The sequence below is a fragment of the Salarias fasciatus genome, chromosome 16 (genome assembly GCF_902148845.1).
Source record: "Salarias fasciatus chromosome 16, fSalaFa1.1, whole genome shotgun sequence".
NCBI classification, from domain to species: Eukaryota; Metazoa; Chordata; class Actinopteri; order Blenniiformes; family Blenniidae; genus Salarias; species Salarias fasciatus.
In genome coordinates, this window is record NC_043760.1 from 11,479,249 (window position 1) to 11,551,337 (window position 72,089).

Genomic DNA, 72,089 nt, shown 5'->3' on the forward strand with positions numbered 1-72,089 from the left:
GTACGCAGGCCAGCGCTCGCTGTGTAATAATGTCATAAAGCGTGGAGTTACACAGCGTGTAAACATCGTACGAGCCGGAGTAATGAAGGCACAGCGACGCTTTGCCAGCTTTGGGGGGGATGACAACATCACATTTTTACAGATGATACACGTCTTTAGGCGAGCTATATGTTTTGGGATCCGTGTTCTGACAGTTATTGTGTTTCATCCCCCGAAGATTAAAGCTCAAACATAACTGGAAAAATGTTGTATATATACAGTTTGGTTTCTGCATGTTGTTTCACATATAAAGAACTCCCAACGTGCTGCACACACCCTCATGAGTGAAGAACTGCTGTGTACTTATGTTTGATATCCTCAGCACAAACTCAACTGATCCACAGTAGAATAGCTAAACGAAGACGCCATAAGGTCCAGTGTTGTCTTTACAGCCCGGCATTTCCACTGAAACCACAGAATGATCACATGAAGTAGGAAAAAAATGGAGAAAATGAGTGTAAAGAGCGACAGAATCGATTACACGAGGGATATTGTTGATTGTGGAACGGATAAAGGAATCTCTCCAAAGCAGAATCCAAAACTTTTTGAACAGCTTTAGGAAGTTAGATGAGCACCGTTACCATGTGAACACCTAAAGGATAATGACAGGTTTCTGCTATCATGCAAACTAACCGAGCCATAACAGGAAATAAATTCATAATGCTTAGTAAGTAAGCAAAATGTATTTATTGCACAGTACATAAAAACAGAGTGACTGCTAAGACAACGCTGTATCAGCGGAGGATAGATACCTTTTATTGTGTCTAGTATTTTCACATATAGAATGCATGCCTTAAAACATTCAGAAAGCTTTTTTTTTTGTTGTTTTTGCTGATGGGAGTATGGCAGTTCAGTGGTCTGCACTGCGCCTTCACCACTTTACTGGTCTGAACTTGCCGACAAACCAGCATTACCTCCGAGCTGAGGCAGGCGATGTTGCCTTGGATTAAGTGAAGCTTTCTGGAACTCTTATCTGGATTAGGTGGCTACACAACAGTGGTTTCAAACCGGTTTTCTCTGACCCCCTTTTCAGGCAGGTTTTACAGGCTCTGAGGTTTCCAACATTCCAGTTTTACTTTTCAAATAATTCAAACACAGGGTACTTATTCAAAGGGCTGCACATGTCTCCCGTTTTAAAGGTTCTTGGTGTTTCCCCAAGTTTGCACTTTAAATTTTTGGGAGAATCAGAGAATGTAGCGGATTTTCTCACAAGACGTCGGGCGTCTCTGGGTTCAGCGCTGTGAATCATTGGTAGAGAAGATGGATCATTAGTGAGCCAATATATGCCTTAGCATTTACATCATTAACGTGCGCAAATTCAGTTGTTTTTATTCAAATAATATGAAAAAAAGTACATATAAGTCACTTTAATCAGTTGTTCATCCAACATATAAATGCATCTCCACACTTTCATTAATGTAAAAATGACTAATCATTATTTACCCAGAGGCTTGAGCAACCACTGCAAACTAAATCAATATGTAATGTTTGCAGTCGTTCGTCTTGTTGTGTCAAACATGCAGTAAAGCCGATTCATTATCCCTGCTCTGACTTTAAAAAGACCACCTGGTGTATGTATTAAAGTTCTGCACACACAGATCTGACTCTCATATTGTTCACATTAGGGAGGTACTTGTGTGTGTGTATGTGTGTGTGTGTGCACACGCCAAGGCAGTTTTAAATAGATGCTGCTTTTTATGATGCCATGTCTTTGGCAAAGCGAGCACCAATTACTTATCTGGACAAGTCACATTTTAACAGGCTGCTCAGCCCTCCCTTCACTGCCTTGTAAACCGTGTCCTGTCCTTTAACCAATATAATGCGGTTTTGCCGGCATTAATGAGTTACTTCCTTTAGCTTGTAATATAATGAGGTCACCTTCATAAACAGCGCTGATTGTTGGGAGGTTTGAAGAGGAATACATCGCAGAAACTTTTCATAATGGGACCTCCAACATCGTGTATTATGTGCTGTTTACTCTCCCATTACAGACTGTTTTGACCTCTAGATGATTGCAGTCATCAGTCCGAGGTGAGAACAGGGACAAATCAGCTGGAAATCAAATGAAAGTCATGAAACGGCACAACTGTACATTCTGTAAGTTGGTTTTGCCCCCTAAACATTATGTAACTGTGGATCTAATCGGACGCGAAAATGCAAAAACGATGCGTTTTCACTTGGAACGTTGTCGTGTAGACGGGGTCTGATACACACCTTCAGTTAAATGTGTCTAACTTCATGAATGTGAAATGTTTGTTTAATAATAGATCAATGAAAAATGTGATTTACAAGGTCTGAAAACAATGGTTAAGATTGCATCCATTTTTAAGAAACGCTGATTTGAATACTGTTTGCACTTGATGTCTCTGTCTTATACTCAATTCAGGAAGTTTTATACTTTCAGTGAAACATTCATTGCTTGTCTTTTGCTACTATTCGACTGATAAGTGCATTGATCTGTTAAATCGGTTGAAAGAATTGTGAATTTACAAAGATGCAGAGAATATTTACACATTTATACACTTCTGGGGATTTTTAATTGCCAATAAGCATTTCTACATAATACAGTCAGTGCAAAAAAAATCTAAATACAAGACGACAGTATATTCAGCTTGTGCGCTTCTTCTTCAAATTCCATATGGAAATCCAGAATTTAGTTTGTCATTGTTTTCAGTATAAACGACTGGTGGATTGACAGTTCACATTTCTGTTCATAACAGTCTTCAGTTATTTTCAATCTGCCACAATAATTCCACATAATTCTTCTCATTAATTCTGTCAGAACACTGAAAATTGAAAGCTTCGAGTTTCTTTTGAAGGCAACAATGTAGAACAAGCTTCAGAGGTACTATATGAGCAGAAACAGTCTTTATCTAAGATATATTTCAGCTTTTTAGTTTGGTTCCTGTCGATTTGACTAACGTGGAGGGTGCTGGGTTTAGATCCCCTGCAATGAGCCAAGGCATTTTGGTTTTACTGCATTGCGTGTTAAAAACTCTCCCCTTTTCTGATCCCTCCCAACCACACATTGAACCAGATCCCAAGCTATTGTTTGGAAAATCTGATAATGAAGAGAGGATGTCTGTTTTGAAGCTCACAACAACCAAAATATGCTAATGTACCAACCTCAATTTTCCATAACACAACCCCTACTCCAAACTCTTATCGGTGGTGGCAGCAGCTTCACAGTGGCACCACATGGTTACCAAACAGACTTACAATCACTTATTATATGATAAAATCAGGTTGCGCAGTGTTGTTGCAGTGGTGACCACTCTTGTTTCACAGTGAGAAAGTCGTGAGTCTGCGATCCGTCTGATGCTTTCTGCGCAGCGTTCAGAACTCGATTCTTGACTTCTTTTAAAGCAGGCCAGAAGGGTTTTTTTGTTGTGGCATATGAGATTATCCTATTTAGCTGTTTGGTGAAAATCTGTCCGTAGACTTTCCTCATTGACACATAATTTCAATATAGTTCATCAATTTAAAATATTCGCCTCATCCTGATCTGCCCTACTTTGCCTCTGATTGGCTCGTCAGTCCTCATGGAGCAGTGAGTATTCGCCAGTTGGAGTCAAGCAGATCATGGCTTCATCATCAAAGGGAAATAAAAAAAAAACCAACCTGGCTCCTAGATAGTGCTGAGCGGGGGTTTATACAATCCTGGCTGAAACAGAGGTGGGCATGTGCCGTGTAGCCAGGTGTGAGTGGGACTGTAATAAAGTCTCTGATCGGCCGCTGACCTGTCCTGTGTGTGCTCTGCCTTTGCCTCGTTGTCAGCTGGGATTTCCTCCAGCACCCAGATGGATGTAACAACATCTGGGAAAGCAGTAGGAGGCTTCATGTCACTTTCCAATCCAATCATGGCATCCCCTCTTTCACACATCTACACAATCCAAAAGGCACAACTTGAACTAGAAGTGCCCAACCATGTTTGGCTGAGTCGCCTTGAATCTCCTCCAACTCCATAAATTTCTTCCTTAATCAATAAAAGTGCTGGAGTTGCATTTGAAGCTATTGAGATTGACTGTTGTGATATTTTTTTATTGCGATTCCCTCCAACTTGAGTTGTGATGTTATAGCCAGTCGTTCTTTGGCAGTGCATGCACGAAGTGAGAGGCATTTGTTTTTGAAATAAGAACTGTGCCAAGAACACAGTGCACCTTTTCTACGGCTCACACGAGACCGCTGAGCAGCGTTCTACGCGGATCATAATTTACCGTGTCATGAAATATTGCCGGATTGTTCAAAAATGTTCCAAAAAGAAAGACAGCAAACCCTTGAGCAGCACCTGTTACTTGCACCTCTAGTTTGCTTGAATGTCGTAGGCTTGGGTGTGGTTCTGGTCCCACATAGAGCAGGAAAAAAAAAAAAAGGTAAATATTCCCTGGTGTTCACATACACGCATACCTTTATTTTTTTTTAAATCAAAATGTCATGAGGTTGCCAGAAGATTACACAGAGGGAAGAAAGGTCATGAAATTTTAGTGCAAACACATGAGAAAGGTCTTATTGACTCACTTATGCACTCATCAGAGACAGAAAATGCTTTATTGGAAGGCTGGCGTTGCACAAGCAGACACTTAATTCCTTGTCTGGTTTGTTAAAAGTTCAGGGAATATGTGAATGTGCGTAATATTTACTGAGCTGACCTCCAAATATGAGTGTGGTCTGTCAGACAAAGCAAAAAAGGCCCTTGAATAGTTGGAAGTCAACCGGTTCATGTTGATGGGGTTAGTTTATGCGCACGCTCAGCTTGAAAAATGACTGTGCAAACCTCAACAATAATCCAAAGTGGTCCATTGAAGTTGAAAAAGCAAACATGCGGAACACATCATTCAAGTCTTTTTAGTGCTTCGTTGGACACAATGCAAACGGTTGCTTGGGTTTGTACTTTGACCCTTCAAACCATACCAGGAAGACTTTACATAGATTGTTCCAAGAAGTTGTCATTTGGAGGTTTAAATTGGTTTGGAAATAAAAAAAGAAAAAACTTAATAAAAGAGGTTCACTTATTTCTCACTGCAGTGAAAAATGAAACAGGCTGAAACAGCTTGGATTGTTGTTCCATCAGTGGATTTTAGGGGGATTTCTACTGGTGTTACTGAACTGAAGTGATGCCTGAGGACAGATTTTAGAGGCCTGGATGTGATTTTTGTCAATTGATAACGTTGGGTGTCGATAATGCAGACAAACAGAAGGGAGGCTATTCTGGGCTTGACTTATTAAGTTGGTGTTCAAAACGCTTGGAGCTTAATGGTGAACAGTTCTGCTGTCTCACTGTTTCACAGGTCTCTCAAACTTGAAACTGAGACTGTTGTTCTTGATATAAAAGTTTTGTAGCTTTGATTCACTGTCAATGCTTCAGGTTCTCCACATTCAAATATAAATAGCAGAACTTGAATTACCTGAGTTTCCTGCTGGTGAACTAAAACAGAAGATACTCGAGTTTTAACCAGCATGGGCTGGATTCACATAGACTCCATGCTTAGTTGCTTGATTACATCAAAACATGAACCTTGTGATTTGAATGCACTTGGCAGATGTTCTGTATACGTGACATCTCACACAAACAGCATTGTTGAAATGATGGTTCTGAATGTATTTGGCTTTTATAATAAAGTCTGCAAATAAAAACACTGGGGGGCCAGCTGCTTAAGTGCACTGAAGCAAACATTTACGCATTTATAGACATTGCAAATCACATTACATGCAAATCAGTCAGCATACAAATCAATACATGCTCGATGTTCGATATGCATGAACCCAAATTTCACTCGTTTTAACCTCTAGTGGATCAGACCCATTGTGACGCTGAACCGACAACGTCCAGGTTCACCAGCTAAACCAGCGTCAGGCTAGTTTATACCAGAGCAGACGAGAAAAAAATAAATCATGCTCTTTTTCCCCCGAAGCAGCTCATCTCCACAAGAATGCCTGCTAGCAACAAATAGCAGACAGACGTTTAACCACGAGCTGACTAACACAAACAAGCAGCTTGGCTGACATGCCAGGTATTTCTCTCAAATTAAAACACATAAACCAGTTATAAAGAAAATGTCTGCTAAAGTCACTCCGTGCGGCTGTTGTCATTGTGTTTATCCTAATATTTAACTCACAAAAGTACAAATCAGAACTGAAAACTGCATAAAATGGCCTTGAACAATAATATACTGCTTCACTGTTGAAATAAAATGTCAACGTAGTCATTAATTATGTATCTGAACTTCTCTGAACCGAGCTCACAACTGACAATGTTGAGCATTGTGCTTCCAGCTCTTTCTGCGGCTCTCGGAGAGGCTGGAAAAAAAGCTATTATTACTGCTGTAACCTGGGTGTAAATGATGTGTTGGAACATGCCTCGTGATAACATAAGCTAAAAATGGTCGGCCTTGTTCAACAAGAACCCAAACAAGCGCACATATTTTACATAATTACCTTGTGGCCTGCGAGATGGATATGGACCTTCCTGCTGATGGTTTGGCTTTTCCCCCCACAAAACAAAGTGGTAATCTGAGAAATGCTCTGTTTTGAAATGCATGATTGGTCTAAATGAATAAAATAAAGTTTTTTTTTTTTTAAATCTGGTCTTGCTGATTTTTTTTATTATTCATGAGCTGACTGCAGCAACTCACTGATGTGAACAATATCTATCGATCTATCCTAGAAGTTCTTCCTGGGTTTTTCATATTTAAGCTCTATTTTAAATGTATGCTTCATGACCAGGAGTAATATCTGTTGCACACATGCTGCCCCGTTCTCCCCTCATAGCTTCAAAAAGCAGTATGGAAACTTTTTTTTCCCCCCTCCTCCTTCCAAGATAAAATCCTCCACCAGAGATCTGAGGAACATGGCCCACTTGGTTCAAACAACCATGAAATTGTCGCGGAGACAGATAAGGCCTGATTAGACTTGTTAGGTTTGCTGCTCTCCGGCACGTTCAGCAGCACCACCTGCATCTGCTAACCTCCCGTCGCCGCCGAACCCCCCCTTCTGCTCCCTTCGCCCTGGGAAACGCTGATCGTGCACTTTCTCTCCTCACATCTGTGACCTCTCGTTGAATATCGTCTGCTTACTCTATCTCGATCTCAAACACACACACACACACACACACACACACACACTGAGCGCTCAGACACAAACATGCACACACTCCTCTTTCAGCGCTGGCTTTGCTCCAGATTTTTTTTCTTTTTTTTTTTTCTTCTGGCCGTTCCCTACCCCCCCCCGACTACCACTGCTCTGTGGCTTGAGCTTGAACCTGTAACACATGTGTCACCGGGGCGGCCGTTCAGACTCCACAGCCTGTTTCTACTGCTGAAGCGGCGACGCACTGTGGAAGTCAAGTCTTCCCTCGCAAACGTGACTCACTTGGGGCTTCAGCAAGGCGATCACTGCTTAATGAAGTTCTATTTCGAATACTGAAGTTCATTATAATGCGGTCAGCGTCGAGTCTGGATTTATAGAGGCTCTGATGTGCTCCGTCCAACACAGCATACATGCAATTACTATCCCAGGAGTCCCCTCCCTTTTTTGGATGAGGTTCATAGCCACAATGTGTTTTCCACAACAGAGGTTAATCCTCAATCGGCCAAATTTAAATTCTTAAATATACTGGGGCATATCAAATAAATAGTTATAAATAGCATCCCGATGCAAACACATGCAGATGTTTGACTCCTTGAGGCTCTGTACTACAGCCAATCACTTGTCAATTGGGTCCTCTTTTCTCTTTATTCTCACTGCTTTATCAGTTTTCTGACTTTTGATACATCACTTGTAATGAAACTGTAATTTGTTAGTGATCCAAAACTTGCTGATTGACCACATTCTTTGCATTTAATCAGTTGTATTCATAGTTGGGGTCAAGGTTGCACCACATAAACCCATCATGAGACCACTGCAATGTGGTGACCCTAAGGTGAGTCGTAGTCTCGGTAGATTTCCCAGGGGGAAAATTTAACACATAGACACGAGGAGATGGGGATTCATGCGTCAACCATTGGGTTTAAAGACAACCTTTTCTACCACCTGATCCACAGTCACCCAGATCAAGAGTCAAACAGGGATAAACTCGAGTTTCAACACAACCAGAGCACAGAACTGACGTTTTGAGTGGTAGTAGGACAGGACAAAGTCAGTGAAAGCGAAAACAAATCTATGCAAACTGAAATGCCCTTGTAGTAGTTTGCCCCAACCTCTCAAAGCAACAAGGTTCCTGTTGTCAGAAAGGACATTTGGATGAACTTGACATGCTTCAGTTCTGCAGCTCGTTCTCACAGTACAAAAACATGCTTGTTCGGTTAGTGAGTGACTTTAATTTGCCCTTGAGCATGTGCCATTTCCTTTGTTGGATGGGTGTTCGCTGAAAGTCCATTTGCACACTACCCCAGTCTCAATAAAGTGGGTATAGAAAATGATTGATGAATGGATTGATTTATATGTATATAACGGAGAACAATGCAGACCATCCCTCCATCGACCACGCCTCTGCCATTGTACAGGCATCGGGTTTCTCCAAGTTCTCAGCAAAGACATAAAGACTCATACAGAATGACCCTAAAAAAAGTCATGCTACTCTCTATTGTGCACCCAAATTTCCATAGTGTCGATTTATAAAGAGGAATTAAAGGCTTTATCCGCCTTGACATATACAAAGCGGTGAACAGCCTCTGCAGTGATCTCCACCTCAAATGGATCTTCTGCTTCCGCCGCTGATGAAATACCAGTAAAAACTTTTTTCTTCATTGAACAATTTAGTATATCCATAGTAAAGTTCCTGAAGTCGCTGTACCAGTCAAGTGGTAGTACACAGGCATGTGACACTTTGGTGGAATTTACTACATCTCTGCAGGCCCAGGTTGAATTCTCCCCTTCAGGTAGGGTTTTTGCATTAATGCTCATGAAAAAAAAAAAGAAAAAAGGTACGTTTAATATCATGTTTTGGGTAGTAAGAGTTGGAACAAGTCAAATCAGGGAGGCTGTAAGCTTATAATCACACTGAGCTGAAACAGATCAACATGCAGCACCCTTATTCACATTCTCACAGCAAACCAGATTAAAACAGTCAGTTTTCCACGGCCTGCTTTGGACTAACGGCAACATGTTTCAAAGCCAATACACTCCAACTGTAATTGAGCAATGGTGATTCCAGACAAATCGGACTTACTCTTCAAAAAATGATTTTCCATTATGTACAGCTCTCTTTACAGCTGCCAGAGAGAATACACTCTATTCTCATTCATTCGGTCATCAGTGTAGATTTTTACCCATGAACATGAACAGCATTAGCTAACAAAGCTGAATTCATCATCTCAACAGATTTTATGATTCTCAAAACAGAATGCCGCGAATGGGAATGGAAAACCAGCTTTTGTTGAGAACTGACACAAACGCTCAAACGCTTGCCGAATCTCGCCCCGGCGGCAGCGGCAACGTTAGCACGTCCTCTGCTGTTAATACTGCAGGTAACGCACTGACACTGAATCAAAAACAGAAGCCGAATCATAAAATTCCTATCAGTTCCCATCCCTGCAGACTACACAGAGCAAGCATGCTGCTGTTCCCCGTGGAGCATCGTACCAGCGAAACACAAAAGGATTTCATTAAAGACAGTGAGACCCCACCGAGGGGAGAGACCTCCCAGGTGCATCGCTCAGGAACAATGGAAACAGAATGACGTGGAGGACTAAATACTGGTGTTATCCTCCCATCTGGTTGCTTCTGCACACCTCAGACTTAAACCTCAGTCAAAGCTTCTGCTATCTCTGGTTGACAAAAGGCTGCAACGGCCAGATAGCATCTCAGTGAAACAGTGTAAAGATTAAAGGATAAATACTGCAGACTTCTTATTGTTTAGTCCTCGGTTTAGTATTAACATCATGGCTCCATGTTTGGATAAAGCAGTAAAGAAACAGTCTGAGCTTCCATGCTAAATATTCAAATGACCCTTAGCAAGCATCTCCATCGTAAGAGAGCATGAAGTTAAACATCACCCTTCGATCCAAACTGCATTTTCAGGAATATTCTGAATGCCACATGTGATAACTGATGGAAGAAGTCAGGTGATTTTCGCTTCAATGGCTCAAACTCAGACCCATCTGCAGGTTGGAAGTTCATCTCACATGGGAGCGTTATCTCATTAGCTGCCTCTCGCTGCACTCACGGCAAAGCACACAACTCCCTGCACAACTGGATCTCACAGGCGGCTTAACGCTAATCCCGCAATTGCAGATTGCCTGATTTTGCACTTCCTCTGGTGAAATCCGCCTGCTCCCTGGAGTGGGAAACCAGACGTAGGTAGATCTGTCTTTTTTTTTTTTTTTTTTGGTAGTTTGCAGGTCAGAATATTACAGAGGGTTTGAATTATGCAGATATTTAACATCATGCTTACAAAGTTGACATTTCTTGAACATTATTTAAGTGACTTGAAAGCCAGCGTGTGAGTCAAGGGAAAATGTGAGCGGTGGCATTCTGAGTTCCAGACTGATATTGCTTGCACGCCTCCCAGATGCCCCCCTCCCCCTCCGCCTCCTCCCGTCCTCCCGTCCAGTGGCTCACAATGCTGCATAGCAGGGCAAAGCCCCAGAAAGTGATGTCATCTAATCCATGACCAGGATGCTGAGGGGTCTGCTCCCCCCTCCTTTCTCCCCCTCCTCTCTCCTTTGCTCCAGAATAAAAAGAACAAGGCCCATCACCACAACCGAAAGGAGAGATTAAGTTTTTTCTTCTTCTCCTGAACAGGCTGAACTTAAATGAACTGCTTTAAGAATCTGCGAGTCGAGCGAGGGTACTTCCAAGGACGGGCAAGGACTGCATTCCTGGAGCTCATACAAACATCACCGTACCACTGACTCCTTCTTCTTCTTTCTTTTTTTAAACAATACGGTGTCACGGCTCATAAACCTGTCTCTCGGTCCACGCAGTCGGCAGCCATATTTCACGTGCCGAGGCTGGCGTCAGTCCTTCCAAGGAGCAAAGTCAACTAAATGCAATTACTGCAAACGAAAACCTGACGTCATGCTGTTAACTTGATATAACGGAGAAACATTTATTCAATCTAGCATGAGATATTTACTTCTTCTTTTTTTTTTTGTTTCCTTAACATTTTACAGGAGAACAGGGGCTTTTAAATGCAAGCAGCACAGCAACGTACAGCACAGTAAAAACAGAGCTCACTTTTCTCTGATATTTGTGTTTTTTTTTTGTCACCCTGGACACAGTATACACAAAATGTTCAGGTTGTATGATCATGCAGTTTTCTTTTAGACACAGCTTCATAAAAGTGAGCAAAAAGCAACATGGGTCCAGCAACTGTTTCCATCCAGGTCTCGTTACCAAATATACCCTCACAAGGTCATTACATCTGTCTGCACTGTTTGCCAGATTTAATTCTAGTCACTTAAAATCCACCTTCTCTCCAAGGAGGGTCAATTTCAGACACATCTGCCTGGTCCAGGACCAAAACCATTAACAAGTCCATTTACTGAGATTATCCTATTTCCTCAGCAGAAACTTAGACACTTTTCTGAGTCTTTATCTTAATTCAATCTGATTTTTGTCATTGTAGAACATAATTGCCACAGCCAAACTTAAGCAAAGCCAATAAAATCCAAGTCAGCATTGAATTTACAGGCTGTATCTCGACACTGAGCCACGATATTATTTCTTCATATGGGGAATCTGTTTACACAACATTTTCAAGTGAGAACAGAAAAGCTGCCGGTCGGGGCTCTGCCAGCCCCCCTTTAATACCTCAGGTGGCTTTGTGGGATTGGCTGACGGGACTGACGAGCTGCTCTCCAATCAGGCTCCACAGGTGCAGGCGATGAAGCAGCGCTCAGATCCTGCAGCAGCAGCAGCCTGAGAAACTGCACTCAGACGTACACAAGCCGAAACACTCACACGCCGAGGGGGGAAAATGCAGGACAATACGGCGACGGCCGTGACGCCATATTCTGCTGGAACTTGGTGGTTTTACAGTTGACAGTCACTCGGAACCGCAGTCCAGCTTGGTCGTCTGTCCATACTCGCCATTGTTCATGCTTACAGCATATTGATCTCGATGCACATGTGTATGTGGTTTCATTGAAAAAAAAAACAAAAAAAACATCAGTGCTAACGTGTGGCCTTGTATGCTAACTGCTGAAATGAAAATCATCATAAAGCTCCTAGAAAAGTCTAACTTTGACACTTTCACATGTGACTCAGCGGATCAATACTACAATCCTGATCAGACTACACGAAGAACTCAACATCGGTCCTCAGGCTCAGTCTCTTCTTTCAGATGATTACAGAGAAGTTGATCATAATCTAAACATCAACAGTCTTTGTCAGAGCTGCAGATTACTTTACTGGAGCTGCACAGCTGGAAATCTCATCTGTGGCCTAAAACAAATCTTCTGGCATCAACAGGTCATTTATAGTAGGAAAAGTTTTGTCTGTGTCTGCAGCAGAGCAGTGGCTCAAACAATTCTACCAGCTTTCTAAAGTGTATTGTCCATTCGGAAGAACAACTTTCATAAATTGTCACAATGCGTAGTGTTGTATATATTTATAGATAGCTCATGTGACAAGATAAATATCTGCTTAATTACAAATCACCTTGACTTCGAAGGTTTAAGATAATATTCTCTATTCGCGTTGCATTTCTAATCAACTTTGAGTCTTGACAGCAGAGGTGAGAGAGCACAGGCATATATTAGCATTTATTTTCATATGGTTATTGCTGAATATGACAAGTTAATGCATAAACTTCCTGCATTGATTTACAAAGTATGACGTGATCTAAAACATCTGAAAGGTTTCAGTTTTTTCTGATGGCGTCTGTGTTTAATGCGTTTGAAAAGGAGGTGTACATCAGCATGAAAGTCATTTGAATAACTGGCCCCTCTTGACTTTTATTTGCAGATTTTATTATTATTATTTTTTTTTATTTTTCTTGCTGTTTTCTTGCTCTTCCTCCACGAACATAACCATCTTCATCCAAACTCTCTTTTCATTTTGTGCTTGTGGGAGCTGGGCATTCTGTCCAATCACTCCACACAGAACTCAAGCAGCAATCCAGGAGAAAAAAAAAAAAAAAAAAAAAAAAAAGGATTTTGAATCAACCTTAGTGGACCATGAGCAGGAAAGTTAACATACTTTTTACAGGATCTGATTAAATCAGGTCAATAGCTTGATGTTTGACTTTGACCTGATCAGAATCGCAGGCCCGTCACTCATCCTCCTCACAGCACTCGTGACACCAGTTAATGTTCATTTCAGATGCCGTGAGCGCAGTGACGTGGTGCTGCGCAGAAGTTTCCTGACTCTGAGTCAGAGGGCTCGGAGTGCACGGAGGTGGGACTAAGATAACAGCAAGATCATCCTGATTTGCCTCTCCGAGGAGTCTGAGGGAGCAAAAAACACACATGCTAACATTCAGAAGGAGGAGGATATGCGTGATAATCCTGCGTTTAACTTGTCATGTGTTGCCAGACTGGGAGCTTTTTTTTTTAAGCGCCGCTCGGTTCATGTAAGGTACGCCTGCAAAACAACAACAGCTATCTGGCCCAGAGTTATTATTTTCCGCTTGACATCTTCCAAAACATTTTATTAGCTGCTATGGCGCACCGACGTCCAATTACAGAACATATGACATCCACTTATAGGACATGTTTACGTACGGGCTTTTTGGGGCAGCCTTGTGAATATGTCTGAGGCTTCGCTGTCTCGGCCTGTTTGTGCGTACATGTGTGTGTGTTTGTGCATGTAAAGAGAGAAGGTACGTAAATTAGAGATTGCGCAGGAGTTTGTGGGGCTGTGGGGTTAACCTCTGATTAATTGCACAGCTCCACTCGGTTGCGGCGAGGCCACGCTACTGTAATTTTGCAGCTGCTTGATTTCGGCATATGAAACAGGCAGTGCAATCGGCCTTCCGACCGCATACCAAAGCACTTTAAATAGTGCTCGTTTCTCAGGGCTCCACGCCGTCAACAAAACAATATGGACAGTTATTAGTAATGTGTTTTTCTCTACAAATGGAAGCACGGTTCAGCCATAAAGGTGAACTCTTTGCCCTGAAGGGTAGTGACGATTTGCTTTGAAGCCTGGTGTTTTGCTGTCGTTTTTGCTCAAATAGTTTCTCTCCGTTGCATGCTAAGGCTTGTTTTTGACTCTTGTCATTTTTAAGATGGGCTAAAGACTCAGGGCATGTGTTTTCTGTGTGGGATTGAGGGAAATATTCTCTAGTGGCATGGTAAAGTTTCGATGACTCAGCGAGTGACAGCCCAGAATGCCGAGCTAAATCTTGTGGATTTACCCTTAATTTTCTCTTTCATTTCACCCGGTCAGCATCTCAGCAGAATTATCAAACTGCACGAAGATGCAGCATGCTTAATATGATTTTTTTTCAACCAATCTGAAGCCATAACACTACATTTTATCTGCGATGCTGCACAGAACCCCATTTCTTCGCTCTGATATGAAGTGTTTCCAATCACTGGCAGCGTCTCCAAACTCAGATGCTGTTTGACCACGTGAAACACAACAGCTGGAGGGATCCCTTTGACGTAGTTTGATTGCAGACAGATACGTGGGGACAGAATTTCTTGTTTCATGACTGTGGTGCCTTGACAGTCGCCCTGTGGTGAGACTCTCATAATGCCATAAACTCAGTTGACTCCAAGGTTCCTCTTTAATGACCTCCTGAGGTCTAGCCAAGCTTCAGCAGAGGACAAACAAGATGTTAATGCCACAAACAGAGACGACAGAAGGGCTCAGGGTGGCTGTCAGGGAGGGCAGCAAAGGATTTTTCATGTCTTTTAATATTAGATAATACATCAATAATTGTAGAATGAAAGTATTCACTCCTTCCTTGTTTTAACCTCTGATTCAGAGTCACAGTGAAAGCAGCAACACACTTCCACCAAAAACCTAACTTTAACCCTTTTTCTACTTTTAACAGAATTCAGAACCTGGACTTCCGTCCTTTTACTTAACTCACTGAGTTGAATCTGTACTTTACGCACAAGTATCTGTCCATATGTTTCTGTATATACACAAAATTAATTAACCTCATGCACAGGAAGAACAATCTCTTTGCTTGAAAACCGTAAACCTGGAATCGAATGGGGGATATTTTCACTGAGTCAAGATCATGTGCAAAAAAAGAGAAAAATGAATCGGGATCTTTGACTTTGCCGCGCTAATTCTAAATAAAAATCAAAATGAGAAAGCAAAACAATAAATATAACCAGATTACCACTGACAGAAAAGAACTGAAAATGTGTGTGTTTCGATCAGCGCAATGTGGAGTTTGTAGAGCTCATGTCTACTAATCCACACAGTAAACAAGCTTTTGTTTCCATCCTGCTGCAACACTCGTCTGCCACAGAGGATCGACAGGTCACAGGTGAAGGAACCGATTTCACGGTATCTCATGTGATGGTAAAAACTATTCAGAGATTAGCCCGTCTGAAAAGGGGGCCATGCCACAGCTTGTCTTCAGTGAGACATCAGGGATCTGTTTTACAAATTCATCAAGGAAGAAACAGAAATCCAGGGCTCTTTTTTTTTTTTGATGCCGCCTCCCCCCTCCACCCGGCGCTCTCAGTCCCGGTTTGGTATTCCCCTGCGGAGAGTCCTGCCACCCCGGAGCTCGGCTCGGAGCAGTAAATGAGGTTCACCCTGACACCTCCAAAGTACCGGGGTGTGCCGAATGGTAGTGGCATGCAAAGTAAGTCTAAAGCAGTGGCTGAACTTTTGAACCTGTCACCTCGCCTTTCTTCACCGCAAGTGCATGTGAACTCTGCCTGCCTTTGTGTGACGAACTGAAGATGAAATCAGGGAGGGTGGACTTTGCGTGAACTTTTCCCATTAACCCAATTCCCCTCTTCATATATGCTCATTCACATGATCTGTGACTAATTCCGAATGGAATGTATAATACAGAAATTAATAATGAATGCAGTTGGATTACTTAATTTGTTCGCATGAATTCATTTCTTTAGACTCAGTCACGTTTGGAAAGGGCAGGCAGACTGACGGCACCTGTGGTTCAGTGTAAAGATGCTTACATGATACTAAATTAATGTTTCATGAATGTAATTAGACTATAACATCCATCTCTTTTGTCTGTCGCCCCTGAACACTTCCCAGTGAACACGGTTGCAGTTCAATGCAGTAATGAGATTTGGAATTGGAAAATGAGCTGATAGTGTATTGTTGGAATTCTAAATAGTTCCTGCTGCTGGAGCTTTGGCACGGTGCCTTGTGCTGTCAGATTAAAATAGAATGGAACTTTATTGATCTTTTACAGGAAATTACTTTTGGTTAAAGGATTCCCTTTTTGTCACGTTGTCGCTGTAGCTTCTCTACATTCACATGCTGAGACCAGGGCTCCGTTTGCATGTTAAAACTGAAAACTTTTGGTGCATTTTGGGTGTCCGTTTACACAACAACGATGTTCAGAACCACTGAAAATGTCATTTTATGTTATCCAATGAATTAAAATTGTAAAATTTCACTCTATTTGTATTTTTAGAGGACAACTGTCTGCTCCTCCACCGTGAAGGAGGCTGTGCTGCAGGGTTTGGGATTTTTTGCATGCTGCAAACCCTGAGTTAAATTACTGAGCTGACATCCAGCTTCGTAGTGCCGCTTTTCAAACATTGCGCATGTCTGGAAGTCAACCCGGAAAACAGAGAGATATCCCGGCCATGTTCATCCCGTTTTACAGTATAGACCCCAAGCCTCAAACACAAATGCACCAAAACCAAGGAGCGCACCAAACTATGAGCACCTGCAGCCAAAAGCCCTGGAAAACTGCGGTTCAACCCACAGTTGACCTGAAGACTGGACCAAAACAAGTTCAACTGAAGTCCGCTGAAGTGCATGGCAGTCCGAGAGAAACACACACATCATTTGGAACCACGGGTTCACATTTGGCATGGGCTGTTACACAGTTTTAAAAATACATTTTTAGATTTGTCTTCAACAGATCAGTGGCTCTTCGCTTTTTTTTTTTTTTTTTAATGTTATTGATGATTGATCATCAAGAAACTGTCTTAATGAAAGTTTTGAAAATGAGGAAAACACAAATCCTGAAGGATAAAAAATGTATTCCATCTACAAAATAATTAAGAACAGAGCTTGATATGTATTTAACTCTGTCAACCGCCTAAATAAGCATCATGTTCAAGGCTGTAACTAAAAATGGTTACATTATTTCTGTTCCAACATTGACACTGTTAAGACATATAATATGTTGTAATATTTTTTGTCTTGTAATACTGACATCAGCATGACTAAGAGGCCATCTGTAGTGTGCTGCAGAAGATAAAGTATGAAGCAATACCAAGTCATTTACCACGCAATTAAGTGAAAAAAATTAGCTGATTACCGTACATGAAATGAAAAGTGAAAACTCAGTGAAACATGTTTATTCATGTTACTGAATGTCATTAAAGTGAACTGAAAATCTGGATCATGATTGGTAAAACTGGACAAGAATGTTCCACTCATGATATAACTTATTAATTTATTCTTTTCTGGTGTTATTTAAAATTTAAATTCAGACCTGAGATGTGTTTTTGTGTGATAAACTTTAAACCCTTCAATAACGATAGATCACACACATCAAGGTAAATGTATCTCTCCATCAGCTGGCTTGCTTGAAGCCTGGATACTGCAGGCTCCAAGTAATAAAACCCCTGGCTGAATAGCAAAGGATGCTTGTGACTTCAATATTGTGTTAATTTAGGTCTCAGTTTCTCATTAAAATGAACCCACAGCATTTTCACATTGTCTCACGCACTCACATTTATGCCAAAGCTTTGCAAAGTTTTCCTTTTAATGAAATGCAGACCTGCTCATAAAATACGTAAAGTAACTAACATTATCTGCGCCGTGCATCAAATAGATGCAGTTGGATGATTATAGTACTTTGTCTTTGCTTGGGGGAAAATAAAACAACAAGAGGAGGTTTTGGGGTGAGTAACGCTGCAGTAGGGTAAACACAGGGACAATGTGGCGGCTGTGGAACAGTTAAACTGCCGGGCTTGGGTTTCAAATCCTGCCTGAACACCTGGGTCTGCATGTTGCTTGGTGGTGGAAGCAGCTGGGGAAATTTTTGGCCTGGAGTCCAAAACCTGGCTCTTACTTGGCTGCGCTTCCCAGCCTGCTCCCATCTCGCTAGCAAGTCCCTTTCAGCTGGTGGAAACTGAGAGGGCTCGGCGAGCCCCACAAGCCTCAATAAATAGTCTCAAATGTCCCTGCATGCAGAGTGGGGGATGTCTCAATTAAGCATTTGTGACACACTGGTTCCCTTATGCGGCGTGTCACCCTGATATGTATTACTTCTGTTGAGGCCTGGTGCCACAATGAAAGAGCAACATCACAAGATGCAATGAATTTGTTATTGTGCACATGACCCCCATTAAAACACAAAACCAATTCCCCTGGAGGAGGTTCAGTGTTTCATACGCTGGCCCATCAGTCGTGTCTGGACCCAGCTCACTGAGCACTTTCTGATGACTTCCCACTTATAATGGGAAGAAAAACCTGAAACCAGCAACCATGCTCATTATTTCCATTGATTCATTCAGCCATGGACTGTGTCCTATGTGACTTTATGTTCCAACAATACGAGAGCAAGCTGGAGCGGTGAGCGCTGTGTGGAAATGATGGATTTCAACTTCAGCTTTATGCTGAACAAATGCTTTTAATTTAAGTTTAAAACCTGCGAGACTCTTGAACATTAAATGAGTTCTTGTGTAATAGGTGAATAATATTTCAACTATGTCCCTGAACTTGAAAGCCGTGTGCTGATTCATGGGTTTGTTGTTGGATCCACTGATATACGTAACGCACCCTTCACAAAAAGTGCTTGACTGAAAAAGCGATCGTGAATATTTTTATCTCTGTCAAAAATCTAGAACAAATACTTAAATTAAGCTTTAACAGGGGAGAAATCAACATTTATATTCTGCTGGATTGCAACGTTAGACCTTCTCAAACCAAACAGCTTTTGTCGGGTTCACTAGGAAACAGAAGAGTGTTTAGTCCATTCTGGTCAGGGAAGGCTGCTTCAGAAGACGACGCCATTTTATATTTGGTTTGGCCTTCGTTCTTCAGATGCTTTGGGTCCTCGTCTTTTCTTGTTGGAAGCACTCAGAGTTCCTTCCAGAGAGGCTGCAGATCTCCTCTGTGATCTCTGATCTGCCAAACTCTTACAGTCCAATCGAATGCTTGGGGACACGCTGATATTGGAAAGCTGGACCGTTCAAAATCAAATCAGTGGTCAGTCTCTCAGGTCCGACTTCAGAGCAAAGCTTTGGGTCCCCCATGCTCCCCCAGTGCATTCTGTAACCACTGCCCTACAGGGCAAAGCCACAACGCTCTCCGATGCAACAGACATCAGCCAGATCTTTCTAGACCCTTGTAGAGTTTTTAAGGTGAGGAAAAAGAAAGCTGTTACACCGTTGTATATGTTTATTTATGGGAACAATCATATTAAATATACAGTCATATTAGTTAACCTCATGTTCTGATATTTCACCTCCGAGAAGTTGCTCTAAATTTAGCCCTGCTTGAAATAATTGTGTCCAACTTGTCTTACATCAATGCACAATAGAAAAGAAATACCCTCAAAAGTCCTAAGTTGACCAATAGCCAGTTGGGCCACATGCCAGGTGAAGTAACGGAGGCCAGAGACCTCACAAACTGGTCTCAAGTTCGACTCGCAGATGGAGTTCCCAGTCCCAAACAGTGGTCGCCAGTAGTGACTGGGTTGCTTGGGTTGGACAGATGGGACGCCTGGGCGGGCCATCGGAAGCAGAACCAGCTCAGTCTGCCGTTGCTGCTGCTGTTGAAGCCATCTGGAAAAGTGGAACGGGATTCCAAGGCCTGACGATGAGGTGAAGAAAAGTGCTTTCCCCTCTGGGCCTGCCGGGGCCGAGCAGTGATTTGTACCACAGCAAATAGGCTCTTGGTGCTCGGAGCTGCTCTTCCCCTCCAAGCAGTCATCCTGATACTCCTCCTCTGTTTACCGTTCCTCTTTTTTTCCTGTCTGTACGTCTGTCCTCTTCTTCCCTTCCTATCCAACTGCTCCTGCCTTTCCCTCCGAGGTGTACTTGCATCATTCCTCCTCTTTTTTTGTCTCCAACATTCTGTCTTTGTTGCAGCCAAAACAAATTCACTGACAGTTGAAGAAAGCCTTATCTTTAAAAGTTTCTCCCACACATTAAAAAATGCCCATTTCATTTATTAGAAATTTAGCTGCCGTCCAACACAGCAGTTAGCCCACACGGGAGCCAGTGGATGGTTCCCATAGACCCGCTTTGGGAAGCAGCTGTGTGCTGCTTTCTAACAGAGGTGAGAAAGTCAGCCAGACGTACAGTTGCCAAAACAACCAGTTAGTGTTCATCATGGAGAACTTTTGCCTTGACAATTTGAAAACACTTCAACTGAGGCATAAATCACACCTCTGTGCTGCTTGTCCAACTGAGTTTTCTGGAGATGCGTCTCTCCTCACCTCATTGTGGCGGACCAAACCTTAAGGGGCTCTGTACTGTTCCCTCAGGCCGGAGGTCCAAAAACATCCACTCCTAGTAAGTGGTGAGAAGGAGCTCGGGGTGTGTTATGTGCACACGACTCTGAACTGGACGGCTTGAAGGTGGTGTGACAAATTATCACAGTGAAAAATGACAGACTGAAACAATTAGAGCAGCACAAAATGAAGATGTCTCTGCAGAAAATTACAAAGCAACATAGATTTTGACAACTTTCTTCTGCGTGAAGAAGTGCAGCTTTTATTCTGCTTCCAAACCACCGCAGGTCGATGGCAAAGCAGGAATCCCAGGTGGATAAAGACTGTAACTTCATTTCTGCAAAGCTTTTTTTGCTACTGGCTTGTGATCTCATCAAATTTGATCAAGATTCGTCAAAAAAACCGTATGAGCATCGTGATTGTGATCCGCAGAGAGCAGAAAGAATTTGACAAACTATTTCAACACTTTTCACATTTGCAGAACAGTTTCAGGCGAAAAGGAAAAACGTCCGTTGCATCTTTGCTCCGTCTCCGAGGAAACTGGGGCAAATGCGGCATTTTGAAAATTCTCATTCTCCATCTCTCTGCACGCTGATCCTCTGCACATGCGCATGTAGATGGATACAAACAATGTTTGCCTTCAGAGTGTCATGACTCCCAGTCCGTATTCTCCTGAGTCTTGATGGAACAGTGTACAGGCCTGCAGAAGGTTTCCCCCTGATCCACACCTCGATCTCACAAAAATCATATTCAGTCACCTGCTGTTCCTCACCTGTCCACTAGGGGTGCTGTAAACACCAGATAACAGTTATTGTAGTGAGACTACATGTAATCTTTTACCAGGGGGGATATTTTCATTTCTACAAGATTTTAAAGTTTCTCTTGACAACACAATCCAAATTTGCTTCAGTGTTAAAGGTCGAATACACAATTTTCTCGAAAAGACGAAGCCCCACGTCTGTTACTCACTTTTTGAACAACGCGCATGCGCCAGACCATCCGCCCGGCTCTCCTGCTTCTTCCAGGAAACGCGGAAGTGTACGAGCACGATCTCCTCTTCTCCGGCGTGCACGGCTCTGTTTACAGTTTCTGCGATCCGCCTCGCTCATAAATAAAGCTTTTTTCCGAAACAGTTACAGTTTCATTATGTCAGACTCGCCATCGGTAAGTACTAGCTCAGAAGCTCACCGGCTACATAAACACTCTGAATGCGCATGCGCAAAAGGGAGAAGCTGATTGGGCGCAAGCATGTAGAACCGCCTTACGAAAGCAGCTCGTCAGAATGATTGACAAACAGACCCACCAATTATTTAGGTGATCCACCCGGAAATCAAAATGTTGTATTATACCTTTAATGTGATGTGTGTGTGTGTGTGTGTGTATGTGTGTGTGTGTGTGTGTGTGTGTGTGTGTGTGTGTGTATGTGTGTGTGAGCGTTCTTGTATTTCTATCCTTGTCGGGGCCAAATGTCCCCACAAGGATAGCAAAACGTGGAACGACGTGCCTTGTGGGGACCTTTTTCCGGTCCTAAGTAGGAGAAACAGTGTTTTCTTGACCATGTTGTTGTTACTGAAAAAAGTAAAAGTGCAAAAACATTTCTTTAGGGTTAGGCTTTGTTGTGGTGTGGGTTAGGGTTAGGGTAAGGGTCAGGGTTAGGGGCTAGACATGAATGGGAGTCAATGGAAGGTCCCCACAAGGATAGAAATACAAGACTGTGCGTGTGTGTGTGTGTGTGTGTGTGTGTGTGTGTGTGTGTGTGTGTGTGTGTGTGTGTGGTAGCAATGTACTGGCAGCATTTTTTTTTCTTTATTATATAATCACGTGGGAGGAATTGCTGTCGTTTCTGGGACTTATATGTGGGCGTTATTGATTGAATTAAACCCTGATGTACATTTACCTGAGGTAGTCTGATAACCTTCAGTAATGAGACGTTTGGATGTCAGTGATGTGTTTACACACCTGTTTTGACAGCATGTTTTGCACAGTGATGAAATTGCAAGGCCAAATTCCCATTTCCATTTGAATGGACTCCGTGTTCAAAACATTGTCATGTAAATGTGAAACCTTTCTGTTAGTTTAAGTTATAGTATTAGTTATGGCGAAAAAAAAGGGACTGGTAACTAAGAACAACCTTTTTTTTGATTGCTTCATTGGGTGAGACTAATATTTGATACTATACTGTATCACTGTGTTGCTGGTAGGACACAGATACTATGATACAAGCTAATGTTGATGTGACTGATATCTTCAGTGTAAGATAACAATCAAGGCAATAATTATTATTTTTTTCATTTCCAGGTTCAAGACTACCAATTTGAGAAGAATACAGTAACAAGGGGTCTTGAGAAACATCTCTGTGAAAAAGACCTTAATAAAGACATTTTTTCATTGTGTATTGTTCTGTAGAAAGATGAGCAAAGCAAGATGTGCTCAAGTGTTTGCACAGAGTACTTAAGGACTCTTTACAGGCTGTCGACAGCACACGCACACACACACACACACACACACACGCACACACAAGTCGGCATTCAGTATCATATTTAATTAAAATATTAGGTGCCTGAGAAAAAGATTGACATCCAAAGCAGGCTTTAATCGCCCAAATGAGTGATCTCAGATGTTGAGTGTTTTGCCAGTAATACCAGTTTGCTTCACATCCAGTGACATGAGGAGGAGGATGGTGTGTGTGTGTGTGTGTGTGTGTGTGTGTGTGTGTGTGTGTGTGTGTGTGTGTGTGTGTGTGTGTGTACGTGCGTGTGCGTGCCGCCGCCGGCGGAGGGGGGGGGGTTTGAAATTTTGGGAACAAAATGTACTGTACTTGTTTTGGAACGATGTTCAGCACTTAAAGGCTTTTTCATGGTTAGAAGCGCTTTAAGAGTCCAATATCCCCATTGAAATGCCGCAGTCCAGCAGAGCTTCAGCCTGTTGCGGTTGTCTTCAGCTGTTTGGGGGCCATAATGTGAGAGCTCCGGGCTCCTATCAGCCTCCCTTTGTCTCGTCCCACAGAGAGGCTCCTGTTGATGACTTATTTTGGAACCCAGAAGCACGGGCCTCTCAGCACTTAGGACAGGATGGCGAGTGACAGGGCCTGGCCGGCTGGGGCTTAAGTGTGTGAAAACCGGGAGCCTGATAACAGTTTTTGGGAGCACATCCAAAAAAATAACTGTTATTGTGGAAGTTGTCGCTCTCTCTCCCTCTCCGTGTGTGTGTTTGTGTTTCTCTGATATCATGTTGTTGTGCACAGTGGGGTGGTTTCCACTGATAAAATGCTTTTCAGCCAACGGCATCACCTCCGTCTATGAAGTTGTAACTGCTGATGATGTGCTATTGTGTTCCTGCATTAGTCTCACTTGGTCGCCTTCAGTTCGATGTGCTGCTCGTTGTTGGAGCGATGTTTGTGCGTGACTTGATGGGAAATGTTAATGCGGTACCAGCTGTGCTTAAAACTATGAATGCAATGCAGAAATATGCAAATAACACACGCAAATTGAGCGTAGTTTGACTGTGGGAGTGTGAGTTGAGGACAACATGTGCTTTGCACTAAAACAAACAACAACATGCAGTTAGTTAAATGCACACATTATTTAAAATGGTTAAAAAAAAACAAGCAGTTTTATTGGTAAAGCTGTGCTTTCATTATTTATTTGGCTTGTGACTGCTGAATTTATTAAACTGTAAGTGAAGTGAAAATAATAGAATTATCAAATCTACAGCCAATTGTCTTCGTCAGCCAACGATGTGAAACCGACTTTGTATTTTATTTAAATCCATCCAAATCCCTCCGAAGTCTTCCTCTGCCTCATAACACTTTCATGATGTAAGACCAGAGATCCTGGCGCAGGCTTTGTTTTAATCAGAAAATTCTGACTGTCTCTAATTAGGCTGGAGCAGGAACAGAGGTCTTGTGGAGCTAAACTGCCGGGAAACGCTGCCAGTTGCAGCGCATGCAAACCTCTCTGTAGCCTTCCAATAGTTCATTAATCTATCTGGGATCGTATCGCCGCGGCCAGAGATGCTTATAATTGGGTCTATTGGTGAAACTTTGATACTCCAGTCAAGTCGGGGCATCTCAACTTCTGCTTCAGAAAGATCAAAGTTGGATATTTGTTTTTGATTTGGTGTGTTTGGAGACTGATTGGAAGCAGGGCTGTCGAACCTGTTCTGAGCGGCAGAATTAGAAGCATATCTCAACTGAAACTGGACAGTTTTATATCCTACACCATGAGACGATGTCCCCCTCTGGACATTGAGTACCTTATTGATCTTATTGATAAACTAAAGGGTTATCGACTCAGAGTTTTACTACGACTGACATCAAACCAGGGTTTCCGTTATCCGGTAATTATCGGACTTTGACAGGTAAAATCTGCCGAAGTCCGACATATTTGAACACCACCGGTCAAAATGTCCAGTGAAAAATATTCCCTTCAAGCTCAATTTTTATTTGAATATTCCCTCCAAGCAAAGTTTAAATTAAAAAAATGCAATTTCCACATCATTTCATTAAAAAAAACGACAACAATAAAACCCCAAATCTTATCTTTTATGTGGTCTATGTGGAACTAAACTTTTTTTTCAGGCGGAACTAAACTTGTGGCACGTGTTTCATTACTCCGACAAAGCGCGCAGTACAACAACAGCGGGAGACATGTCGAAACTTAAAGACTTTTTTTACTAAACAAAATAGTTCAGAGGAGAAAGGTTTGGAGCCCGATAGAGCCCAAATGTCATAGTCGCTGTCCAGGTGCGGATCCTGACCGTCATTATTGGGGAGCTGTCCGCGGGACGCCGCTGTTTGACTCCTCATCACTCGTTGAGCACAGTGCAGGGTTTTATCATCAGTTTTTTTAAACAGTCCACTCAGGGTGTTACACAACTTTACTTTGAGCCTCACGGAAGCTTTTAAGCTCAATAAGTTCAGATATTTGACCGAGAAATCAAGCGCTTGTCCGGTAAATTGAAAACCTGCCGGTCACACTGTCCGGTGCCATTTTTTTATAGCGGAAACTCTGCATCAAACACAGGTTTTCAGTGAGGATTCGGCGTTACATTTGACCTGTTTACATGAGAACCATCGCTTCCGTGTTTGGGTGGAGATGAAATCTGACACCATGGAGTTGGACATGTAGGAAGAATAAATAAGTCTCAATTTACCAAAAAAAAAAAAAAAACAGGAATGAGAGGGCATAAAGTATACTATTGAGATCACGTTTATGTTCTTCAATACTGTAAAGGAATAGTTTTATTCTCACCATTGCTTCTAAGATAAAACATTTCATGAAATAAGTAAAAATGTATACAAATGTATTTAAAATGGTGAAGAATAAAGCAACCTGTTTGAAACTACCTGGAAACAAACCCCCTCCCTCTCTCGTGGGAAACCCCTCAGGACTGCACGACATGCAGAAAACGTCTGAAGCGAGCACACTGCTATTTTTATATCCCAGATACCCCGGGCTGACACTCGCAGCGCCTTCAGTTGTAGTTTGTTGCCGGAAAAAACAAAACATCTGTGTTTCGTAACGAGGCGTCGCTCCATTGATTGCGTTTCCTTTTCCTTTCACCCAAACTCTGGCCCAGTCACCTCTGCTCCACTTAACCTCGCGCTGCCCTCATACGTAACCTCGCCGCCGGCGAGAAGCGCTTGGGAAGACATCATTCAGAGAGGAAGCCCGTCCTGACGTGAGAACGGCAGTTAAAGCCCGGCAGAAGTGTTAAATGCATCTGGGAACAAAAGGATGAAGGTCAGGAGTAAAATGAAAAACATCTTGAATGAATTCAGATTCCAGGTGAGAGAGTCCAGTCGGTTTCTTCCTCCAGCCGTCAGAGGTCATGCTTGGGCCCGTTTCTCTCTACCGGACATTTCAAAACATGTTTGGTCACTGTTACGCTCAGCTCACGCGATGTGACGGAAATCAGTGATATCGTCCCGCGATGCGGCGCTGACAGCTCGCACTAAAGGCCCCGATCGGCGAAACTGAAACGCTGATCTGAGGAGCTTTAGCTGCCTTCATGAACTTGAAATATCGACTGTGTGTTCAAGAGAGTGTGAAACTCTGTGAGGAGTTTATACTGATTAATGCACAACATGCGACGCGATTCAGAACATCTGCAAAGGTTTACATTGTTTACGATTGCATCTGTTTTTAATATGTTGGAAAAGGAGGAACAAATCGCATCAGCCCTCAGCAGAGATGTTTCTGTTATTCCCTCACATGGCTCCTGCTGACTTTTCACTGGTGTTCATCTGTATCTTTATGATCTGCGGTTCTCTGTCTTTTTGAGGGTCTTTCTCAGACTGTCTGCCCGATCATCTGCCCGATTGGATAATGCAGTTTCCAGCAGATCGTTCTCGTGCTAACAGAACCGAATGGATGAAAAAAAAAAAAAATAATAATAATAATAATTTGTTGATTACCAAGAATATGCACGGAAATCGACGGTGGAATATTTTCACGTGGGCGTGTAGCTTAGCACAAGTTGAACTAGATCTAGTTTTGTTTTCAGTGGCTGTGAGCACCACTGTCGTCTAAGCCAAGTGTTAAAACCACTCTCAGTAGAGTTTCAGGTTTCAGGTATAAACACGACTGGTTCGATGGTGGTCTGAAATCATCACTTCCTGAAACTGATCACTTTTTTGCCCACATATTTTGACCAATATGCAACATTTACCTGATAAGGGCTGCAGAATACACCTATATACACCTATATTTTCTACTAAAGACTACAGAACTTATTATCTAGATGACCCAGTCACTGTGTGAAAACCCTCCAGTTGAGCCAGAAGACTTCAGCGGGAGTCTTGACAGGAACTAGCAGGAGACAACAGATTTTTCCCACATCACTTTCCTTTTACTGGCCGCCTGTAGAACTAATAGAATTGAAAAATCATTTTCCTGATGTACAAACCTATTAATGACCATCATATTCAGCAGACTTAATAATACCATATTTCCCAGAGGAACACTTTGTTCCCAGAGTGTTGGCTCGCTGGAGTTCTAGGAGTAGAACGGGGGGCCGAGCTTTCAGCTCCTCCAGCGTGGAAACAGCTCCCGGGTTCAGCTTGGGAGGTGAACGGTCTCTACTTTTAGGATCGGGCTTAAAACTGTATTTGACAGAGCTTCCAGTTTGGCTCAGGTGATCTCTTTGTTCTAATGCTAAATGCTTCAGATTTAGACAGAATTCTGTCCTGTAATCAATGTCTATACATTCATCACGTTATTACATGAGTGTCCTCCACTTCACACGTTAAGAGCCACTGAAAATACAGCTTTTTTTTTTTTTTTTAAAAAAAGGTGCAACATTTTGAAAATGCTTTGAATTTGTCTTCTTGGAAACATATGTTTTTAAACGAGGCCTGAGACAAACAATAATGTGGTGGAAAATGACATTCCATTTTATTCTGTGTGGCGACTCGCTGTGGATCCAGTGAGTCACTCGCTTACTGACTTATCCAGGAAGTGACTCCCATGTGGAACATGAAAACACACATGATCTGGCTTCAATCAGTTTTTCAGCTAATCGCCTAACAATAAATTTAGAGTATAGCTAATCAGTGATAAATCTCTGTGAGGTCTCCAGGCCCAGCGGCGTATTTAGAGAGGCGGGAGTGCAAGTGTCAGAGCGCTGAACTGGACAGTCACACTTCTGAAATGTGTTCTTTTTTTTAAAGACACGCCAGTCAGGTTTAACATTATGACCGCTGACAGGTGAAGTGAGGAGCGCCGGTCGGCCCTTCATGCTGCGGGCGGGTTACGCTGGGCGGCATGCGAACATTTTGTCCTCCAAGTTGACGTGCGAGAGGCGAGAACAATGGGGCAGGGGAAGGATTTGAGTGAGTTTGACATCTCCAAAACTGCTGCTCCTGTGGGGTGTTCCCGCTCCGCAGTGGTCAGCGCAGGCGGTCAGAGGAAGGAAAAACAGCGATGTGCTCACAGGATCCGAAGCCGCCAAGCGCTCAGTGATGCAGATGAGGAGTGAAGGCTGGCCCATGTGGTCCGATCCGGCGGAGCAGCTAATGCAGCTGAAATTACTGCAAATGTTAATGTTGGTCTTGATGGAAAGGTAGCAGAAAGCACAGTGCGAGACGTCTTGTTCTGTGTTTGTGATTGCAAAAGTGGGATGATTTAATTTTTGGACAGTTGAGGAGAATCTTTTTCAGTCTGTCTGCACCACGGGTGGAAAACTGTTCAAAATTAGCACTGATGTCGGGGAACTGAGGCAGAAGGCAAGAATTCAGCTTAATGAAAATCATCTTTCGATAAAATACATTTTTATGAGCTGCTGTTGGTCTGCGTCACTTTTTCTGAGTCTGGAACTCATGATTCAGTCTTTCTAAATTTCTTGTCAGTAAATAAAAGCAATTTCTTTTTCCATTATAGATCTTTTTTTCTCCTTATCACAGTGAAACACCAAGCTCTACTATTCAAGGTGCTAGATTGAATATTGTGACCATTTTATTTGTGGAAAAGCCAATAACTTTCTGGAATCACATGCATTTTCATTGAGTCGGGATTTCCCAGTGGATCACATCTGGCCCCGGGCTGCTCTACACAGACAGGTGGTCACAGTGTCAATGTTTTATCATCTATTGTAATTCGTAAAATGAAAAGCAGTGAAAAAAATCAAACAAACTTTGTAAAATTTGAAATAATTTTACCAGGAAAACTGCTTGACATCAAACAATCTCTTCTATAAAAGCAAGGACACTGGCCAATATCCAGTATGTGTTAAAAAAAATATTGACACCCACACATTCTCATAGAAACACACTTCAATTTATTACCTTAAAATTAAATTATATCACATTACATTCGATGACAAGCACATTTTCACGAGTTGCACAATAAGTGTTGTTCATATCTAATGAACACCATACAGATGCATTTCCACGCCATTATCGCCCAGCTGCTCCCTTCATCACCTTGAGATGTCTGGATCTGACTCTAATCAACCAATTTTCCGCTCCTCATTCCGATCGCTTCACCTGCCAAAGAAAAGTCAGAGCGATTGCTGTGTGACTCTTCGGAGACTTGTTCGCTTTGCGCTTTACCGGGAAGCGACCGGCGTTTCGCTCAGGATCTCCTCCGCTTCTGCAAAAGTCATTCCATGGGGCTCGGCGCAGCAGATATCCTCGACGTGGGGAGGATGTGCAGATTGCAGCGGCAGATAAATAGCTTGTTGTGATTAGCGGATAATTATCGACACAAACAGTCGGAGGCTTCTTTATTGGAGGCGTTCGCGCCACCGGAGTCTCTGTTTCCTCTGCTTCCACAGCAACCGGTAAGCAAAGCTCTCTCTCATTTCACGACTCCATTGTTTCGTTTCCCCCTTACAATCCAGAGACCTTGCGAGCTCTGAACATTATATTTTAAAACAACACTCCCATGGCCAGGGGAGCGCTGGAGGTGTTGTTTCGCCCCTGAATTTTTTAACAGGAGCCGAGCCGAAGGCCACGTGTGCAGAGCTCCACCGATCCCATCGCCGGCCTCGTCTCCCCGCCACATTCGCATCCTGAGCTGTTTCACTGGTGAAAAGATGAGGCTGATCCTGCTCCTCAGCTCAGCTGGAACGCCGGGATGGAAACCACCTGTGTCTGCGGGACATTCCTCCCGCTCGGCGGTGCGCCGTGGCCTGATTACTCCACGTTGCGCAGGATTATCTTGTCTGTTTATGAAATTATGAAATTGTTAAACATCTTCGCGCCGCCGGTTTTCCAGTGATGTAAGCATCTCCCTCTCCTCTGCTCATCACATTTCCTCCCGCTTCCTGCCCGGACCAGGGCGAGAGCGGATCTGCTGCACACATGCACCATTCCGAACATGCGAGAGGACACATCTCGGCATCCTGACGGAGTTAGAGCACGGGCGACGCGTGGATTACAGAGGAAGATTTTTTGTTTTTAAGCAGGTCTGAGGACACTCAGTAGCAGGGACTCTTGTGCAAAAAAGAAAAGAAAAGAAAAGACAAAAATGAGAAGACAAACTCAAGAGAGAGAGGTTGAAAACAGAAGTCCTCAGTTGACTCCGCGCGCCGGCAGAAACACGGTCACCTTGATTCCAAACCTGAGTGCGGTGCGATGAGGAGACCTTGCTCTGAGGGCTTAGCGGACTTATCGGGGATCAGCTATTCACAGATAAAAGTTAGAGCCAAGTTGTGTAAAGCCTGTTAGGTAATGAGAGGGATTTCATGCTGGCTCCACCTACATTTTGACTGCAGGGAAGCCAGCAGAGCGGATGTCTACCCTGAAGGTTTTTTTTTCAAATGAAGAACACCTCAGATCTCAAGTTACACACTGTAGCACCACTGCAGTACTGTCCTGAGGATTTCATGATTCAATGAGTTCATTACTTTCATTAAACGAGTCGCAGAGCTGCTGTCTCTCCCTATCCTGCAGTTATCTTTATCTTTACATTCTATGGTTACTATTTTAATAAAACCCTGTTCATTTGAAAGAAAAGAACTATGTACAGAAGAGCTTCACACGGCCATGGTGAGCTTGTACAGCGTTTTCAAAAGCTTGTGTTTTATTCCCATTTCAACAGAGACAGAAACGTTTCAGAAAGTTCCACCTTGGGAGCAGTTTTCCGCTGCTCTGAGAACCACTGTTGGGTGAACAAACACACAGAATATACAAAGAGAGGTTCTGCGTTTCCACCTGTGTGGCGTAAACGGGGCTGTGTGCGGCTGCAGGAAGCTGCTGTCCGTCTGAGCTGATGATGGAAAAAAGAAAAGCATTCCGGACAGATAATCAATCTGACTTGAAGACAGCAATTCACCTTGTATATTCTTGTATTTGGAATAAAACAAAATATTTGGAAGAAACTCAGTGACTATTGGTTCAGATTTGCTCCACTTAGCTTGTCAAATGGTTCATTGTTGTTTAATTCCTTCCTAATAGAGCAGATAGAATCCAGGAAGCTTTACAAAGCGCTGATGGGGAGACAGACATATCCCAGAATGGCAGCTTTACAGGTGGAAGATATCAGTGAGCGGAGCTCTAATGCTGAACAGATCCTCTTTGATTAGCGGCTGTTTGAATCGTCAGGTTTGCACACAAACAAGGAGAATCTTCTTTCCATCAAGGATGGCAAGAAACCCGGCCCGCTGATGAGTGTTCAAGGTAACCAGCCGGACGTGTAATTGCAGCGTAATGTTGTTTACGCGATGATTCAAACAAACTTAAGGAGCCGTGTTGACTTGATGTGATTAAGTGCAGGATGGAGCGGTTTGTTTCACCTCTTTCACCCTTTAACATCTCATCCATCTTCTGCAGCCGATTCCACTGAAATCCTGTGAATTTTTATGTATCAGTCTGGAAATGGATTTTAAATAGTTCTTATTTTTCTTTCTTTCTTCAATATGGTTATGAACTTAAAAAATCCACTTCTGGAATGTCCTCATATTTTTATGAGCTCAAACTGTGGGGAACCTTTGGAGTTGCCATTACTTAAATGTTTTCATGCTTCATGACTTTAATGGCCGGCCCAGTGGAGATCTGGACTTGCCTGAGCTGCATGTGGTCTCCGAAATGTAATGATCCTGACACCCCTGCTATAGCCGCTTTGAATTGTTTCACAGGTTCTGAAGAAAATCTTTAGTGGCCAAAGAAAGGATTTTTTTTTTTTAATGTAATATATTTTATGATTTATTTTGTCTCTTCATTTTTTTTGTTGAGATGAGAAACGAAGGGTCAAAAAAGAATTTAAAAAAGTCACGGACCGGCCGAACTGATTTACGTTCGAGCTCATGAGACCTTCCCAAAGTAAACTACTGTAATGGGATGATTTGGGTTCTGAGTCCAGCAGGGGAGCGACCTCTGAAATGAGAACCAGCAGGTGCTGTTTCCCTGAAGGAAACACAGAAGCAGGGTCTTTGTTGCACATCCATCTGACGGCCGTCGGCACAACAACAAGGCAGCTGGACGGGTTTCAAAGGGACGATGGCCGGTTTCATGTTCTCCCCATCATGCATTGTGAGCGGCCCGACCACGCCTCACGGACTGACTGTTGGGGATATACTGTGACCGCTTCTTTACACTCCTGTTTCAGATGAAACCGAGTTGGATAAAACTCAACAGAGGTGATGGAGACGCTTCCATCGACCAGTATGCAAAAAACAACACAGAGAAATGATGCTGCTGTTTGACAGTGTGGAATTCAGCGGCACCGCAATCGTAACACAGCTGAGACAATTCTGAAAACTCTCTTCATGTGACTCTTCTGTAATCCCACATTTTCATACAGATATTTGACGACGCATTAAAAATTCGGTATTGTTTAAAATATTTAGTTAATTGCTGCAATATTATTAATTTCTTGCCACACCAAGTTTTAGTTTAGTTTTCTTGCCTTCCTGTTTCCATTGTTCTCATACTATTCATTCATTCTAATTCATTCAATATTACCGTGGAAATGTGAAACTTTTCAGAAAAGAAAACACAAAAAACAGGGCCCCATAATTTGCCCTCTTCTTTGATAAATTCAGCTCTAATATTAAAAGCTTTGGCTTGTTACCTTCAGCTTATCCTATATATAATTCTGTCTACAGAAAAAAGGTTTGGTTTCGGAAATTTAAGGTCTTCATGTGGCACACCTGGAAGAGTCACCACATTTCTTCAGTCGGAGTGATAAATACTTTACGTTTCACTGTTATTGAGTGTTTTATCTCATTAAGATGATTTCCAAAGTGCTCATGTCCTCCTGAGAGTCGTGAGCTTTGGAGGAACCTTTGTGTCGTTGTGGTTGCTGTGGGGACCAGTGAGTGAGCGCACGCCCCACCTGTTCTTTTAATGGCACATTAATGAGGCTTCACCCTCATTTTCATTGTTTCATCAACACACTTTTTACAGAACGATACACTGCATTTAAATCAAAACTGTATTCATATAAGTTCCATATGACTGACGTGACGATACTGAGTGTTTAATTTTAAGAGTTGTAGAAACAAAAATGTATTCATAGTGTGCCTTGAATTGATGTTGTATTGTTTATATTATATATCTCCATTATGTTGAGCTTGTTTCTCTTTACATTTCAGTAACCTGTTATTATTGCAGACTTGGATTTTGAAGTCAGACAGTCGCCTAAAAATTCATTGTTGATTCTGAAAGTGAAAAACAACATTCAGTTTTATTCTGTAGAGAAATGCATTGTATGTCGGTTGGAGTCGTGTCAATCACATGAGCAATTAAAATATGTAGACGTGGCAAAATAAATATTAAGTACAATGGTTAAAGAAGCTGTGGAAAAAACCGAGAAATGGTGGAAGTGCTCCAAAATGTTTTGCGTGTTTCATAAAATCAGTATATTTGTTCACAGTCCTCACCATGGGACCCAGTTTTTGTTTTAAAATGAAAGTAAAGGTTGGACTGCTTGTTGGAGAGTTTAAGTTGACTATACTGCCTGAGCTCCGTAGAGAATCCATAAAGAGTCTCAAATATAAATGTCTGGTTTTACGCTTCCAGCTCAGCTGATATTGGATGATGGTTTGCCCATCATGAAACGCCTCGGATTTAAATTTAGCCCAGCGCAGCCACGCTGCCTGGGAAAACTGAAGCTACAGTCCACCCAGAAGACCAGCGGAAGGTCATCATAGTGATAGTTAGCAGTAGATAATAAACCAAAGCTGAATCCCCGCATTCAAATCAAACTGTGAATACATGGAGTGTGAAGTGAGCCGCTAACCTCCACCCCGCTCTGCAGTCCATCATGTGGATGTTCATCATGGCCGACCCGCCACTGTGCGGCTTTGTGCTAACGCCGTGTTAATTAGTGCCACATGGGTAGAATATTGAACCCTAACTGTTCATTGTATGTCTGGTCTGCGTGGCTGCGTCTCTGTAATGTCATACCGTAAAAACTCTAATAAAAAATCTAAATGACAAAAAGACAAAAAGACGTTGTCGACACACTTAAGGCCGTCTGGCGCACTTTAAAGTGGCCATCATATGTGAAGCTACACTAAAAAAAGAAGCCAGCAGACTTGAGTCATCTTCACGTTAAAAACGTCTTTCTGATTGACTTCAAATAAAATTAAATGATTTAAGGTGTTTTCCTGAGTCTTTATTGATATCGGCAAACCTTTTTTTTTTTTTTTTCAAATTCCTATCCACTTTGGAAATGAGTGACAATTCTTACAGTAGAACCAAGATGGTTCCTCTGGGTACAGGCGAGGAAAACCGACCTTTCTTTCTATTAAAATTGCTTTTCAGTGAGGCATGAATGAGCAAATCCAATTTCGAGCTTGTTAGATCTGCGTCCGATCCGACATCCCTGGACCTGCTGGAGATACCCGAACCCGGGTTCACTTCATGTTGGTGAGATGACAGTTTCAGCAGATACCACATACATTTATGGATGACTGCGCTTTGTGATTACTGAGGGGGGAGGGGATTGGTAGGACAGTTATTTTCAGACCCATAAAGTCTGGAGTGCAGGTCTGTGGAATAATCCACCACCCCAAAGGCCTCGCTCGCTGCGTCCGAGCAATAACAGCCCGTCTCCGACCTTAAAAATAGCCGGACGCTGGAACTCTCATTATAACCGTTCATCCCTGCAGTGGAGGGAGGGAGAAGAGGGTTTGTTTATAAACGAAGCACGTGTGCCCTGCCAATGCTTCCAGTGAATGATTGCAGGTTCTTTAACATGTCCAAGTAGTGATAAGTGCAGGATGCTGTGTAAAACAAAATGAATGTTTAGCATGACTTCACTCTCTGCTGTTTTTCTTCTTCTTCTTTTTCTTTTTTGTATTTTGGAATCACGTCACAAACTGTAAAACCATGAAAAGTGATCAGTGACGGAGGAGAACTGGCAACTATTGTTCTCATGTAAAAGAACAAGCAATCTAGACTGACTGAGATAGAAGATTTCTTAACAATCTGAGTTAATGAACTACTTTCTGTTTGGTTTTTCACATCAAATACATCAACTGAGGTTTGTTTTTTAACAATAGTCTGTTGGGATGTTTTCAGATCTGATCTCTGTTGAAGGATCACAAGGCAAAAAGGTGAAGGGACATGTGAGATTGACGGAGCATACTGGAAGCCTAGGTGTGTGTGTGTGTGTGTGTGTGTGTGTGTGTGTGTGTGTGTGTGTGTGTGTGTGTGTGTCGGGGGGGGAGCCGTTGCTGCGAGGCTCAGTTCTGCTAAATTCACACCAGCTGTAGTGATGTCAGCAGGCAGTGTGTCGAATATTCCGGCTCAGAAGCTCCGTCCAGCCTCGTGTGTAAATCTGTGTATTCAGGTGCGGCGTGTGAAGTCATCTGGCGCAGCGCGGCCAAACGCCGGGCCCGCGGGGAAGCTCGGGGTTCCCAGGCCAGAGCCTTTCTTCTTCTACCGTTCGCCCGTCGCCCGTCGCCGCTCTCGCCGTCTCGGCCCAGCCTCTGCTGGAGACGTTGATCCTCTTCCAGTCGCGTCGCTACAATCTGGACTCGCTGTCAGTCCCTCTTGGTCCTCGAGCTGTGTCTGAGAAGGAGATTTGCTTCTCACTTACTGCGACTTCTAAAACACATACAGGTGAAGGCGTCGTCCGTGTGATCGGAGGTGTGCAGAGCATCGTGGACAGCCGCAGACTGTGGCCCCGCCCCTGAGCGGCGTGTTGAATTTAACAGCAATAAAGCGCAGATTTACTACACCGTCCTGAGGATCACATGTGGAGTTTGTTAACATGATGTAACAGAGGGAACCAATCACAGCCCTCGGGGTCGGAGGACCCTCCCGTGCCTTCTGCGCCATTCAAGCAGGTAGCTGGAGGCTGTGTGGAGGAGGCTCGATGCAACGCATACACTTTACATTTCGTTTGTAGAGTATAAATTCAGCTCGACCCGGGAGGGTGACGACCGTGGAAGCAGGTAAACTGAATACCTTCACTCCAGCCAACCAAATGTTACACCGAGTCGAAGTCAGCTGTCTATTGATAAACGGTATGTATGTTACACGTTTGTGTTTTTATATCTATCTGTGTATAAACTCCTTGAAACATTGAAAAATCTTTGCTGTTGACATGCTAAAGAGATGTGTTTCAAAAAGGTTTCTAGAACAAAGAGCATAGCTATATATGAAGGTTGTGGGATGATCTTTCTGATGAAGGATCACAGTTGAAACATACCTTCCTGCCTGAAAAGAAGAAATGAAAATATGAGCAACCTGAAGCATAAAGGAAAACTCAGACCTCCCAGCCCGCGGTCAGTGCTGCTTCAGTGTTTGCTGGTTGTAGAAATCATGACAGATACAGCGGAAAAGTCTTCTGTGTGGCGGAGAACTGATGGAACCGAGAAACTTTTCTAAACCTGTTTCGTGGTTCGGGCCAATAATTGATGTTGTTTCTTGTTCAGCACGGCAGTGAGTGACTTTTTTTTTTTTTTTTTTAAACTTAATGAAGCACTCAAGTGGAAACACTTATTACAAAGCCAGTGGCATTTATTTTCCACTTTATTCAAAGTCTAGGCGAGTAATTTATCTTGAAGGATCTCAGTAACATATTTTTAAAAGGCTTTACTTTAAAGTCAAAACAGAGTAACTATTGTCAAGTGGAAGAAAACACAGGATTTTGAGGATGTTGCCCCCTCCGATGATCAAAACCATCTTGTGTGGATGGAAATGGCAGGAGGGTGTAACAGCCGACCCGAACGCTCCGCTTCTTGTGGTGAGTTGCACCATATGTATTTAGGAGGACAGGATTTCGTAGCGTATTTTCATGAGTGCAGATGCCTGATTTATTACTGAAGCCGGGCCGTCCTCGCAGCGTCACACAGTAGGAGTCCTCGTTGGTGGATGATTCACTTATTGTCTCTGCCTTTTTCACGTGTATTTGAATTCGAAAAGCAGAACCAGACATGAAACCGAGCGCGCTTGGCCCGCAGAGGTATCGAGAGCTTTCCTGAGCAGAAGAAAGTGCATGTTGTTGACAGGGGTGTGCTGCATGTGCTGCACGGCCGTCCTCCTTCCGCCCACACTGGGAAACTGCTGAAATCACAAAGGCAAACCTCCAGCTAATTTAGTCATAAGACAGGAGCAGGAAATGATCGCTGGGATAGGATGTTTACATTTTGGAAGTTTGTTACTCTTACCTTATTAATTGAGGCATAAAGGTTTCACACAGTGTGTCAGAGTGTGTGTGTGTGTGTGTACGTGCAGGGGCGGATGGGTGGGGGGGGGGGGCGAACAAAGGGTATGCACCGCTGTAACAGATGAAAAGAAAATATGTGACAGTCTTGGGTTACAGCAAATCAAATGAGAGGATTACTGTTGCGATAAGGAGGGGAAAGCTTGCTTAGCTGTTTGTACTCCGGTTTGACTTCAATTACACACTGGGTTGGTGTTGATGTAATGCATATAATTATGTTGTAATTATGCCTTCTGAGCGTGTTTAGTAATGCAATATGCCATTTCAAAACTGCATGTTTATGCCACGGCGTTGGAAACAACAATGACAACTTTTAGATGTAATCTGTAACTCCCCGGCGAGCGTTTCTGATGACAGTTACAACACCAGAGGGGATCTGGACCTCAAAAGCAGTTTGAGATAGTATGATTTTCCTGTCTATGTACACTTATTTCTTTGACAACTTCTCTTTAGTTAGTTTAGTTACAGTAAATATTATTACTGATAACTTTGTATTTAGTTCCTGCTGCACATACCTGTAGAAAAGCCCCATTATCACACAGTTATGTAAAACAGCTCAAAATGATCTGTCGGTGCAGCCCGGAGTGTAATCAATAACACAAACAAACCACATGAATCTCCATGTTCTTCTAACTGGAACTCCTTTTCAGGCTCCGTTGTGTCGGAGTTGCTTGGAAACTCTGGTCCTGACTCCAGCTCATCATTCAGCGCATGGGGTAAACTGTGGTCATAGAATCACTCAATGCGTGAGGGTTTGGACCAATAAAAGAAGAGTTTTACCCCCAAACACACACCCTCTTTCTAGTAACGCAGTGGAAAAAAGCAAAACAAAAAACTGAACACAAAGCTTGTGGGAGTGTCAAATGACTCAGAGCATAATAGCTTATGGAAACTGATCAACTCACAGTATGTCCCGATGATCCAATGTAACACACAGTACTGGGCATGTTTATAGATTCATATCTAAGGGGAACTGTCATTTACTGCATCTGGAAATGGTTCGGGCCGAATGTTGACAAAACCCTTATTCCAATATTCCTGTTTGCTGATAACCTGCAGAATGCACGCAAACAGAAAGCACAATATTCAGTACTAGCTTCCGATTTAGCACAATTTCACTGAATTCAATTTCATTTCTAATGCTCCAGTTACAGCACAGAGAGAAAACCTCAATAATAATTCCACAAGAGCAAATATAGGAGGCCCTGGAATGAAAATACAAAATGTCTTTCAACAGTAAGAATCCTGCAGAACCAGACTCAGAGGAGGAGGCTTTCCGCTGCTCCTGCTGGGATTAGAGGATAGAAAGGAGAGAAAAAGACAGAACAGACAGACATATTATAGGGAGGGATTCAAACCCTGGTCCAGGGTCATCGTGAATTATGCCCTTATGCAATGACACGCAAGTAAAAGTTCAAGTTATTGGCAAACACACTTCGGTATCGTCCAAGCCACTTGTTCATTCAGAGCTGAAGCCTGGCTGGTTGGGAGTTAATGATGTGTGGGGCCTCGTGACAAACTGCTGAAAATACGGCTGCATATTCCCTCATCGGCTGCAGACGACAAAACGAAAGTTGTCGGCATTCGAGCGCCGTTTTAGAAAATCTAGGAGACTTGTAAAAAAAAAAAACTGACAATGTGCACAACAGCTGTAGTAGTAAAACGTTTGCCTTCACACACTGAGTGAAGAAGTCCCTCTCCAGCTCAATCGGACTGATTTCTTCTTTTATAAATGGAACTCAAAACAAACAAAAAAAAAGAAAAACCCAAAACCCAGTAGGATCCCCAAATTCTCAGAGCTTCCATCCCATGCTGCGCTTTCACCAAACAATGATTTCATCCAGTCCATGTGCGAGAAGAACTCCTCGTTCCACTTATTTTGATAAGACCCAAAGGTCACCCGGGGATGTCCTGTGTTAGCAGAGGTGTGTTTGGATACGCTCACTCAGCCCATCCTGTGACGTAGTTTCTCAATCGGTCTCGGCGGAGACAGGATGACAGAAAAACCATAGTATTCCTGTTCCTGGTGAGTCAGATTCAGCTGAGATCAGGATCAGATTTGCTGAGCCGATAAACAAAAAGCAGATACCGACAGACTTCCAGAGGCTCTATTCATGGTGGTCGCAGCTGTCTGTCCGTAGTGGCAAGCAGAATTCAGTCGCACGGCAGTGAAATCACTCTTCTTGGTCGTGATGAAAGTTTAATGCAGGGGGAAAAAAAAAAAAAAAAAAGTTTCTGCTTTTGCGTGATATTTTTGCAGCTTTGTGTAATTTCACCAAAGTCTTGACACAGAAGGGTCCCATATATTACTCCAGCTCACCGGCCCAATTTTTTATTAACAACTGATGTTTCGGTCCCTCTAAACCTTTTAGAGTTTGGAAATGTCACTTGTTAATGAAAAAAGATGTGACTCATAGTAATAACTTGTCCTTTTATCAAGACCGGAGTGATGCTCTGGCATCAGAAAGGCAGTTAAATCTCTCATTTAACAGGGAATACTATAAAGACAACATATCGGATGTTGAAAGTTGACAATGTTTCTTTTTAAAAAGCACGCGGCTCTTTTGTGTTTGACGTCAGCAATATATTTTAATGAAGAATTACACATTTGTTACGCATTTGTGAACTGCGAAGAAAAGTCACGCTAGCTAAAACTACAAAGGAAAAGTAAGGAGGCTTTATTCTTGTTGCTTGATGTATTTCAGAGCTAAAGCAGCACAGCTCTGACGATGACGGGATTGCACTTTCAGTTTTTGTTTTAAAGTGACAAAGACGTTCTGTTATATTATGTTCACAGCACGCAATAACAAAAAAGGAATACTTGAATTTTCTTGAGAGTCAACAAGTCAAAGTAAGGAAGTCATCTTCAGAAAGCCTCATTCCTCTCTGGCATGTTCTTTCATATCAAAGTCCCCAACCTGTTGCAAATTAACTTCTTGGCCTGACCGCAGAGTGAGAAAGTCACCGGTTCAAGTCTGGGTCGGGCTCCTCTCGAGCTGGAGTTTGCTTCTTGTCCCTGTGCATCAGTGAGGTTTCTACAGGTAGGCCTATCTCACTTTCAGGAATCAGATGGTTTGAGTAATTTTCTCATTCTGGTTGACCTGTGGTGGGCAGGTCACCTCGCCGGTGTGTCTTCACCCGTATTGGCTCCATTAACCCTGAACTGGAGGAAGCGGTAAAGGAGATGGATGGATGGATGGATGGATGGATGGATGGATGGAACACCATTCTGAATTAGTGATTGGGTGCAAAAGCTCTTAATTGAAAATTTTACATTTTTCTAGCTTAATACCATTTTGAATTATTTAAAAAAGAAAAAAACATATCCTTGACACAGCCAATACATTGTAGCAATATTAAATTATTAAACATGAAGTTTATCCAAACGGCTTGTCTGTTTCTGTGTCTTATACAGCCTTTTGGATCCAGTAAGAGGTCTGAACTGCCAATTGTTTGCGCAGTCATCAAAAAAGTCCAACATAATTTATGGTGAGAATCCCAACTTTCCCAGCAGAAGGCGGATATAATTCCAGGAAGCACTAAGTTTAAAATGCAAGGGAAAAGCTTCACCTCTGTATGTGATAACACAACAACTGACGAGTCACTTCCCTCACAACCAGATTTAAAAAAAAATAATAAAGAAAAGCACTGTGGGTACGTGTGTGTGTGTGTGTGTGTGTGTTTGTGTGTGTGTGTGTGTGTCTCTCTGCTGCAGCGGCGTGATCAGAGTCAGACAGCGGCTTTACACTTTACGCTGCACAGCAATGGACTTTTGACCTTTCAGGGTCACTTTAATATACGATCAAACGAAGGGTTAAGAGGTCACGCTCACCCCCAGGAGGCATATCTGCATACATGCCTGGCGAGGTTTGCGGTGCAGAAACCTCGCCGCCACCAAGGCTCCTTGGCACAACCTCCACATTCTTCCCTTGACCATCACCCTTAGATTCCTCAGGGGCACTGCCCTTAAACAGAATGCCGCTGTCCATCTCGCCAGTTTACTGAGCTGAATTCCTGCATGGTTTCCACCCTCCGCCCTTTGGTCAAAAGCAGCATCCCTTCGCCAGTCCTTGAATTGAATGACTTTGCCTCAGTGGTTATGAGGCCGTTTATCTGGGCTGGCACCGCTGCCGGCAATGCCAGCCTCCATGTTACTGCCGGGATTATATTACTATTGTCTCCAGACAGCGCCGTTAAACGCTAGCAGAGGCCTTTTTTTTAAAGGGTGTGTTGAATTACGAGTGATGTAGCGGTGAGACGGAGCTGTGTAAAGACCGGCTCGCCCAAAAAGATGAAACTCGGCTCAGCCTTTACTCGCCGTTATCACACCAAAATACCTTTTCTTATTTAAAGACCAAAGAGAAGAAAGACGGCTGGACATCTCTATTTAATGTGGACAGTATCCAAAACAAACACTGCCTTGGTGGACATGGAGATGTGTTCTGGCAAGTCCCCACGCCCTTCACCCCAAATCCAAAAAATTGCCAGTCTCGGTTTTTTTTCACTATATGAGCTCAAATTGCGTCTATTTCAACTCACCTGTTAATGCGACAGGGAGCTTCAGTCAGCACTTCTCAGGCTAACCTCTGCCACACTTGGCTCCACATCTGGATGAAATGCTAAAACAGTTGTTGAGAATGTCAATGCCGACGCATGTTGTGACAATACAGATAGATGGTGTTGATTTATATCATGAGGCCAGAGGAACACTCCGAAAGCATTTTGATGAATGCTTAAAGCAGTTAATTTATTTCTTTTTTTAAATAAAGAATTCCTCTAAATGGCGCAAGCAGTGAAATAATGTGTGTTTTCACCTGGCAGGTTTGATCTGATCCCGGTGGCAGGAGGACGAATCCTCAGCTGTCAGTCCACTTTTCAGCAAACCTAACAGGAGTTTACTGAAGTCCAGACACGTCAAAGAGCAGTGAAATATTCGTTCATTCATTTTCATTTATTTTGGGAATGTCCAAAACTAAATCACTGCTGGCTAGAAATTTGTAAAGCTCTGAAAGAGGTCTTTAAAGTCCAATTTCCTTTAGACTTTATCAATTTATATATGGGTGTGGTACCATCTCTGAACAGAAGAGGGGATATAAAATTACTCCAAACTTTTCTAGCAGCCAGTAAGAAAACAATTACAAGAAAATGGCTTCATCAAACCCCACCAACCTTTGATGACTGGTTGCAAATAACTTTGGAAATATTCAAAATGGAAAAATTGACATATTCCCTGCGAATCCAAAGGGACAAATTCAACTCAATCTGGAATAAATGGATTCATTTTGTATCCCCCCCTTCGGAAGGATTTTACCTAACTCCACTCACATGCACATTGTTTAGAATGTACTCGTGTGTTGCTAATATTTGAGTTTACTATCTATAATTTCATGTGTATATATATAATTTTCTCCTCATTATTTGAGAAGTGCAATACCTGTAGGCCCCCAATGTTTGTTTTGTGTTTGTTTGTTTTTGGGAAAAAAAAGGGAAAAATAGGGGGGGAGGATGATCAAGACTGGAAAAGACAAGGATACAAATGAATTAATGTATAGAATTGTTGCCACCCTCTCCAATAAAAAAATTAAAAAAAGAGCAGTGAAATGACCAGACACAATGGAATGATCTTCAGAAGCTCAAATTTATTGCAGCAAATCAACACTGTGCCCAATGAGGGATTTCTTGCTGCTGTTCACTGGAAAAAAAATCATCACATAACAAGCAAATCGACATGAAGACTCACTGTGGAGGTTATAGAGCATGAAATATGTCACATGGGCTGGTAAAAAAGAGTTTTGATCACACCTAATGGATATTAGATAGATGGACAGATGGCTGTTGGTTGGTGTACAAGTACTTTTCACTGATTTAAGATGGCAGCACTGGGAAATGTTGCGTTTCCTGTTGTCCGTCTTTATATAAGGTGGGTGGGTTGTCTACTTTTGTGCCAAATTCTAAGGGGCCTGTCCTCTAAGACATTGTTACTGAATCAAAGACTGAATAAAGACTTTTCATCTGTCTGGTGAATCACGAGGTCTTGGATGGCAGAGACATATTTTTATAATGACCTCATCCTAAGTTGGAACATTGAGATCCTATCAAAACTTTGTGGATTCCCTGGAGGAGGCTTTGAGGGAGTCGGTGTGAGAGGCGACGCGGCAGCGCGGATCCGCGTTGACCCGCACGCACTGGCGGACCACCCGCCGGCGCGCCAGACGCTCCAAATGACATGACGGGCTCCGTCTCAGCCCTCCGCCAAGCATCACATCAGGGATTTGACGGGAGGCGTAACACCCATGCAGTCATCGCCGTCTCCCCGCTGCAGCCAACATCTCATTAAGGAATAACGTGTCATTGATATGAGGATGGTGTTCGCCTACAGTCAAACAAAGCTGCAACCCTAACGTGTGTTCCTTTTCGTACGAGACAGGCAGGGGCACGCTGCTTTTTTTTTTTTTTTTCCCCAAATCTCCTCTGCCTCCAACGACAAGAACAAGCAGAGTCCACATGAGGCAGTGTCTGGTTTATCAGGGATGGAGAAGCCAGCGGAGTCCTCCTGTCCCTCACTCATCCCCACGTCTTCGCTCCGTCTGCAGCCGAGGCGCTCAGCTGTTGAGACGCGGTTCATTGTTCCTGAGTGGAAACCAAAACAAAACCAGCAACACATGTGGAGGCCAAAGCTGCAGTTGTCATGGCAATAAATGTTAAAATAACATTAATCAGAAGCGGGTTCTGCCGGCACCGCTTCACCAGCGAAGACGTCGAATAACATAAACCTAAATATTTACTGTTGCCACCACAACTTTCAATGGGATGAACATGCTTGGTTGAATAGATTAAAAAAAAAAAAAAAAATACAATAATCTGCAGCTCTGGTTCAAGCAGCAACATGCTTAAAATGCATAAGTAGAGATAACAAATTCTCTCAAATATAAACAATCAGAAGAATCCATGCAATCATTTGAGAGATGAGCAGAATGTGAAGACGTCAAAGCCTCTTTCTTACATCCTTCTCTTGGAGGGAAGCAAAGCAAACCACAGTAAAGACTTGATGAAATGTTATAGGCAGAAAGAAGAGGGAAAAAAAAAACACCTATTACTCAGAGGCTGTGACTTTTCACTTCATTCAAGGAGTACATGTGTTAGCAAGTGTTTATGAGTCCCAGTGAGCGGCCTTGTGGGATGTGGGAGTGGAGGACAAGGGCACAACAAAAGGGAGCAGTCTGCTTTAGTAGGTGTGTGCCGGGAGAGACGGACAAGTTACAAGTCTGAGGCCGGCTGGTGTGGCGCTGGAAAGTGAGCAGGCCAGTGATCACCTCATCAAACAGGGACAATCTGATCATTTTCTCTTTGCAGAGGGCAAACGTGAGCTAAATGCATACGTTAAAGGTGCAATAAGTAACATTGCTTCACATAACATTCCCCCCGTTGTTTTGAACATGGGGGGGGGGGGGGGGGGGGGGGCTTTTGTGTTGTTGTGATTGGCGTGTGGCATTCAGTGTGGCGTTCAGTGAGGGAGCACAACGCATTTTCCATTCAGAGACATTTTGGAATGGCTCAACCAGCAGCGCCCACTGGTGTCCCTTCCTGAAAGCAGAATCAGTTTTAGCATTTCTGCCGTTTTCATGTATACAGACACTGTTTTGAAAACGCTGCCATGTAAGCTCTAAACGTCTGAAACGAAAACGCAGAAATGATGCGTTTCCACTTGAATTGTTGGCGTGTAAACTGGGCCTGAGACGCAAACTATTCTTCCATATTGTTGCGCTAGAATAGGTTCCATAAAATAGGTCGAAGTTTTCTTCTGTGAAACAAAAAAGGAAAAAAGAAATGAACTCAAAATTTGCATATGGAGAGGAAATCAATAGTATAGAGGTGGCTAGGCTTCTCAAATGAAGCGTACGCATGTGCGTGTGTGCGTGTGTGCGTGTATGTGTGTGTGTGTGAGAGGGCTCAACAACACAACCCTGCAATGTAGGTGACACCTATAATCAGATTCGATCCAGTATGATCCTGCTTTTGGAAGCTGGACCCGATGTGACACATCTGGACTGGATCTGTAAATCTGGCATCTTAACCATGAGGCGTCACAACACACACACACACCAAAACACACAGCAATCAGAAACTATTCAGGAAGAAACCAGAGTTCTTTTTCCCTTGGTAATTCAATTGCACTTTGGGATTTTCTGCGTCCGACTAATAAACATTCAGGAAGTAAAATAAATAAAGAACTTAGTGGATTCATAACCTGGTTTACTAGCGTGGTTCAGCAGGAATGAGGTGTTTTTAGGACGTAATTAGCTGCTGGTTATTTATTGTGTTGATCCGGGAGACGAGCTGCTCTGCGGAGCTCTGCGAGCTGCTGATCCATGAGATATTGCTCCAACAGAAAAAGGGAGGAACCCAGCCAACAAACATCACGAAGCAGAAAGCGTGGGGAATGTGTCTCATATTTTAGAGTATTGTAATGACCGAGGAAGCGCAAACACAACCGATGCAGTGGGAGAGGGTTGGCTTTGTCGAACCTTTTTCCCTGTAGTCCAGCAAAAGAATGAAACAAGTGCCGTCCATTAAGAAGAGAAGCATTCCGGCCGTATGACCGCACTTTCATGAGGCCCTGGAGGATTGCTTGTTAAGTACAGGTTGATTAAAAATGTTTCATGGTTTGTCCAATGCATTTTGCTATCATTGTCAAAATTTTAAATATTTCCTAAGGATCTGTTATTTTGTGCACAAAAACAATCTCCTATGAGTCTACGTCTCTCAGTCTTCAAATTGTGAAACAACAACTAGTTAGAAATGATAAGGATCAGTAGTCTGAGCTTGAGTTGATTGATATTTTCCTGTCCATGAATTGATAAACTCTGAGAGGAGTTGTCCAGTCACACAGTCAGTAAATTTAAAGTGCCATTGTGGATTTTCAGTTAACTTTTGGAAATTTTGCCACAGACTCCATCGTCTGACCGATGCTCCCCTGGCATGAGGAGTTTAGGTAATTCCTTCTTAAGTCATTCCTCTAAGCATTTTTTCTTCAAACAACACTGCACTTTCTGTAGTGAATCACCTTGGCTGGAAGCCCACTTCTAACGAGGGTATCTTCAACTGGATATTCTCCTGCGGGCGGTTTTCCTCATGTGGACTGATGAATATCTAAAGTCTTTAAGAAAACTTTGAAACCCTTTCAAGTCTCATGCAAAAGTACTTCACTTCTCTATCCTTTGACTCCCTTTATTGCAGTATTGTATGTTTTGTAAAGCCCCGTGAATGCCCTTGTTTCTGAATGGTGCTATAAATATAAAAGTCCCCTGCGATGCAAAGCAACCTGGGAAGCTGAAGTTTGAGTATGCTGTTCTGTCTTCCCTAAGGATCTCCATCTGTGATTGTTTGACCCCAATAGGTCCTTTCTGCTGCCCGTACAGATAGATAGATTGATAGATAGATAGATAGATAGATAGATAGATAGATTTGGTGATAATTCATAATGAAATCACTAATTTTACCTCCCTATTACCATTCATGTTAATAGATAAAGAATAACATCAAATACCAGAAGAAAACAAGCAAAAAAGTAATAAAACAGATGTAGTTCCAGTGTTTGACATCCCTCGACAGAATCAGTGATAATCATTTACTTTGTCTTTAATCCCTGAGAAGCATTGTTGGGATTCTCTTTGTGTGACAGGGCTGCGTTTTAAAGAAATAGTCTAATAAAAGAGGAATTACATCTCCATTATCATCACAGCGATTAAACTAACAAGCTATTTGGCAGGTCTCGTGGGGGCAACTCTGACTCTTGCACACGCAGACACACCCACAGTGTCGCAAACCCAGGGGCGATCTGTGGAAACATGCCCCCGACTATCTTGATCTCATGCGCTAACAGTGGTTTTGGCTCCCCTCTGTTTGGGCTTGTATCACAGCGAGTCCCAGAGAGAAACGGCTCGAACATGACCTCATCCGGCAGAACAAAAGACAAAGTGAAGCAGCGGAGAGGTGGAGGGCAGAGGGAGGGAGGGAGGGAGGGAGGCAGCGCCTGGGAGGAGCAGGGCTGCCTCCACGCAGTCAGGGCGAAAACCTCTGTCCATGTTTTAGAGATTAGGATTTGGGAAGTAAATATGTCTAATTGGGAGGGGAAGGGAGGAAGGAAGGAAGGAAGGAAGGGAGGCGAGTAGGTGGATGTGTGGGTGGGAGGGAAGGAAATTTACAGTGGAAGGAAGGTAGCAATAGCAATGATGAAAAAAAAGAGAGGAAAAAAAGTGAAGATAAAGCAGGTCAAGCAGAGCTTTGGCTGGATTAGTGGGCACTCATTAAACTGCTCTTGCTTTATGCCCGTCACCCCTCACCCATGCTTTTTCAGTCCAATTTGATCTGCAGGATGGAAACCAGTCCAATAATAATAGCACAGTCAGAGACAAAAAAATATCTTCAACCAAAGGAAGAAGGAGGAGATATATCAGCCATCCTTGGACTCTGATCCAGACATGAGTCCGTCCAGGATGACTTGAATGGAATGAAGACAATGAAACATGTTTTCCTAACTGAATAATTTACCTTTAACTTTCATTAAAATCAACTCTGCAGATTTGAAATAAAGAGATTAAGGCTCCATTTGCTTGAAAACATCACAAGTGAAAACATTTTTTTGTGTTTTTTTTTTTCTGAAAAGTTTCACATTTACATGGAAACGTTTTGAAAATGATTTCCATTCACACAGAAATGGCAGAAATACAAAAAAACAAAAACAAAAACAAAACAAAACAAAAAGATGTAGTTTACAGATTGGGCCACTTGTGGGTGCTATCATTTTTTTTTTTTTGTTGGAGTGATGAGAACAGTATGCTAAAAAAAAACTTAATCGGGATGAAATGGACAGAAAAAGAAGTTGAATTGCGATAACAGGTGACTTAACAAAAAAAAACTTATTAACTATATGCTCATGCATGAAGAAGAACTATCTACTATTGTCGTGGTGAGTGTGTAGGTGTGTGTGTGTGTGTGTGTGTGTGTGTGTGTGTGTGTAGCGGGAGCGTTTCTACCAACCGTTTTCAAAAGCTTGCATTTTCTCCCGTTTTCATGGAGATGGAGTCAAAGTGTTCAAGAAGTTTCAACTTGGGAGCCATTTTCAAAGAGTTGCATTCTCAGTTTCTTCGAGTTACCGAACACCTAAAACATGATAGAAGTTTTGCATTTTCACTTGGAATTTTTGTCTTTTCAACAGAGTTTCATTGCTGATATGAAGCTCTCTGAACATGTGAAGTAAGTTAAAGTGATGACTTTGATCATGATGGAGTGGTGACAACTTCTACAACTGCTAGTGATTTAGTCAGGTCAGGGTGGATTGTTGTGCTGATAAAACAACTTTACTCATGCTGAGCCCACAAACGTATGTGGTTACTTGTACAACAAAGTCAGTTTAAAACCATAATCTCACATCAAATTCAACTGAGTCAAAAAGCAAAGTCGGGGATTGACTGTCACGCAGATGCATTATTATTTGTAGGTTGGGTGGTTTTTGAATCGTTGCTACGTACCGACATGATGTAATACAGTCGAAAAACTGTATTAGAGAACAAAGCTTTCATGGAATTGCTGAAGTGATGCCAGAGCACCACATGGTGCCAGGTGATGCATGCAGTAATACTGATAATACTGTGTTTTTTTTAGCAGGCCTTACATCACATGGGGGAAGGACTGGAGAATGCATGACGGTAATCACTGCGGTTTCATCTGCTTACTTCTGAGAAAATATGTACGTCTTCCTTCACGCTTGGCTTTCATCACCACCCACGCGTTGACTTTATCTGATATTATCAGCTTATTGAGGCTGTGTGGAAGCGGCGGGCAGCCGTGGAGGGGCTGACGTCACCGTGCTGGATGTGGCTGAGGCCTGCATTGCAGACTGGGGCGTTGATTCCTCACAGGACTGTCACAGCCCGCTATTATGTCACATTTTATGGAAGCATTTCATTCAGACTGTCAAGACGCGTTAGAAGCTTCGAGACCGATATTATACTTTTGAGAATGTCACCCTTCTTTCTACTGAAAGGTGAAAACCTGCCCCAGTCTAAGTCCTTTGCAGATTCCTGCAGGTTGTCCTCTAAGATTGTCCTGTATTTGTCTTCATCCATCTTCCCATCAACTGAGCAGCTTCCCTGTCCATCCTGAAGTACAGCATCCCCACAGCATGATGCTGCCACCACTGTGTTTCACAGTGGGGATGCTGTGTTCACAATGATGTGCTGATATGTCAGCATCCATTAAGGTGCAACCAATACACCAGATCTCAAGGTCTCAAAACAGAAGTATCGGGCACTGGACTCAACTTTCTGAGCTATCTGGTCTTTATAACTGAGGCAGTGTACTCACCGTTAAGACATGCTGAAGCTGGGTGTTGGACTCCGTTTCAGTCGTGCATCATCTCCACATCTGTTTATGATTCTGGCTGATCGAAGTGTCAAGATGCATACAAAGTCAGGAGGTCATGGTGTCTGGAAGCTGAAGTGTGGCGTCCCTTGTTTTTTGCAGATGATGTCTGCTAAGTGTTATTACATCAGAACATGCATCAAGCAGGGAAACAGCTGCTCAGTGTTTAATGGTTGTCAAGCAGATCAGAAGTTCCAAATCTGAATTCACAGTTAGATTGAAGATTAGGATGATTTGCTTTTCTTAAAGTTTGTTTTGAGAATTTGGCCTCAGTGGTCAATCAGCTCAGGTTATAGTGCTCTGATTCATTAGTGATGGAAAGAGGAGTTATGAGCTGCATATTTGGACCGGTAGCAGCAGAAATGATGTTTCTCACAGTGCAGCAGCGGTCCCTTCGAAACATTTGGATTAAATAATTATCCTTTTCTGAGGTCAAGAACCTTTAGTCATGACCAGAATCACATGGTTTCACACACACAAGGTTTAAATGACTTTCACTTGGCAGGCCTCGCTTTTCATGACCTAAATGACCTCTCCTGATAACCTGGAGGAACACACACAAGTTTAGATACTCAAACATTCTTTTAAAAAACTGACTTTTTTTTTCCTTGCTAGTCAATTTTAACTAAGAAAAAAAGAGAAATAAGCAGAACAAACCCACTTTCCTGCAGATCTATGAATTGGGCCCTAATTTAACACGAAAAGACAATATAATGTGGAGACTCCAAGCTGAATTAGTATTAGTATGTGTCAGCACACCAGCATGTTTCTCCACATGTCAGTTACAGCATGTAATGTTCTCACTGATGAAAAATACTTCATAGAAAACCTCTTCAAAAGATACACAACTGTCTCTTCAGCCGAAATACCAGGAGATGAAGAAAGTCATGAGTCTATTTTTAATCTCCTTTTGTATTTGATATTTCAAACAATGCACTGCATGATAAACTTTGGTAATTATTTGTAGTAATTGACATATAACCGTGGAAAAAAATTCTTGGCAGTGAGCATGTAAGCATTCACTGACATGGTTCATGTGTTTGTTTTGAGTAGAGTTTCCAGATGTTGTGGTTTCTGTCCCCTCACTGCACTGGATAGATCTGTTGTTGATATTAAAATTGAAGCTATTAGAGTTCCTCTTTACATGCCAGAAAACAAATGGTTTGCCATATTTCCCAGTTCACTTTGCATTTGCAAAGAGCCATGTGTTTACAGAAGACAGACGTGCTCTATTCAGTTTACATGGCGTGTCATCACTGCAGATATTTTTGGGAATGATTGGTTGATGCAAATTTAAAATCACCACTTCTAAACTGGAGCAAAATGTTACACTTTCTCAATAATGGACAAGATTGTTTAGAAAAAGAAACCCTAAAAGAGGGTTAGGGGTGTAATGACAGTAAAAATACGATGATCTCGGGTAGAACTGATGAAATTAGCAATGAAAACACACATTTCGTAAGACTTCAAAGCCTCATAATCTACTAAATACTTTACAAGTATCTGCTGGAGTGTAATATTTAGCTTGACTGATGCTATTCTCTGGATATGGAATGTGAGTTTGGTTAGACCATCATGAGATTGGTTAGTTTAACCCTCAATGTGTTCAGCAAAAGTAATAATGGTTATTATTCACAATGTCAGCTTGTTGCTGTCAGTTGAAGAACACCTCAGTCACTTCATCTGGCCAGTCTACATGTGCCTACTTGATTTTCTAAACCCCTCTCTATCACCTTCCTTCTGTTTCTTGTTCATCTACTTATCCCTGACTGTGAGCACCATACCCAGCTTCTCGTTTCCTCCCTCTTCAATCTCCTTTGCAAATCTTGTTTTATTCATTTAGATCCTTTTTACACAACATTTTCAAGTGAAAACGCAAACCTTTAGATAAGTTTTAGGTGTCTGTTTACACAACAACTGTGCTCAGAGGCACCGAAGAGGCAACGTTTTGAAATTGCTCTATGTGGACAAGGACAAAAACAACTTATCATTCATTCATTTACTTCACAAGCCTTTTCATTCCCTTCACTCTTTCATCTATTGACCCATCCCTGTTCCCTCGTTGATCCTACCACGTTCTCATTTCTCTGTCCTTTATCACCAAAAATGAAAACCTCACACTGATGTTCCTCTACTAAAGAAAACATGATATCATTGATCGGAGAACTTCTTAAAGCAGTTCTCATGTTGTTTTGTGCTCCTTGTGAATCAATATGCCACCGATACTCAACTGTCGTCGGCCAGATGGAGAATATGGAAATTCCCAACTACTCACTTGACCCTGTTTACACTGAGGCAACCCTAAAATGGATCTCCTTTTAATAGACTGAAAAAAAAAAAATTGCGCGGCCTTAATTATGTTGTTTCAGGACAAAGAACAATGTCTGTGTTCAGTGTCATGTTGAGTAATTCTGACCAGTGCGGTCGACAGCTTTCTCAGACAAAAGCGGCGCTCGTGACTTCCAACATGTAAACTGTGTCTGGCAGGAGATGAATGACCCTCCATAGTACGAGAGATGGTGTTCTGAATTATGGGGCGTTATTCTGTAAACAGAGGTTAGACAGACAGCAGACACACACACTGCTTACTGCACATTCACACACACTCAGAAACCTCATCGTTTCTCTGATATGTACATTTGTTTGCTGGATACATGCACCGCCGCACGAGAGAACTCAAGGTATTTGTAATTTATGCATGCTGGGGTTATTATGCTAATGTGTTCCTCAGAGTTTGTGTTTCCCTGTTTGGCGTCAGTGAACATGAATCCACCAAAAGATTGAACTTGTGTCTTTGGAAAAGAAAAGAAAAAAAGATCATACTCTTGGCAATCCCAAGTTTTCCTGACGGACAATGAAATCATCCCTGAAAACTCTTTATCAGCTGTAGTTAATGTGAGAATCTTGTGCTCTGTGCTCTGTACTTGTTCAGAGAAACCCTGAAAAACGGTGCGTGTTCTTTGCTAGGCTTCATTCCAGACACCTTTACTTCATACTTCATCCTGTTTCTCCAGCTCTTCAGTCTTTTCCTTGGGCTAAACTGGACTGAAATCAGTTGATATCAACTTGGCCCATCAAGGATATCCTCTTCTTCACCCTGAAACGTTCTCAAATTTCTTTGCACATACATTAAGGAACATCGTGTGCTCAGTGATGAAATGTCATACCACATATTTTGATGTGTTTGGCAGGATCCGAACACTCTTCCCTTGCTACTTCAAACATTTGTTTTCGTGCTGTTGCTTCCATGAGCAGTGAACTCATCAATTAGGGCCAGCATACCGGTTCCTCTGGCAGCTCGACAGCAACTGAAGCATTGCTGTGTTGGACAGATGAAGTGATGTTTTCACTCCTGAGATCTTCTTTTCTTTTTTCTTTTTCTTTTTACATTTGATAGACCTTGATATTTGTTTCGTCGGACAGCAGTTTGATCCAGAACTCACCTGGATTCTTCATGTGCGTTATTGATTAATCCCAGTCGGGTCTCTCAGGGTTTGAAGCTTTGCAACATACCGGTATTTTGATGAATGTCTGAAGCCGTAACAGGTTTCTCAACAGCGTGAACAAGCTGATGAAACATGACAAGCACTTGATTCTTTACATTTCTTTGAATTCCCGTTGGTGTACAAATCCAGTTGTCGACGATGTGAAGCTTTATTGGTTTTCAGTCCTTGGTCACCAAAAGATGGGTCCATCTAAAACACGGTCTTGTCAATATGTCAATATTTTCAAGTGAAATTGGAAAACTTTCATTGTGTTTCGGGTGTCTCCTTACAGGACGACAATGCTCAGAGCCACTGAAAACACAACTCTTTGAAAACCCTTGAAGTCTGTCTCTGTGGAAAGGGGGTTCAGTGTCACATCTGGAAAATGCTCCGACTGCGTCTCCATGAAAACCGTGGAAAATGCAACTTTTCGGAAACTGTCTTACTGCACATGTGCACCAAAGACTGCAGTAAATAGTTCTTCTGTCCCTGCGTGAGACGATGGACAATAACACCGTTTGCCTCCAGAGTGTCATCACTCCCAGTCCATATCCTCCTGGAACTTAGTAGTGCATATTGTGAACCAGGTAGCTTGTCTTTGTCAAACCAACACAGACATGTGCTTTCTGATGTCTTTGTGGCGTATATTCAGAACATGTCAACATCTGCTTCTATGCAGACGATAGTGAAGCCTCACACCCTAAATACTACCTCAATTACAGTGTTTTACTGTTGTCACAAACTTGACTCTGTTCATATTCAGAGTGAAACCTGCTTGCCCCAGCACCCAGACATGTCATGCCATGTCAAAGAGAGAGAGAAAAAAGACTTGTGAATTAAACCTTTATTTCAGCGTCATGGATGTGCATTCTAGTGGAGCACAGCCAACAGACAAGGCTGTCATGAGTGATCAGACCTTTTCTTAAATTTACTGATTTTGAAATCATAATTCATGCTTTCATATCTTCCTGGTGGCAGTAACCATATTTTTTTATATTATTAATGTTAGTCTAAGTCTAATGTTAGTAGTTGATTTATTCTGATGGTCTTAATATTCATCAATACCATTGATAATGATGCATTTTAGCAAACAACGTTCAGGTGTGATACATAAGGTATCACTTTAAGTGTTTCAAATATAACCTGAATGCTTATTATTGCTTATCTCAATTGAACTGTATTATGTATCCTGGTTAAAAGGTAAAAGCACAACTGTCCAAGAAAAAGAAATCAAATACTGTCAACCCTGTGGAATGTCAGTGATATTTCCCAAGAGCACCATCTTTTCCACAAATCATTATGTTTTATAACCACTTCAATTAAAGCTAAATTTCTAGATCTTTGAAGCTTGAATAATCATTTCAGGCTCAAGTGTTAATCCCTCCGAGGAAGCCTTGAAAGGGTTCCTGTTTGTTACGTCACTCTTTTTGGAGAAGCTCCATCAAAGTACACATGAAGTGTTCCGTCACAGGGCAGGTGCGCTGGATCTTAGAAAAGGACGGAAAAAAAAAGTCCTCTACACATAGACTCTTGGACTCACTTTACTAACAATGCTACGGTTGTCAGGCCTTCATCAGGAATGGTTAAAGTCTGATTTTATCCAAAGAAAAACACGGAATTCCATTTTTATTTTTCATTTTCTGATGTTTCCAAGATGGAGATTTGAATTAAAATCTCAGCTTCATGCACTGCACCCCTTCTTGAAATGTAATCCGAACCTTGAAGCACACAGTCTATTTTTTTAACACTGTCAAACATTTGGAGTCCATACTTTGACATGACATGAGCATGGAAACTAGTATGATATGTAACGGTCATTGGTGAAAACACATGAGCCAGAAGCTTGTAAACGCACAATGAAACTTGCTGATAGGCTCAACTTTTTATTCCAAGACTACAAATTAGAGTTGACGGACCTCGGGATTCTCACAACCACATTTCATACAAAAAAAAAAAAGAAGAAGAAAGTAATGGTTCTGTTGTTCTGAAGAAAGTGATGTACTGTGACGAATTTTGGCTGGAGGTTTCTCGGCAGATGGTGGACGAAACTCTCATTTTCAAAACATGTTTACATTCATGTCAGAAGTCCATCTAAGTTAGCTGAAAAAGACAAACACAATCATTTTGTGTTCTTTTAACTCAAAGTAGCAACCAGCGTCTGACCTGCGGCAGTCAGAAACAATGATTTCTTCCGTCAGAAAGTTAAGTGGAGGCTTTCCTGCTCAGTGTCAGGTGGATTCCGGCCAACCGCTGCATGTATGTCAAGCAGCGCGCCGTGCATCCCCAAACTATATCAGTGTTCTTGAGCTCCACTAAAATCCTGCACTCAAAGACACTGGGCGGAATGAGAAAATGACACCTAGGAAAACATTCCTGGTGGGGACCCTGCTCATGCTCAGGCTGGCATCCCCGGCATTCCCTGCATGTCCGATGAAGCCGTACGAGCATATTAGCATTCTTCTGACATGGGAAGGTAAGGAGACACGAGGGAATGCCTGTGGAGCTGCAACCAGAGCTGGTAAACATTTATTTCCAGGCATGTGGCTGCCATCGAATAGCCAACATATATTTTGTCGGAGCCTCGACTGACAGAGAAACTGACGGAGGGGGGGATAGTTTTCATGCCCACTGACAGGGACACAGCTCACAGTGTGTTGTCGACTTGGAACTTTGCTGAATAAATACTTTGACATGTTGAAAAATGTGCTTATTTGCTCTCCTGTGAGGAGAGATTCAGGATAATGGGTTCCATTCTCATATCTGCATGATAAATGTCCTTTGGAGTCTCCAGCATTTACTTGGCAGCATCAGAGAGTCAACACACTTCTTCTTCTGTTCCTTCACGTACCAAACAACCCTTGTTTGTGTAACAACAAAAAACAGTGATGACCCACTGTCAGCATTCATGATTCTTGACGTCCCCTAGAAAAACACTGTTAGTAAGTTAGCATTTCTTACAGTTTTCACTTTTGAGGAAGATGTGATTAACTAAATGAAGAGGATAAAAAATATGCTCATTTTACAAATAGATGAAACAAGATATTTATCTTTATAAATTGTCAAAGCCTCTATCACACCACAGCAAATGTCAGTCAAGTATTAAAATACACTATATCCTACAAATACATCGAATGAATAATATCTTAGTCACATTATGTTTGATCCTCCTGGTGATTATGGTTCCACTCACTGACAAGAGAATATCAAACTGGCACTAGAGGTTTTGTCGACCTCTGCTTCAGATGTTTGATGGCCTCCAGCTGGAAGTTCTTTATCCTGACAACAAACGAGGCCTTTTTGCCTCAGAGTGTTTCGGTCAGAGGGGAATATTTTTCTTGGCTGCCTGTTTGACTTGATATACAATGCATGATAGCTGGCAGTCTTACTGTATTTTTTGTAACTATGTACATATACCTATATGCAAAAGTGTCTCCTGTACTGATTTATGTAGGTTTGTTTTTAAGTGATGTTCACTTTAGCTTCAATAGCGATGGCTAAAAATGTTAGGTTTAGTTTTACAACATTAAAAATGTGTTTATTATTGTTTTCATAATGATGACAAACATCTGCTGTTGCCTAATAAAAAAGTTTTGTGCTTCATAAATCAAGAACATTCAGTGTCATCATTTAATAGCATAAATGTGGAACCCTAATATTTTATTGGGGAGGTTATGGAATCCAACCTGCAGCCAAAAAAAAAAAAAACCCTCAAAATGTCAATACATGATATCCAGTAATTTTCACATTTCTGTGTGATAAGAGAAATGGTGTCTCAAACTGGTGTTTCTCAAACTGTGGAAAACAAGGAGACTGGGTGCCGCATACACAGAAATGCCACTGAAAGCATAATAAACTCCTACAAACCTTAAAAAACCGATTACGGTTGAGTCATATTTTGGTTTTCCTTTCTAGGTTTGATTCCACTGGCAAAAGTAAAATATAATACATAGATTTTTCTTATATGTTTTGAGAGGAATCAGCTTCAATTAGTTTTTTATGCCTGCACAGCAATTTCCTTGATTGTTATATAAGCAAGATCAGTGTGTATTTTTGCACATTTATACACCGGCGAAGGCGAAAAAGTGCTTAAGTAGAGAGAAAGAAGATTAAGTAAAGAAATAAAGAGTACTAAATTTCCCCCCAGGTCTTCCCAGTTCATCTCTCGGCCCAGCAGTATATGCTTAACCTTATGTGCAGGGGCACATGCTTCACATTTTCCTTCAACATTTGGACCACAGTGGAATAACTTTTAACAACATAAGCAGGGATGCACTCCAAAATTCCTGTGTGGTGAAGTTTGAGAGACAGCCTGCGCTGAGCGTCAGACAGCCTTTAAGCTCGATGCAGAGGGGCCGCGATCCCGGGGGCCCCACAGGTGACAGCTTCCTCATCAATCATTCCCGCATATTCTTTAAGTAAACTTTTGACTCATAATCTCACCCGCCTGCTGTTGCCGTCCCTTTTGTGCCGAAGCGTGTTTGTTTTTCTCCTGTAAGGCACTTGTCATGCCTGGTTATGAGGAAGTTACAGCAGAACCATCAGCAACTGGCTTTGCTCAGCTGTGCGATTGTTCCTCTCCATTCCAGCCTTTCAGATTCAGGCTTTCCTAGCGATATGTCTGAAGCCTTTTCAGCGCCGTGCATTTGGCTTCCACAGATGGGGTCAATTTTCTGTCTCTGCAACATAAGAGGGACATTCTGACCTTCGATTCCCACCCAACAACGTCTCCACGAGAAATGAAATCAATGGGACATTTTTCCCTCCACCGATGAGCTCATGGCTCAGAGATGCCTGATCTCATTATGGGAGCTCTTGTCTGTTAGACAGAGAAATCCCCACAGGTTTCTGATCAGGACTTGCCAGGTTTCGATAAAGGAGGTTCCATCCCCACCCCGAGTCTCCATAGAGATCGAGCTGACTAATAAAAATAGCTCGGCCTCTCTGTTTACCCAGAGTAGGATGTAGCCAGTTACTGTATTTTCCGTCTCTGTCTCCGTCAATCCAGTATGTTGAAGGACATGTGAAGCTCTTCTGCTGCATGTGAAGTATGTTTTTTTTTTTTTTTTTTTAAAGAAAAGCAGGGCTGATTGTGGTGAACATTTACTGGCAGTGATCTCCACTTTCTACGCCTTGCCTGCGCTGTACAGTATGGATATACGTGCAGTTTCTCATGAGGGATCCGAGTCTGGTAGCAACACAAAAGAGCTCCAGGAAGCAAGGAAAAAATCAAAGCCAGATGCGTGCTTTCAGTGTCTGTCTATACTTTCAAAGTGAACGTGAATGGGCCATAAACGTCAGGATGGACCCATAAATGTCAGCTTGAGGAGACAAATAATGGGAGGCAGGTGAAGTTCATGGAGGTACGATGATCCTGTTTCTTTTGGTTAAATGGCTTTAAAAAAAAAAAGAAAGAAAGAAAAGAAGGACAGATGTATAGGGGTAGCTTCCCCATCTCTATCCCATCCCCTTCTCATCAGCATGTTTAAAAAAAAAAAAAAAAACACCCCGGTGACACATGAATGCTCCTTACAGTGGCGTCCTGTGGAGAGGGAGCTGGATGTTGGGTGTATGAGCTGTAATGTAATATTTCAGTATCAAATCATACTTAAAGCTCCAGCTACTGACTCAAAAGCTCAACATATTTCTCCCAAAAAAGTGTGAAAAGATGGTGACTGGTTTATGAAATGTTAGGGTGGGGCGGGAAGGAAGCTGTAACCGGCCAAAGTCCACAATGGACACATTATACTATATCCATTTTATTTAATGGCTCCAGTCTCTCTCCTGATGTTCTCGGGGAGGTGGTTGCGATATTTTTCAGCTGAGACATTACGGCTGTCGAGACTATTGGAACGGCTACATGACTGATTATATTAAACTATTTGGAACTGTAACGTTCGCTTTACTGCACCTCTGGACACAAACATAAACCGAGGAGGCTTTTCTGCGGGTTTCTGCTTCATGTTCAAGGTGGAACCTGGATCCACCTCTGACAAACGGGCCTGCGGTGACTGCAATGTTAATTATACCAAGAACAAGCGATAGTAAATCATGACCGGGCAGACGCACCGTGTGAAACAGTGTGTCATCTTTCTGATGAATGCATCCACTGTTAGCTGCTGATATTTTTCTTACAATAAATCTTGACAATTTGATGGTCTTCAGTCTTCACAAACTCCCCGAAGCTCTTTTTTTTTTTCCAGCACACCCAACCTGGTTCTGTGACTTCCATTGTTTATGAGGCTTGGGACAAAGATTTCAGTTCGTGTTAAGATTAGTCACTCTTTTCTCATCATAAAACACATGTCTTAGCAACTTAGCAACTGAAACAACAACGTGTATATGGTGATAAGCATATGCACTCTTTCTGTCTGTTGTACCGGAATCTGTTGTCAACCAACACACACACACACACACACATGCGCGTCCCATCCAAATACAGCCTGTCACGCCCACAAACATACAGCAGTTTAACGGTTGGAGGTAGCTGGTTGAACTTCCTTTTCCCATCCGTGTTTCTTCTTGTTGGAGGGTTTTCAGCATCTTGTTGAGCTTCCGATCTGTATTAATTTGCCATCATTGCTCTTTTGCTTGTAAATTCTTGACTGACTCTTTTCTGGAGACATTGGAGGACACATTGCAGGAATGTGGCCCTCGATTACCGGGACTCCCCACCCCTGCGCTCAAGGGAACCAAAGCCACTACACGGTGGTGAAGTGGTGAAAGGCTGGATGAATCCATGCTGCCACCTGCCTTCTGCTGCTGTGGTCGACCATCATCCTCAAGGCCAGCCACATCGGGAGACTCAGTCAGTTTTCTGCATACTTTGATTATAAGAGTTACTGTTGTCTAACAATCCTTTCTAACCAGTTTGGCCATTATCTTCCAACATCTGGCAACAACAAGACATCTTGACCCAGAGAACTGTCACTCAGTGGAGATTCTCTCTCTCTCTCTCTCTCTCTCTTTTTTTTTTTTTTTTTGATTATTATCTGGAAACCCTCAATATGGTTGCTTTTCAAAATTCCAGTCGATCATCGGTTTGTGAAACGTGTTCGGCTGATTAGCTCAGAACGGGGTCATTTAAATAGATGCTGTGGAAAAACAAAGACCGCAAGTGTCAACTCTTCGCATGCCTCAGTAAACAAAGCTTCACTTAACCTGGTATGTGACCTCCAGCAGTTGGAGGATTTTGGTTTAGAGCAGAAAAAAGGAGGTGAGGTGAAGCGGTGCACTGGGACAAAAAAGAGCAGGTTCAACTGATTCGCCAATAATCAGTCACTGACATGCTTCAGTACACTAAAAGATCACTGTGGGTTTCAATAATGAGGGCTGGAGACACCCAAAACACGGAGGATGAAAACAATTTAAAACTGGCTTATGTTTTTTTTTTTTTTTTTTTTTTTTTTTTATAAATAATCAAACTAACAAATCCAACCTAACAAAGCCTGCAATCCTTTCTGTGTTGCAACATAGTGACAATAAATAAAACAAACAATTCCCATTCAGTGGAGGCTGCTGACAATCTTTAACCCTCAGATGCATGTATCAAATGTCAATTTAAACAAACAAACGAGGAAAAAAAAAAATCGCAATATTTATTTGGCAGAGTCAAATGACTCAGCTCATATTTACATCTGATCTGCGCTGTTGTAATGTAATGGAACACCCCGTCGTATTGACAGCACTCGATATTGTTCTGCTTTCCTGCAAGCTGTGCCAGAAAATGAAAGAGAAAAAAACAAAAGGGTTCTGACGAGAATCCAATCAGTCATTCAAAGGGGGCGAGCCAAGAACCTGTCCGGGCTGGAACAACAGCCTTGCTTTGGGAGTGCAGGACCTTGTCTTGCTGTTTACATGCTGGGTCTCTGGTTCGCTCACTCACGCTTTCAGATAAACATTTTGTTTTGCAGATACCAGAAATTAGTTTTGTTTTGCCTGTAATCTCAGTTTAGTCCTACACGTTTTATCTACATATTCATTGTTTGATTCATTGACTTTTTTTTTTTTTTTCATTAAACTGTTTCGTCGCTTGGGCCTCAGGATGTGTTTGAAATATCGGCGTAAATGATGTAAAGCAGAGAGAAGAAAAATGATCCTAGAGACTGAAGTGTGAATGTGCTCACGCAATGGAATATAGCTGAAAATGCTGCATTCCTCACGCTCATCTTTCTATATTAGGCAACGGCACAGCAAGGTACATTAACAATACGGGTTTGTGAGTCAACCATTTTTCCAGATCGGCATGAGAGCATGTGACACATTTAGCAGAATGTGAAGAACAGATAAACCACAGAAACCCTTTCATCCACTGTTCTTCATTCATTGCTGAGTCGCTGCCTGCCAATGAAGTAAACTTTGTTTGAGTGTCTCTTTGAACACCCTGAAACTGCCACCAGTGAGTCTTTCATCCATTTACCACACAGGACAGTAGTGGTCAAGCTGAACGTTCATATAACGCCATCCCCCGGCTTTGCTTTTATTTTTTCTCATTTTTCCTTTGAGAAATCTAATTTGAGGCGTGCTGCAAGCCACTAGTGTCATCACATAGCGGGACCTGGCTGCTATTTTAGTCTGCTCACTTGTAGCGCACAGGAGTTCCATAGAACAACAAGAAAGAATCACAAGCACAGGAGCTCAATGGAATTCAAGCCACACAGATAACTGACCAAAAATAAAGGTTTCTCGAGAATCAGGACTGATTTCTAGTTAATGTGGGAACTTTTTTGAAAGACAACAAAAGGTGAATGTACTTTAAACAAAATGATTATTGGCTCCAATGATCAATTATCATTCATTACCAGCTTCAACTGAATCTTGTTGTCATTCCCTAAAAGACAGTGTTCAAACAGAGATTATAGTTTGCAATTTGATATCCAACATAATTTGACTTTTACATATGACATATGTTCCTGCTACGCCTCTGTCCAGGGACGCATTCTCTACCACGACTGTTCACTGCAGAGCCGATGTGATCGGATGTGTCCCAGACCACCTCGGTCTATGGCTCCAGTGAAAACGTCATGGTGACTGTTCACATTTGTTACACTGGCTCGCCACCTGTGATGTGATTATTCAAAACACACGTCAATGCCAGATAAACAGTCAAAAGCAGATAAACCAGCCCAAGCCAAGTGTGTAGTGCAGTCACCAGGTGATGCCAATCACATTCGGGTGAAACACATCAGGACAGGAACAGCAATCAGACACCAGGAGGGGAAGTAAAAGAGTATTAAACAAGAGACAGGGTGAGACTTTCAAATGATATGGGAAACGGACAAGACAGAAAACCTGCACTGTGATAGTGATGGACTTCAGTGGGAAGCACGCCAAGTCATTTGTTATCACAACTCAGACTGTCTTAACATTGACTTAGTGGATTAGTTTCAGTATTAGAAAAGGCACTCGACTGTGAAGATAAGACATCATAATATTGGAGGTAACTTATTATGCTTTAGCAAAGTATATATAACATTTATACCCCTGCAGTGCCAAATAACATCTGCATTATTTTTGGATTCTGTTCATTTTATAAGAAATATTGTGTTGCATGAAATGGAGTGTTATTTAAAAGTACATCATTCATTGTTGCTGTTTTAGTAAAGCATATGATACGTAGCTTTTTTTGTTTGTATTACCAAACTTTTAGAATGAAAATGTACAATCTGCGGGGATCGTACTCCCGTGTCCAAAAGATCACGAGACGGCTGCTCACCTGAGACCATGAATATGTTAGTGTAATCCAGAACACAGGGCGAGATGGAGAGAGAGAGAGGGCGCTCTGACAGGGGAGTTTCCAATGCAAGAAGCAATCGGGGATAAGCGTTTGATGAAAAAGTTAATAGATCTGGGAAACCCTTGGGCTGCTTTGCCACTTAAAGTTGTGGAACAGAGTGATAATTCTAAATCAACTGAATGGAGTGATGAAGGTTGATGGTGTGCTTTTGATCCAGAGTTTGTGCCTAAAAATTGTGATGTGAGAGTTACAGGATGGGTAACTCAGGGTTTAACAGCATATTGCGCTTTTCTGAATAAGGATTGCATGAACCCATCTAAATACTGCCCAGTATTGGTTCGTTCTCAAGGCCAGGGTTGAAGAAGATTGACTTATTGCACATTGACCTCATTGAAGTCACTCTACGGATCCAGTAGAGCACTTTGATAATCAGACTGAACCTTGCCTGGATACAAAGAACAGCCTCTCTGTTATGTGGCTGTGGGTACTGGGTGAAAGCAATATGAGTCAAGGATCAAGCTATTCTCAGATCCGGGGAGCTAAATGTCAGCACTGAAGCCATCACAGGCAGTGATGTAATATTCTGCATGATCACACGGTACGTTGGGGTTCTTTACATCTGATGCAAATAAAATCCTTCATATGAAAGCACAGGTAAATAGATGCAGCATCTTTGTGATCTTCTCCCTTTGAGGTTCCTGTTCCTGGGAGGCCAGTTTAACGCTCACTGATGTGGATGTACGAGCGCTCTGCTTTTCATCACTGTCTTTTAGCCGCTGCGGTCATTAAGTTGGATGTATCGACGATGTCCAGAACTCCACTCGAATTTACAAAAAGAAAACGTACATTAAACACACATGCACACCTTTTACATGCGGTCTTTTCTTCACAATTTACTCTTGGCTGAGTTGGAACATTTTCAAAAAGTTCCACGGTGGGAGTCATTTCCAAAAAGTTGCATCTTCAGACACTCAAAATACAACTAAAGTTTTGTTTTCACTTGAAACAGGCAGGTTCAACGCTCAAGCACCATTGGAATTAGTTCATGCAGGAATGTTAAAAATCAGCTGTGAAATCACTTGAAAAAGTGCACATGGGCATGAAATCAGCATTAATGGCAGTAATTATCATTCAGTCCTTGTCTGACGGGCAGTGATGACGTCAAGTGTAACATTTCCAACTCAAAGACTGGAAGGCAGGTGTCGGGCATTTACCAGTCTGGGAAGGCTGATTAATGTTGAGTTGCATGATGGGAATCATGGGGTTCAGTGAGTTTGAGGGTTGACTCAGTCGAGGGGAAGTTCGTTACTTCTCCACTGTGAAGTTCAGGGACACGTGTGCCACTTTGGAACTTGAATAAACTGTGTAAACTTTCAGATGAAACAAATGTCATGGAATTTCTTGATTCTTGCCAACAGATGGGAATAGTTGAGGATACAGAAGAAAGCCCACCTGGAAGCACAACAGCTTGTGTTTGGGGAGATGAGTCAGGATGCAGGGCTCATGACTCAGAATTCATTCAACTGATTTAATGCAACCGACAAACACTCACCGTGCTGAATATGCCATTAATCATGCTCTTGGCATGCAGTTCTTTCATTTTCATTTTATGAATGGGCTTGTTTGTGGCCATAATCTGTTAAACTAAAATAACCACTTATTTAATCTGTCAAGTAGATTCATCTACGTTGGAAACCTGAAAGAAAAAGAAAAGCGACAACTCATTCACCCATCCTGTCACTTAGGAAGAGTGGGGTCTTAACTTTACAAACAAATCATCATCCTTTTCAGAATAAAATATCTGGCATGTAGCGGAATTCCTAGAAGTTTCACGATAACGTCCAAGTCGTATATAAACATCTTTAACCACAATAGGTGAAGATCAACATCACGAGTCCAAATAAATGTATGGGGACTGCTATGGCTGAGTTAGTCGAGTAGTCATCGATCAGTCAGAAAGTTGGATCTTTGATTAACTAAAGTAAAGAGAGGACTTTCAATACTTATTAGTTCATTTTCAGAGTCTGTATATAGGTGAATAGAGGGGTGATCCACAACATGGAACTGATGGCAGCACTAATGGATTTAATATTTGGGACTGGAGCGATGAGGAGGCTGTGAAGAAAACATTTAGCTGATTTGGTTAATCTGCACACCTGCCACTCACCTACTTCTACTACTTCTACAGGTTACTTTGGTCACCTCATGAATTTGATTGAGCTCATTCTTCCCACGAGCGTTTCAGCTGAAACCAAATGCAGAATAACTGCAACATTATTCATTCAAAGTTCTTCTGTTGAGTACAGCTAAATAAAGTCTGAATGGCACACAGACCGAACAAAAATTTGACAGACTTTAGAGTTCTGTATCATTTACATGTAATCATAATTGATGTCCTTACAGTATTTCCTGTTTTTGATGTTTTATGCATTTCATTTGATTATTCTGTCTGATTATTAGTCTGATAGTCTGATCAATATTACTATTATTATTTTTTTGGCTGGAAAAACTCCACCAAAATCATTGTAGAATACATGCCAGAACTTGGCATCGCATTAACAACTGATCTTGGACCCTGAGATGAGGACAGGCCTGCTGAAAAGCTGGAGAAAGTTTTTGGAAACATTGATATCTGGGCTTCTCTTTGTTTTGTTTTTTCTTCATTTAAAAAGTTGTTCTTGACAGTGATGCAGTCTCACAGAAAGAAAGGGAAACAGTATACGGTTAAAGCAGCATCCAAAACTACAACAGAAGACATAAGTGAATTTTCATCTGTGATATGCAGATGCCAAATCATTTTTTAACGAGCACGGGGCACTCATTTTGAGAGGAAACAGACGACCCAGGAGTTTCAAATTTCCACTTCTGATCAGAAAGTTTATACAAGCGTCCAACAATTTGGAGAAGATTGCTGAAACTCTCAACTGTTACAGCAAAGTGAGTTTTCAGTCATGGCAAAATAGCCCTGGTAAAATGATTTGTTGTCATATCAAGGAAATTTGATTAGCAGTAACATTACCGGTAATGGTGGTTCAGCTACTACTTTTTCAATACGATGCTACTGTGGCGCGCTTACCAGGAAAAAATGTGAATGAATTTCTTGGATCTTAGTTCAGTCTGAAATTAGCACGTGCTTCCAAAATTTAAAGCAATTAATACAGAGACAGCTACCACTACTGAAGGCTCATTTATGCTCAACATTAGACACACAAAGTCCAGATAAAGCTGTTGGTGGTCTTGAGATTAGAATACCATTAGTTTGAACCTCTGCTACGATGAATGTTTTTAATACTTCTACTTCACATTTCCATGAAAGAAACTGTGTTTCACTTTGTCAAACCCAAATATTACAAGTCAAAGACATTTGGAGACCATTCTAAAGTGATGATTAAATTCAGGTCAAAGTTATGTTTGGAGTTAAATTGAATCAAGGAGGATCGACTTCCATCTTGATTATATTCCACAGAAAGAATCCTGTTTAGCACACAATCAATAAAAGCTTTGTGGAAGTGGCAGCGTGACAATAGTAGCTGCTGTCACGGTTCGGATAACTGTCAGCGCAAATCTGAAAGAAGTAGGATCAGTCACTCCACTCTGAAACTGAAGTTTCCCCGGCCGCTCTTTTGACTTTCGTTGAAGTCTCAACTGGTTCAAATGCCACAATATTCTAAAATGAATTGCATTGCATCAAGGCCGGCACACATGCCTGATGAAGTTACATCTGCTCAGCAAGCTAAATATAGAATATGTTAAAAAAAAAAAAAATCTGGATCATAAACCAAACCGAAAAAAAATTGGAAAAAAAGTGTACAGGTACCCAAAGGAGTCTATGGAGGTCAGATCTGCACTACATCCTCAAACATATTCTATATTCCATAGCATGGTAGGTGTCCTCCTGGCCTTTTTTCTTCAGTCAAGTTGCACAACTGCATTTTGGATTCAATTGAAAAACAAAAAAAAAATTGAAAATTATCAATGGGTGTCGTGCCTCTTTAGGGATATCTGTAGAAAGAAAAAACATGTTGCTCTCACTCAGGAACAGTCTCAGAGAGCAACATCACGTCCTTTCAGGAGTGCCATGCTGTGTCATTGTGGACTCGTGGCTGCAGCTGTGTCTAAGTCCCCACTGATGTCGATTGGTTCTGCTGTGTCATTGTTATTAAATGATGGCCACAATGCTACAGTGTTGTGTCTTTGGCGTCCAGATAAAGCACTCCCCTCCCAGAGTCCAATTCCTGGCTCAAGTGCAACCATTCTGATGCAGACCCCCTGGGCGTGTGAATCCTTTGGCAAGTGCCCATTTAGGGGCAGAAGGGGGCGAGGACATGGTCACAACCAGCAGGAACACCTGCAGCTCTGTGATGAGCCAGAGCCGCGCCGTGCCAGAGGCTATTCGGGGGGAAGGTTGAAGAGAGTCTGGCGTGAGGCCAGAGGAAGTTTTATAAGGGGAACTGGCACGAAATCAAGGAGAAAGCAACAAAAGTAAAGAGTACAAGGGAGCAACCATGGTGGAGAGAATTGGTCCCATTTTTAGGTTGGTAAGCAATTATAACAGTGGAGGGTTGTCTCAGGTCAGTCAATGATAAAATGAGTGAGCCTCAACACTTGTGTCTGACAGACAAAACAGCCACCCCGGGGCTCTCGTACTGCTTTTAACTCAGCAGACCATGAAATTCTACCCCAGACTAGAAAATATATATCAAGGGATCCAGACAGACACAACTTTGCCATTTTTAGTGCCACTCCACTATGACCAAAGAAAAGTTCACATAATGAAAAAGCAGATTCTTTAGTATTAACTTCATTTTCGTGTGAGTGTGTGTGTGCGCGTGTGTGTTTGTGATAAGATGCAAGGCTCGCCCACGTTCCTCTTTGTCCAGGCATATCAAAGGCAGGTGCCAAGCCTTGTGTCCCTGCCAGCCTGATACTAAGCCAGATTCCAAAGGTTAACAAGATTCTGCTCTCTGCAACCGGCCACAGACAATGGCGCCATTCTTTCCTTTGCACATACCTACACTGCTTTGGTCCTTGATTCCAGAACCCCTTTCTTGTAGCGCACAAAACCAGGCTTGTGCGACTTGAGCACAGGAACGTGCTGAGGAGCGATATTCATGACTTTTCATTGAATGAGGGAAAAACCCAACTTCAGATTATGCTGGAAATTGCGTGCAATGTCTACTTTCTGATTCTTTAAGTGCCATGTGTACCAGTCCGGATCAGCTATTTTATGGAACCCTTTGTTCCAGGACTGTAATGAGAGGTGGAGTCAGCGTTAAGAGTTAGTTAACATTTTGACATTAGTTCAGAAGGTCAGAGCTGCAGGAGCTTCACTCCTCATTAATCCATGCTGTGTTCCTTGTGGTATCTAAGTGAATTACACCTTGGACCAATTACAGAGATACTCCCTATCCACACCAACTGAAATTACCCTCTTAGGTTTCTACACCTCTGCCAACCATCAAAGTTGCGACTGACACCACCGACTGTGCAGACTTGTATAAGATATGGAAGTAACTCTGCTGAGGAATGTGATGAAAGCTATTAAGTTCAGAATTCCCGAGGAAATCGCATTTGGAAAAATGGGTCAAATGTGACGGCAAAGGGACTTTGACATTTGGCAGCAGGACCAGTTCATCCTTCAACTGCAGTCAGCATGTGCTGGATTTCATGAAATCCCTGTGAGACATTCAGTAATATCATTCAAAATACATATCATGATATCATAGGAAGGCAAATCATCACCATAAAAATCCATTTCTTCTCATTTCTTATCCCAGCCTGAGGTTAACAAGTTCAGTTTTTCACGTGTCAAAGAAAAACTGAGAATTTTTAGACTCGCAGGCCCCGTTTACACAAGGTTTCAAGTGACAACAATTTTTGAGTTTCAGCATCAAACGCATTTCAAAACTTCTCGCTTCCACGGCAACATTTCGAAAATGAGGTCCACTCACAGTAAAAATGGCAGAAACACTGTAAATGTAGTTTGGATGCTGGATCATGAGTTGCTACTGTTGGTTATCTTTGTAATGAAACCACACACACACACGCACACAGAGAATAACACACTTTAAACATTAACAATGGTGAGTACACATAGACTCTTATGGGCCAAAATGGATTGTGTTCATGGTAATTCAACTGTAAAACTACACAGGAGAATATGAACTGGATTCATGACATTAGGGGGACATCCATTGCTATGAAAAGTATAAAAATGAACAACTCGAACTGCAAAATGAATAGTGCAACCCTCTCCTGCATCCGCTTATCTGTTCACTGCTGGTGTGTCTGTCTCCATCTTGCCTATATATTATTCATTCTGGAATGAAGTCATAGTCTATAAGAGGTGGAATAACTGTCAGCTTGTGTTAGACTGCACTCAGAGGAACAGTAAAATTCATCTGTCTGCTGGTAGACGAGGAAGAGGTTCACAGTCTCAAAATGTCTAAAACCATTTAGTTGCCACTTTGAATGGGGAAAAAAATCCTAAATAATTGATCTACTGACAGTGGTGGAGACAATGACTGAAGCGGGAACACAGAGGTGAGTTATTACCCCTCATGTGTGCACAATAGTTAACAAATGCATGAAACACTCCCACCTTTCTGCTCACTGAAAAAATAAACCAGTGTGTTCTGTTACAGCTGTAAACACCGAGCCCGTTTCGCTGACATGAACTATGACAGTTTGGATTGGAGCTGTCTGAACTTGTATGCAGAAATACGGTACGTGTACGCGCGAATGCAGACGGAGCAGCATTAACACTCGGGATTGAGTTTCTATGTGGGATCGTGCAGTCAAGGCCATGAGAGTTTTGCTGCTACCTACTAATGTCTTTTGGAGTCAATCACGCTTAAAGCATCCATTGTTTATTCAGACATTTGAAAACGACATTTGATCAGCTTTTCTGAAGCTTGAATCTGTTCAAAGGTTTTGTGTAAAACGCTGATTTTGCCTCTCCAACGTTCATAGAATAACTGAAAATAACAAGGATGTAAGATGCTTATACAGTGTATATTAGGGTTGAGGCTTAGCTGAGATAGAATTTTACACATACAAGACCAAATACTGTCTCTACCTTATAACTGAAACATGTATTCAAAAAGACACAACAAGGACTTTGGTTCCTGCCCAGTTCACAACATGATGCAGTTCCTGCACAGCACACATTCAAGTTCCTGAAAACATCTCAAGTGTTATGTGACACAGCACATGACCCTAATAGTGTGGAGTGCGATCATGACGGGATGCACCTGGTCAATAACAATGCTCAAGTACATCCTGGAATCCTGAGTATGTTCAGTTAATCTTTGTTCCAAGAGCAGACTCTCTTCTAGAGAAGTGGTACCCTGTTACACCTTGCAAGCAGCAGTGGTAATTCTGTAGTATGAGTCATGGGAATAATTAAGTCAAATACTGTTAGACATTATACATTTTAGGAATTTCATTGAACAGTTTCTATTCATATAGTAAATAAATTCAGCTTTACGATATTGCATTTACAGGCTGACAAAAAAAGAGGAAGTGACAGAAAGAATTGACAACACGGGTCAATTAGAAACTGTTTAAATTCACTGGCACACAAATATGCTGACAACATTGTCTTTTCTCGTAAATCTTATTTAATGTTTGATCGAAACTGTTGGCTTTGGTTTCAAGTGGAACTTGTGGGTGGCTATTGCACAGCCGGGGACAAGCTCTTCGGAAATGTCACTCACTCAGACATGAAGTCAAAGTCGAACCAATGAACTCGCAGCAATTCATCATCTGAAGCGTTTCTGTTACACCACTCATGTATTTACTTCATGGTCTGTAGTGAAGGAGAATGGACTCTTGTTCCCTCACTGCCAAGGTGTGTGTCACCATGAGCCTGGCTTGGGTAGGTACCCACAGCTTCTCAGGCGCTGAGCGTTTCACAAGGATTAGGAAAATGTCAAACAATGTAAACCTATCCCTATAGACAACCATCGACGGCAGGAAGAAGAAGCAGAGAGAACAATGTCATCCTAGATTGTAGGATAGATCACATCAAGATGTGAAGCAGTGTGCAATCAGACATGACATCCTGCATAGTAACAAGCACATCCGAGTTTCACAAACTTCAAAACGTTGTATCTTTGCTGTTAACTTAGAATTCCATACGCACATTTAGAATTGCTTTCACTGTCGGTTGTTTATTTCATGTTAAAAGTGTGAAACACAGGGGCCACATACAGTCCAATTTCATCTTGAGTGGGCCAGAGTGGTAAAATAGCGCCATAAGAACTTTAAAATTTAAACTTTAAAGATTTTCTTTGGTGTGGCACAGATTATATGTGATAAAGTGCAAACATAAAAAAATAAATAAATAAAAAAAAATCTTGAAATCTTGGTGATATGGCGAGCCATATTAGAGCCTCTTGCAGGCCGGTTTGTGCCGCCGGGCCCTAAGTTGCTATATGCAAATAACATGTTAAGCTTTTTTGCTTATTGTTTAGAATTTGACTGCATTCCAAATCATAAAAACTGAAATGATGAAGAAAGTTTGAAAAGAGACACAAAGCACACTGACAAAAGATATTAAGCCTCTGAAGACCTTCAGTGAGGCATACATCAGGAGAGGTAAATAGCACACTGGTACCATGCATTCTGGGAAAGCAATCCTGCCAGAGCTCATCCTCAAACTCCTGGGTTATTGGAGCCTGGTCAGTGTTCAATGAATCTGCCTGGACTGCAGTTCTCCTCCACAATCTGTAGACAAGATATTTAATACTTTTTGT